Source organism: Nymphaea colorata, chromosome 1, assembly GCF_008831285.2.
Source record: "Nymphaea colorata isolate Beijing-Zhang1983 chromosome 1, ASM883128v2, whole genome shotgun sequence".
Classification (NCBI taxonomy): domain Eukaryota; kingdom Viridiplantae; phylum Streptophyta; class Magnoliopsida; order Nymphaeales; family Nymphaeaceae; genus Nymphaea; species Nymphaea colorata.
The window spans coordinates 22,754,273-22,826,361 of NC_045138.2; the positions used below are offsets into that span (position 1 = coordinate 22,754,273).

The 72,089-nt window shown below is 37.1% G+C and overlaps 4 protein-coding genes and 1 non-coding gene across 6 annotated transcripts; 1 reads left to right on the top strand and 4 right to left on the bottom strand.

Annotated features, from left to right (window-relative positions):
- The first annotated feature begins 1,891 nt into the window (after window positions 1-1,891).
- Window positions 1,892-7,008, top strand: LOC116255619 (DEAD-box ATP-dependent RNA helicase 42-like). Of its 2 annotated transcripts, none has more exons than XM_050077817.1 (2): window positions 1,892-5,646; window positions 6,947-7,008. In XM_050077817.1, the coding sequence occupies exons 1-2, from the start codon at window positions 2,232-2,234 to the stop codon at window positions 6,991-6,993; spliced, it is 3,462 nt and encodes a 1,153-aa protein (XP_049933774.1). In that variant the 5' UTR covers window positions 1,892-2,231; the 3' UTR covers window positions 6,994-7,008. The 2 variants fall into 2 exon arrangements, with proteins under 2 accessions (XP_049933774.1, XP_049933776.1); XM_050077819.1 differs by lacking the exon at window positions 6,947-7,008 and adding an exon at window positions 6,389-6,581 and having other exon boundaries at window positions 1,892-6,294.
- A 795-nt stretch (window positions 7,009-7,803) lies between these two features.
- Window positions 7,804-7,911, bottom strand: LOC116246513 (U6 spliceosomal RNA). The gene has a single exon (XR_004170699.1). It is a non-coding gene; the product is annotated as a U6 spliceosomal RNA (small nuclear RNA).
- Window positions 7,912-9,431: 1,520 nt separating this feature from the next.
- On the bottom strand, window positions 9,432-14,264 carry LOC116246455 (diacylglycerol O-acyltransferase 2). Its single transcript, XM_031618344.2, has 9 exons — window positions 13,888-14,264; window positions 13,725-13,799; window positions 13,393-13,478; window positions 11,921-12,027; window positions 11,685-11,840; window positions 11,088-11,174; window positions 10,904-11,001; window positions 10,082-10,169; window positions 9,432-9,963 (listed from the first exon to the last, which is right to left on the bottom strand). Exons 1-9 carry the CDS (start codon window positions 14,070-14,072, stop codon window positions 9,862-9,864), a joined length of 984 nt encoding a protein of 327 aa, XP_031474204.1. The 5' UTR covers window positions 14,073-14,264; the 3' UTR covers window positions 9,432-9,861.
- An 8,808-nt stretch (window positions 14,265-23,072) lies between these two features.
- On the bottom strand, window positions 23,073-26,040 carry LOC116262842 (cyclin-dependent kinase B2-2-like). Its single transcript, XM_031642364.2, has 8 exons — window positions 25,725-26,040; window positions 25,206-25,347; window positions 24,648-24,709; window positions 24,427-24,538; window positions 24,098-24,191; window positions 23,934-24,003; window positions 23,703-23,841; window positions 23,073-23,621 (listed from the first exon to the last, which is right to left on the bottom strand). Exons 1-8 carry the CDS (start codon window positions 25,967-25,969, stop codon window positions 23,529-23,531), a joined length of 957 nt encoding a protein of 318 aa, XP_031498224.1. The 5' UTR covers window positions 25,970-26,040; the 3' UTR covers window positions 23,073-23,528.
- A 12,876-nt stretch (window positions 26,041-38,916) lies between these two features.
- Window positions 38,917-57,591, bottom strand: LOC116245728 (protein PIN-LIKES 3-like). Its single transcript, XM_031617241.2, has 10 exons — window positions 57,167-57,591; window positions 51,028-51,107; window positions 50,828-50,952; window positions 49,906-50,027; window positions 49,451-49,699; window positions 46,244-46,336; window positions 45,557-45,657; window positions 40,100-40,152; window positions 39,741-39,926; window positions 38,917-39,401 (listed from the first exon to the last, which is right to left on the bottom strand). Exons 1-10 carry the CDS (start codon window positions 57,299-57,301, stop codon window positions 39,277-39,279), a joined length of 1,269 nt encoding a protein of 422 aa, XP_031473101.1. The 5' UTR covers window positions 57,302-57,591; the 3' UTR covers window positions 38,917-39,276.
- Window positions 57,592-72,089: the final 14,498 nt, after the last annotated feature.

A 72,089-nucleotide genomic window follows, 5' to 3' on the forward strand; every position in this document is an offset into this window, starting at 1 on the left:
AGTAAAGAACTCAAAGATTTATTTAAATTAATATTAAGCTAAACATTTAAAAAAAATGGGGATCCTCATCTCTTCTTTAATCATTAAAGAGGCACCCAAAAACCATCTGTAGGCCACCAGCATCTGTTCACCCAACTTCCATCCTCCTCAATGCAAAATTGATTGGAGTTCCTCCCTATCATCCACATGGACAAAAAACACATTACTATCTAGGAATGAAAACCTATGGTTTTTAACATTCTTCCACATCTGCCTAAGATTATGTATAATGAAAAAAAACATGGATGCTACATGATTCAAAGTCACTAATGAAACATGCCAACACCATCCATTTAAATGGTTACTTCATCTCCTCCAACTCTGTGTTGGAAATAGCCAGCCAAGGCTTCTCTCCATCCATCTGATTGCTCAGATCCTGTCCATCTTTCCACAACTCCCAGCCATCTAACACCATCTCCACCCAAGGTTTCAACTGGAAATGGCTTCAACGATGGCGATCTACTGCATCATCCTTTGAGCTAGGGTTTTCTAAAGTTGAAAATCCTAAGCCCCCTTCCTTCAAACCCGGACACTCTCTCTATCTGTCATGGGTCAATCTAAATAAATGGTTGAGAAGTTATGCCCAAAATTCATCTACTTTGAAAGAAAGAAATTTTTGAGAAAGAGTTGTTTTCCCTTGATTGGCCACTTAAACAAACATTTAGGGACATGTAACAAGATGGTCAACTTATAACTTGAATCAAACAGGCCTAATTGAAAAGCTTGTACCAAGTATCTCACAGAACTCAATGATTGAACAACAAAAAGCAGGACTCAACCAAAACACATGGGCGAGGACATGTTTGGACACAACATATCTTTGGATTTTAGAGCATTTGGTTGGTCTTTTTGGATACTTGTTTTTGTCATGTGTATACCCAAATTCCATGTGAATTGCTATAAGGAGTTTGGTCAGTATAACAATTTTTCTCATGAATTCTAACCAATTACTTTCATTACTACAATGACCCAATTGCTGAAATTTAATATTGCTAATATACAAACAGGACCATGAGTTAATAATCGATTAACAGAATGTCTTGTCATATACCCAAAGATCTTTCAATCATTAATGAGACAATAAAGTTTTTTTCCGTATGAAAGTTTAAGTTTTTTAATTAGTATCATGCTATGGGATTAATCTTCTCCAAGCTTTCAACGATGTTGACCTTATAATACTTGGTTGTGTACAACATCCGTAGAATTTATTTTTCTTCTCAAATTTTAACTAAGAACTAAATTCCGGATGTGTTAATAGTAAATTCGGTTCAACTTTTAATCTGCATGAAATTCTGATACTAAATCAATATGAATCTGAGTTCCTGTTAGTTATGTAGTTCAGTCGACGGCAATGGTAGACTTTGGACTTGTTCATCTTCTCTATTCTGAGCATTTCAAACATAAAACATAGTTACATGATTGCTGCATAATTTCATTCTCGTTCTTGAAATACGAAGATCTGGACATTTCGTTCTCCCATCCGTTGCATTTAGGAGCTGTTTGGGAACAATATCAGTCTATCTGCATCATGTCTATTGAGGACAAGAAAACTTTGTCTCCGCTAGCGTGTCGTGTCTACTGGGGACATGCTGCTCTTGTTCTTGTTCTTGAATGTTTATGGAGCAAGTTGTTCCAGACACAGTCGTTGCAACGATGAAACCCCTCTGAGATCATCTTGTGCAGTAACCTCCATCTTGGCATTTCCTTTCCACATGAATCGGGTATGAATTTTAGATGCATATCCAGATTTCATCCCGACCCGCATTCGCGGTTTTCTGGGCCCAGACTGTCTCCGAATCAACACGACGAGTCATATAAATAGTAAGGACTCGTAAGGTTCTTTTCTATCGGTTCAACTCGACCTCTCCCCCATCGAGAGAGAGAGAGAGAGAGGGAAGGTCCGAGCTAGGACTAGGGTTTTGGTTTTGCCAGAGGAAGAGGAAGAAGAAGAAACAGAGAAGGTTGAGGAAGAAAGGGGATAAAGTTAAGGTTTTCCGTGATCAAAGGACTCTCCGGTGGTCAATCTTCTTCCTTACAACGCCGTTTGGCTTCTTTACTTCCATTCTGTTCTTTTTCGCATTTACATTTTTGGTTAAAGAACCGACTGCGTGGAACTAGAAGTTTCTGGCGGCGTTTGTTCTGGATGACCCCCAAAGGACTGGTGTTAGGATTGCTCTGAAGGCTGAGGGGAGATGGAGGACGGTAAGCATCGTTCTCGGAAGGATGACTCGGAGAAGAAGGAAGAAGGGAGGAGTCGAGATCGTGACCGGGATCGCGAACGGGAGAGAGAGAAGAATAGGGATAGGGAGAAGGATCGAGAGAGGAACGGGGAGAGGCATAAGGACAGGGACAGGGCAAGGGATCGTGATCACCGGAGGGGAGAGCGCGAGAAGAGTTCGGAGGACAAATACAGAGAGAAGCACAGGGATTCCTCGAGGAAGGAGTCTGAGAGCGATGGGAGGAGTAGCAGGCGTCGGGATGAGAAGGAGCGGGCAAAGGAGAAGGAAAGAGAAAGAGAAAGGGAAGAGAGGGAGAGAGATGAGAAGGAAAGAGCTAGAGAAAGGGAGAGGGAGAAGGAGAGGGATGAGAAGGAAAGAGCTAGAGAAAAGGAGAAGGAGGAAAGGGAAAGAACCAGGGAGAGGGAAAGAGACAGGGAGAGGGAAAGGGTGAGGGAACGGGATAAGCGCAGAGATTCTGAAGACAGAGACACCGAAGAGATGAGGGATCATGAGCGGAAAAGGCGGAGAAGGGAGGAAGACTCAGGGAGAGAGAGGGACCGGGATAGGGACAGAGAAAGGGAAAGGAGTAGGTCAGATAGGCACAAGGAAGAAAGTGAAGAGGATGGTAAGAGGAGGAAAGGGGTTGAGGAGATTGAGGGTAAGGATAAGAAGAGCCGGGAGGAGCGTCTGGAGGAAGAACAGAGAAAGTTGGATGAGGAGATGGATAAGAGGAGGAGGAGGGTTCAGGAATGGCAAGAATTGAGGAGAAAGCAAGAAGAAAGTGAAAGAGAGAAGCAGGGAGCCGAGAAAGCCGGGAAGAATTGGACATTGGAAGGGGAAGAATCCGATGATGAAGAAGCCGTCCCTGACGCCAATACTGATGCACCACCAAAGGATTCCGACATGAATGAAGTTGTAAAACCTGCCACCGGAAGCGATGATTTCATGATGGATGATTCTGAGAATGGGACCGGGACGAACACAAACCAAACAGAACAAACGAATGACGAAGAGGAAATTGATCCACTAGATGCCTTCATGAACTCTATGGTGCTGCCTGAAGTGGAAAAATTGAATAGTGCAGTTGAGAACTCAGCGGTTGACATCAAGATGGATGAAGGCGAAAACAAGTCTCTGAAGGAGGTGCGTAACAGTATCAAGGAAATAAAGAAGGGCCCTAAGAAAGGTATGGGGAGGATTCTTCCCGGAGAAGCTTCTGATTCAGATTATGAGGAGCCTGAGGATGATGAGGTTCCTCTTGAAGAAGAAGATGATGATGAATTCATGAAAAGAGTTAAGAAGACCAAGGCTGAGAAGCTATCAATTGTCGACCACTCTAAAATACAGTATGCCCCATTTCGGAAGAACTTCTATATTGAAGTGAAAGAGATATTCAAGATGACATCTGAGGAGGTTTCTGCTTATAGGAAACAACTTGAATTGAAAATCCACGGAAAAGATGTTCCCAAGCCTGTCAAAACATGGAATCAGACTGGGTTGTCTACCAAAATCCTTGAAGTCATTAAGAAGCTTAACTTTGAGAGGCCGATGCCGATTCAAGCCCAAGCTTTACCAATAATTATGAGTGGCCGTGACTGCATAGGTATAGCAAAGACTGGTTCCGGAAAAACTTTGGCATTTGTGTTACCGATGCTCCGGCATATCAAGGATCAGCCTCCTGTGGTCGCTGGTGACGGACCCATTGGCCTTATAATGGCACCTACAAGAGAGCTCGTTCAGCAGATTCATGGTGATATCAAGAAGTTTTCTAAGGTAATGGGATTGAACTGTGTTGCTGTATATGGAGGCTCTGGCGTTGCCCAACAGATAAGTGACCTGAAGAGAGGAACGGAAATTGTTGTCTGCACCCCTGGTAGAATGATTGATATATTGTGCACGAGCGGTGGGAAGATAACCAATGTTCGCAGAGTTACATACTTGGTCATGGATGAGGCTGATCGGATGTTTGATATGGGGTTTGAACCTCAGATCACAAGGATTGTTCAGAATACCAGGCCAGATCGACAGACAGTCCTTTTCTCTGCAACCTTTCCCCGGCAAGTGGAAATATTGGCTAGAAAGGTGCTAACAAAACCAGTGGAGATCCAGGTTGGAGGAAGAAGTGTTGTTAACAGGGACATAACCCAAAGGGTGGAGGTGAGACCAGAGGAAGAGAAATTTTTGAGGCTTCTCGAACTGTTAGGAGAGGAATATGAGAAAGGGAAGATTCTCATTTTTGTTCACTCACAGGAAAAATGCGATTCGTTATTCAAGGATTTGCTAAAGCATGGTTACCCATGTCTTTCTCTCCATGGTGCCAAGGATCAGACAGACAGAGAGTCGACCATTTCAGATTTCAAAAGCAACGTTTGCAATCTCTTGATCGCAACCAGCGTTGCTGCCAGGGGACTGGATGTTAAAGAGCTTGAACTAGTGGTGAACTTTGATGTCCCAAACCACTATGAAGACTATGTTCACCGAGTTGGTCGAACGGGACGAGCAGGCCGTCCAGGTAAGGCCTTCACTTTCATCTCCGAGGATGAGGCTAGATATGCACCTGATCTTGTGAAAGCCTTGGAGCTGTCTGAGCAAGTTGTTCCTGCTGATCTTAAGGCACTTGCTGATGGGTTCATGGCAAAGGTGACTCAGGGAACGGAACATGCACATGGAACAGGTTATGGTGGGAGTGGTTTTAAGTTCAACGAGGAGGAAGATGAAGCTCGTAAAGCAGCTAAGAAAGCTCAAGCGCGGGAATATGGCTTTGAAGAAGATAAGTCCGATTCAGATTCGGAAGATGAAGGTGTTCGTAAGGCAGGAGCTGATTTATCACAGGCCGCTACATTTGCTCAAGTGGCAGCTTTGGCTGCAGCTTCAAAAGCTGCAATTACAACTGCTCCATCGCCAGCAACCACAGCTCCATTCCTTCCAAATGGGGGGCTCGGTGTCCTGCCTTCTTTGGCCATTCCTGGTCTACAAAGTCTGCCTGGAGCTGCATCTCTTTCGGTGCTGCCCAATGATGCTGCTGCACGAGCAACTGCATTAGCTGCTGCAATGAACTTGCAACATAATTTGGCAAAAATACAGGCAGATGCCATGCCTGAACATTATGAAGCAGAGTTGGAAATTAATGATTTCCCTCAAAATTGTCGTTGGAAGGTGACCCACAAGGAGACCTTGGGTCCCATCTCCGAATGGACTGGAGCTGCAATCACCACCAGAGGACAGTATTTTCCACCCGGTAAGATACCTAGTCCAGGGGAAAGAAAACTGTACTTGTTTATTGAAGGTCCAACAGAATCATCCGTCAAGAAGGCTAAAGCTGAACTGAAACGAGTGCTCGAGGACTATACTGCGCAGGCATTATCGTTGCCTGGTGCAGGACAGCCAGGCAAGTACTCCGTTCTGTAGTGACTTTTTGGTATAACACATTGTTTCTCGTATTTCGATGACTTTGTCAATACAAGTATTAAGATGGATTTCGCCTTAAATCTTTCCGTCTTAGTTCTCTTTTTCTGCTGTACTTTAATTGTTCTATTCTGGATATTAAGTTTAACCTCATAAAGATGGCTGCTTGAACAAGCTCGATTTTGTTGTACCTTTCAAATTTGAGTTGCTTATCCCTGTTTTAAGTGAACGTTGGTATGGTTTGATGCTTGAAATCACCCACCGATCCACCTGCAATGTCCGGGCCCACGATGGATGCTGTTCAGCATGACATAGCGTAGTCGTTAGGCGCCTCATGTTGAGTGCTATCCATCTTGGAGTAAGGATGGTGGATTTTTCGGGTGTATTATACTTTTCCATTTGTAGTCTAACATCTACCAACTGAAAAAAGTGTGAACTTGATTGTATCAATTGCAAGAGGGCACGTATTTCTTTAACTTTACGAGTACTTTTCTGTGCTTTCTTCTTGCATTTATTTCTTTTTATGCTTTGTGACCAAGGAGAAGAAGCGGACCCTTGCATGGCTTTATGCAAGTATGCTTGCCTGTGTGCTAATGGGAGTCAGGTCGAGGAAAAGATGGCGGTCATGGTGGTACGTTTTGGCTGGTCGCTGGTTGGTTTGCGTGTGTTAACCTTAAACATAGTTTGTAACTTGCTCTTGTTCTTTACCTTGTTTGCATCTGTAGGTCTTTTGGGCTCTGCAATCCATAAGCGTTGCCGACGTTCTTCAAGCGTCATGTCTCTCGTGTTGTAAATTAAGTGGCATTTTTTCTTTCATGTCAATGGACGTTGTAAATGTTGAACATGTGTCCACTGCCGTGGATGCCTTTATCATATGCTCCTCTGCTCCTATACAAGTACTCCGTGATTTTTTTTGTTTGTTCTTCGCTGCTTTGACCTTTGGTCAGCTGCCGTGAAATGTTTTCCTGTGGCACCGAGAGGTTTAGCCTTTAAGCCTGCTCCATTGACACATGATCACCTCCAATTGCTATCACGGTCCCTGACGCTGTGATGTTGAGAGAGTGGGAATGCAAAAGTGGTCTGGAACCGTTAGGTTATCATAATGTCAATGTTGATCTCCCTCTTGAAAAGATGCTGGACAGATCTAGCGTTACGGCACTAAGCTGATTTGAGTTTTTTACATCTGAATAGGCTTCATATTGATAGGCTTGGTTATAGTTTCTCTGGTTCTGATTCTCTGCAATTGCTCGGCTGTTTCTAAGAAATCTCTCTTGTTTGCACAGGCGTCCCATTCAAATGTGGATATTTGCCAATTGCTGTGCAAATGTAGGCTCTGGTTGTCATTCTCAAGTTCTTCCTTTTAGTCTTGTAGACTGCTGGAACACGTCGAGTCCTGTTCTCATATGGATTATGGTCTGAAACTTAGAACTCATAATTGGTGATGCAACGTATAGCTTGATATACTTCCTGTTCTGTTTATCATCTGGCAAGCTGAAAGGTCTTCATTTTCATTGCTCATAGTCTCATAAGGGGACTTCTTTGTGCCAATTAAGAGAGGGTGTTCTGCATATGTGGATCGCCCTCATCTTTTTACTAGAATTCATTGGACATGATATGAAGCCTCCGAAACGGCTCCATATAAGGTCAGCCGTTCATGTTTCCTCCTCGTCCAATGAATTGATGGTTCCCTCTCCCTCCCGAAGGAATCTGCTGGGAATGGCTGAATCGGATGGTCTTCGTCCTAGTTTCTCCTGATTTGTCCTTTGCCTGTGAAATGGTGGTTCCATTCATGGGGAAAATCTGGTGGACGTTGCTGCTATTGGTGGTCTCATCTGGTTCCCATAATTGCTCTGCGCATTCGGTTTTACGATCCGCGGTGCATGTTGTGCCTGTTTTGTGATAATTTGCAGTAAATTTAGTTGATAATACGGACTTTGTGCCGTTATTTCATCTTTTTTGTCTCCTTCCATATGAAGAAGCTACATTTTGAGCTGGTTTTAATCTGGTGAAGCTATGTACTGTACTTTGCCAACTGTTTGTCATAGCACGGCTCCTAAACCATGCAAAGACGTTCAAGGGCTGGCTGGTTTTCTTTCCTTTCCCATTTCATAGCGCGTTGTTTTCTTGACAACAGCTTCCTAGCTTTCCTCTTGGCTTTTCTTGATTTGTGTGTCATCTTTGCACAGGGGTCATGCTAATCTTCTCTATGTATCATTCTAATTTTATCTTTATCCGATGTCTTTAAGGAGATTTCTTCTTGGGTTTTCAATAGAAAAAACTGCAGATATTTTTGAAAGAGCGTTGTCCAGAAGATGGTATTTCAATCATTTGAAAGTTGGTAAACCTTTTCCCTTATGCACTATGCGTCTTCCCACAATTCTTGAATGGGAAACGTGGATGGTCTAGACTGGTTCAAGTCCATCTCGGCACAAGCATTCACCGATCCTTGAGGATGATACAACCAATCTGTACTCTGAAAATACATGATGATATGGAGGAGTAAAGAATCAACTTGATTCTATTTGTTCATTTATGCTTTGATGTTACTAACAATCTGCATCTATGATTCATTTAAGATGACAAACAAAAAAAGCCATTTTTCATTGATAAATGGATTATTAGTCAATTTGGCAATAACGATAGGTTGCTTTGCTATGTACCTATCCATCTCTTCTATGTAGATTTGTATATCAATATATCCGTTGCAGGCGTTGATTATGATCTATTACAAGGTATTCTGAGCTGCTTCCCTGATTTTGAATGGACAGTGAGGATCTCTGCTGGACCTGTTAATTGGAAGCCGGAAAGATTTATTGTGGGCACTGTGTGGGCAATTGCCCACATGGAGCCAACAAAAATACTTATTTTTATATTGACACTTTAGGGCAATTTAAAGGATTTACAAGTTGATGCCTCTTAAAAATTTAAAATTCAGGAACCTTAGGCTCCCCACTTGGTTGGAAAGCAATTTCGGAAACAAGCATAGGGAGGTAATGAAAGTACAACTGAGTTAATGGGGAAACGTGATTTTTTCTTTGTGCGATTAATCTACTGTTGAAACTATAGGCATTGTACGACGTCAAGTCTTGCCAACGAATGGGCAGCCTCAAATGCTGCTGAGGCGTGATATGTTTCTTTGTTAGCCTGTGTTATGTTCATTCTTTCATTCTTTGCGAACAGTGAGGGAGAGAACCACCCATCAGAGTTGCATCGAGAAACCTTTCTACAAACTCGCCCCCATGACCGGCCTTTCTCGAATACTGGGGAGGACAGCTTAATCAGTGAATAAGCTTCAGAATAAGGCCTCCTCTGAAAAAAACTGAAGCTTTCAATTGGATCACCTAGAAGTTCACCTTGGGTGGGTGCCGCGTTTGTATTGTAAAAGCTTACCCTCTTTTGTCTTGCTTTTGAGGTCTAAGGTTGCTTCTGGCTAAAGACATCAGTCAACAAACCATGCCGATAGTTGTTTAATAGGTGGATGCACAGCGAGTCGAGCTGGAGCTTGGAAATGGTATCGGCTCGGTCATGACGATGCCACGCTTCTTCTTTGAACCTGTGCTTGTGTCGCGACTATGAAGTCTTCATGATTCAAAGGTCGTCGGTATTCATGATTCTGAACTACCATAGCAAACTTTCCCCACACTAAAAGAATGAAGGAGCAAACAAAAAAGAAGGAAGCTCTAGCCACACCATCCGCGGAAAGATACGTGAAATATTATAAACTAAACGTTAAACATAATGACTGACTAATTCAGGAAAATGATAATATACTAAAAAAGTGCTGATCTTCTAGAATAATATAAAACTCAAAACTACTCGAGCTGCTTGTAGCTTTGCGGACGAGTTTGAGAGTACACCGTCTGCCAGATAGCAGAAACAACTAATGGGCATGGAAAGTAGACGTAGGATCGCTCAGTGAGACGAGCAACTGATGCCAGAAAATGCAGAATCTTAACAACCCTCTGGGAGAACGGTGTTGTCTCATTGCCAGGACCTTACCTTGCAACGGAGCAAACCGACGAAGCCCACAGCATGCCCTCTCCTTAACCCAGGAAAGAGTAAAGTTACAGCTACAAGATACTTTTATTCCAGAAGCAAAGTGTAATTCACAATCTGGAAAATAATTGCATTCAAACAGACATCTATAGATACAGGAACTATACACTGGGAAGGGTGACTAGAGGCTTCCATTGCCAATTCAGACAATTTTCAGTTGAAGATCAGGCTGCCCAGCTTTCCCCTTATGCTTGTCGAAGAGCTCCTGAAGTGCTGCTATAAACTTCCCGTGAACCTCATCAACCTGTTCGGTAAACATTAGGTTGATAGGAAAGGACAATGTGAAGAGAAACGAGAAACACGTCATCCATAGCTCAAAACAAAACAACAGCCTTAAATCCATTAATGGGTAGAAAAAACACCTCTTCTTTTGTAGGTTGGACAGTTTTTTTCACTTCAATTGGTTTTCCCACAACAACATACATGGGATTCCGCTTCGGAATTGGTGATCTGCAAGAGGATTCAGGAAGGCAAAAATTTACAAGATTCATATATATGATATTATGAACAAGTTCAGAGATTCCAAAAGCTAGGAGACGAGGTCCATAAATTTCTACCCTGTTGAAACCTTATCGTCAGCAACTTCTCCATAATAAAGGTACCTCTGAATATGTAAAGATGTTACGACAAAAGCTTAAACTAGTTGACGTAATGTGCATTTTCCAAATAGCTTCTTATATAGCAGGGGCTCCTAGATTATAGAAACATTCTTTACTTGAAACACAGTTATCCGTTGATTGATGCATGTACAAAGACTTGCAGAATACCAGAAAATATCAACCTATGTCATTTCAAGAATTATCACAATGAAATACTGTCTGAAGCTGCAAGGGACAAAAGTTCACTGTATCAGAAAGACAGAAACAACAGAAAAATCACACATAGAAACAACAGAATATTGAGATGGGTTGATAAAACAAAATCGGGCCAATGAGTCCAATATGCCAATAAGCATACACCCTGCTGACTTTCAGCTGGCTAAACTAGTTTTCACCTTAAAAGCCAGACACCATCACCAATCTCACTTTGTCAAACGACACAGACTCAGGTCATGCTTCCTAAGTTTGTGGAATGGGATTCCTATGCAGAAAGAACAGTAGGATCTCATCATTTGTTAAATGATACGTTTCCTTATTCTTCAGTTCAGGCAATTTATATTTCAAGCAAGTGAACCAAGGACATACCCATTTACACCCCAAAAAACTAGGGGAGTGAACTTCAGTACTCGAGCAAAACGAGTGTATAAATCTCCCTTTGGCTTCCACCATCCATAAGCATTAGTCTTCTCCCATGCACACAACTCCAGAAATGGGTAAGAAATAACTGGTGGAGAAACTGGGAAACCATTGAAATATTTGTGTTTCTTACCTGTCCAAAGCAAAATACAGGAGCAATTGGGCAGCCCATCTCAATTGCAATACGTATAAAACCTTGCCGTCTCCTAAGGAACGCAACCTGCAAAAATCCGTCACTGATTTCAGCTACATTTCAATATCAGATTCCTGATCAATTCAGACGGTTCAAACAAGTTTTTTATCAGCTAAAATAACAAATACTTCAGTGCTAATAGTATCTTCGGATAAAGTTCTGCTTCCAAAGAAGAACCAGTCAGGTGCTTGCCTCCACATTCCACAAACATAAGAATATTTGCTTTCTTTCAGCATCAACAGTTCTCTTGGATCATTTAACCAAGCCAGATACACCAAAACTTAAAGGCACCTAAACAAGAAGTATAGGATAAACTGACACAAATAATGTTTGGCCTCAAATGAAAGACTAGGGTGCTTTAACCTTTTGTTCTATCTTTCATTATTTAAGATATAGTATCAGGATGATGTATTGGTTGAAAGCTATATTACTTCATTATAGTGACTGAGATCTATCTAATGTATTCTGTCACCACTGCCACTCATTTTAAGCTCTTGGAAATTGGAATACAAAGAGAACTCTAGGTACTTCACAAACCTCAGAATCTGGTTCCATATATGTGAGTTCCTGTACACCTCCTGGTATCAGAATGCAGCTATAACCAGCTGCTAAGTATGAAATGAAGTTTTTCCTTGAAGCAGGAATTAGCCCCAGCCATGTCCATATGTGTCTTAGAATTGGAGTATAAAACACCTGCCATATCCAAAAGAGCATGGTTAGCCAGTACTAGAAATGCAATTTCACAAGCATTATTTAATCAGCAAGGGACTTACTGCACTGCTGGCTAACACTTTGATCTTGGGCAGGGGCATGAAGCCTGTGTAATTGCAAAGAGAAACAACGCCTATAGGTAGGACCGAATGAGGCTCATAACCGAAAACTGCACATAATACCCACATAACAAAAACAAAAGAAAATTCATCAGACAGAACAGAGCTACAGTGCAAGTTGGAATACTGCACTAAAAAGTTTCCACAAAATTCAGTAACTCTCCTATTAGGTTTTCCAACAAAAAAGTTGGAAACATAGCCGCCACAGAGAATTCTGCACTATAAAGTTACAATGCTAAAATTTTCTCCAAATGAGAAGCTACTGGACCACACAGATAAATGAACAAGCAACAGAAATTTGGGAGTTATAGAGAGAAACATGAAACCACTTTTCAGCTTGTGATATTTAGATGAATATTGTCACATATAAAGTTCAAGCCTCACATAGTGTTCAAGAATGCCGGACACCTGCATATACATCAGAGCTGCTACGGTTGATTTTTTAGTGGCAGGGAAGATGATCTAACATTTAGCCTTCTGCACAGCTTGCAAAGCCTTCTAAACTCTGTGATTTTGTTTTTCAAGCCATAACAGCTAAAAGCAGAGACTAGGTGTTTCTGAAAAGTTTCTCAAATTAACACATTAAGTGACAATTATATCTTATTCGAACATGATCAGTGATTTTGGTAAAATCATTTAGCACCATGATCACTCAATAGATACCTTAGTTTATAAAAAGTCGTGAGCCCTGTGGCATAAAAGTCAAATTCACAAGAAGATAGAACCGTTTTACTTTCCAGCATTGAAAAAGATTGACTCTGTTAACCATGTGGATATGCAGCTAAGTAAGCAGACAAATACATTACAGCCTGATAAATATGAGGCATGCCATGTATGATATGATCAAGACAAAACAGGATCCATATCCCCGTAGACAAGGTTAAAAAATGCATATCAACCAGTCCTAGCAATGAAACTAACATGCTGGTTGAAGCTCCCAGAGGTCCTTTGCTAATTCATTAATTCACAAGGTCCTAAGTCTGGTAAGTACTTGGAAGCATGAATTTCATAGAAAGCATTTTTTTTCCTTTTTCTGATGACTAGAAAATCTTTAAGAAGAAAAAACCTAGGTGAGCATCAACAACAAAACCTTACAAGGGCAACAACATGGAAAAGTTCAGGCAGCAGAATAATAAGGTTAGAACTTAGATCTAGGGACTTCAAGTTCACACTTCCCAAATAATAAGTTTGGGAGCTTATGCTATTGAAGCAGAAAGTGAGGCCTTCTTATCTTTCTATCTTCACTCAAAACATGGATTATTTACTACTGACCAGCTGAATAAATTCCCCAAGGCTGGCAGGTTCCGAACAGAGCCTAAATTTCGTTACAAGCAAGAAAACTGAAGGATAGGCAAAAACATTATTTAAAACAGTAAAAGGCGGCGAAGGAGGAGGAGGTAAATGAAGACAAATACCATAAGCTTGATTAGGATCAAACGCCCTAATATCCTCAACATGAAGGGTCACGGGGAAATACCCAGTTGCATACTTGCATATGTATCTGCATCCAGATCACAGCCACCACATCACGATTATAACATTATAACATAAGAACAAATGATGCAAGGAAAGGGGAAAAAAATAACACAAATCGATCAGAAACTTAACTAGAGCAACTCATGCCGACTAACAGGTAGTCAATAGAGTGGAGCATAAAGCAGAAAAAAGAAGCAAGAAAAGGAAACAGACACAATGTTGGCAGTAAAGATAAGAGAAAAGAGCAGGCAGACTTAAGATGTCCCACCACCTTGACAATCTCTGGCCCATGCTGCTATTGTAGTCGACAGGGATCACCATCAACACAAAAAGGATCCCCAACAACCTGAAAGATCAGATACACATAATTCAGAGAGAGAGAGAGAGAGAGAGAGAGAGAGAGAGAGAAGGGGAGGAGGAGGTCAGAATCTGACACTACTGAGAGGTATCTGGGGAGCAGGAACAACGCAGCCAGGCACAGGACGAAGTTTAGGTGGATGGCGCCCAACCAGACGGCGAGGGCGACGGTGGACTTGAATGGGGAATAATCCGTTCGCCTGAATATTGCCGGCTTCGGTCCGTCGACCATGGGTTCAGGCCGGTCATTACTTCCCCCCATGAAAAGAGAGAGAGAGAGAGAGCGCGAGAGCGAGAGAGAGCGCGAGAGCGAGAGAGAGAGAGACGGGTCTTGCTAGCTCTCCACCAGTGGCCTCAGTTTCTGGAGCTTCCCTTCTACATTGCGTGTCATCTTCGCCCGTCGCCGTGATTATGAGTCCTTCTAAGCGGCCCACAGGTTGGCACCAGAAAAAAATGAAGTAAGAAACTTAAAATTTGTCTTTGAAGACTTACTTTTGCGCGTATATTATATATATATATATATATATATATATAATACTCTTTTCTTAAAAATAAAATAAATTTAGTTTTTTTTTTTAAAAGTAAGTAGTTCCAACGTGCTTAAAAGAGGCCACGGGTCAAGCCCATCCTTTGAGTTTTCACAAAACATATTTTTATTGTCTTTTAGGATAAAAAAAAGCATGGCACTTAAACGATCCAAACCACCTTACTTTACCGTGCAATACACGACCACCCATCGAGGTAAATAACATTAGTTTGCCGATTTTCTTTCTTAATGTTACCACTAGGCTCCTCTTCTTTCTCGCTCTTATCTAAGGTTGTTCTTGAGCCAATTCGTGAGTGTCTTAAAAAGAAGCTCAAACTTGGCTCGAGCTCAAGTCGAGTTCGATTTCATTAGGTCGAGTTCGATTTCATTAGCTCAATTTCAACTTGGCTTGAGTTCTTAAAACTCGAACTTGTTCGATCCAAAAATTGGCTTGAACCGAACCAAACATTTCATTTAAAAATTATCTTTTAATAAAAAAGCAGCATATATATTTGAACACGTGAATACCCATTTGAACAACCTACTTCTTTTGATAATTTTTAGAGTCAATTTTATTAAGTGAATTTGCGTCGACCTCGCTGAACAGTCCTACTCTTATCGACTTTTAATATATCATTGTAAAAAGTAAAAAATAAAATTTTAAAGACTCGTTTGTAAGAAGATTTGATGCTAAGGTTTTACGTTTCTCAGTTAACAGAATTGTTCCCCTTTCTTTAGTTATTGTACATTATTTCTTTAAATAAAAAAAAAAAAAACCGATCTTGTTAAGCCGGTATTAGCCGATGCGTGCGTATCTTCCCATGTCTTAAGCACTAACAAACCGACGACACTATTACACGTTAAATGTTATAGTATCTTAATCTTATTTTACACGCTCAATATTAAAAAAAAGAGGGTTTGCTTATTTATGCAGCGACATTCTGCTCATTCATCAAAGGAAAGAGAAGCCTTTATGGCCTATGGGCAGCCAAATTTTTGTACGCATTCGTGCAGTTTTTCAGAAATTGCATTTTTCAATGTTGAAACAATTTAACTAGTTGCGTTTATTTCTCTCTTTATTGAATTTTTAACAAATGTTTGATTTAATTGCTAATTGTTGAAAACAACTCCTTTATGACTTGCATTATTAAGTGTTTAACAATGAACATGTTTGAGACAAGCAACAAAATGGTTGTTTGAGTTGTTTGTGGATTTCATTTTCTCATTTCTTAAGCGTTTCATTTTTTTCCTAAATCATAGTAAGAAGTAATTGATTGCGTTTGATTAGGCAGTTGGCAATGCTATGTATTTTCTTTAGTGAAAAAGATATCAAATGGTTGGTTTTAAGGCTTCTGATCCAGGAATTAACCATTTAAGGCATGAAATTAATTAAGTCAAAGCAACTTGTAAATTGTTCTTAGAAACATTGGCTTCTCACATGTAAAAACAATAAAATCAATTAGTGTCACAAATTAACTATATTACGCATTAGTATATGTGTGGCTACACTGACATTCAACGATTTTGTCAGTAATAGTTTCACAGACAACATGTAGACTAATGTTCGATAAAAAGATGTCAGTAAAACTTTCACTGATGTTTCTTTGACCTTCACTAACGTTTTTCTTGTATCAATAAATGTGTTGTTTTTTGTGGTGTATTAGCATTTAGCTGTTTGTCTACTTGTCGTAAACAATTATGGCACTAGTTTGGTCCAATGCAAACTTCTTTAAGTTTTATTTATTTATCAATCTCATTCTTCTCTTATTAAAAAAATGATTACTTGAAATCTTCTGAACTTGGATGCACATATCCAAATAAATTGTAGTGCACAAGTGAGGTGACTAAATCTTTCAATCGATGATGGTTTCTGACTACATTGAAAGGAATTTTTCAACAAAAAGAAAGTAGCCTTCTTATTTTTGTAACCATTTCCATTCTTCCACAAACATTAGGAGATGCCTCTATTGTGCTTTCATCTCCTATCTTTATTTTCTTGTGCATCTCATTGTTCTCATAAGGGATAAAGCGTTTGTTGGTTTTGAGTTTTCCAACTGCTTTCTTTGAACAAGTTCATGTTTGTGTGTAACTTTTCTCTTTAATTTTTTTGCGAAATTCCGGACGTGCTTGAGATATTCTAGGGATCTGAAAAGAGCCGTTCCTTTGATCGTGCTTGAGCTTTCCCAAGAATATTTCCATGACCATCAAAAAGAGGTAGGGCGAGAGCGGGTTGCCTTGCCTCGAACCTCTGCCTTCACCAAAAAGCCTCCCCATCTTTCCGTTTAGCACAACCACATAGGAGGCATAGAAGATACATGTCATGATTCTTAGGCGCCAAACATCCAAAAATTTGAGGCACTCCATTGCCCTGTTAAAGAACTTGAAATTCACTCTGTCATGGGCTTTGGGGAGGTCAAGTTTAAGAGTAAAGAAGCTCCATTATGGTGCTCAAGGCTGTTAGCGAGCTCATGAGCCATAAGGACTTCTTGATGAATAAGGTCTAGAGGGGAGGAAGGCCCCTTGTTCCTGACTGAGAATGCGGCTGAGGATAGGTCTCTCATAATCTTGGTAACGAATTTGTAGATGCATTTGCAAAGTACAATAGGCCTGAAGTCTTTAATATTGATTGCACCAGTAAATTTTGCGATGAGCACAATGTACTGCCTTCTTCATCTTCTTAAGAATTTTGCCCGACACAAAAGAGTTTTTTATGGCCATCGTCACGCCATCCCCTACAATATTCCAAAATGTTTAAAAAAAAAACCGGCGGGAAAAACATTCGGCCCCGGGGGCTCTACTGCTGTGAGACTCAAAAACAGCCTGCCTAATCTCATTCTGGACTAGTCGGTCAAGGAAAATCGCGTCTCGCGTCATCCGAGGAGACAGACGGACCATCTAAACCACTGTCCAACATATTGCCATTAGAGTCATCTGCACAGTAAAACTCTTCAAAGAAATCAGAGCAAGCATGAAGAATATTAGCTAAATCAGTACTAACATCATTACCCATTGTTAGGGAGGAGATCAAAGTTCTCTTGAACCCAGAATTTGCTCTTGCTTAAAAAAATTGGAGTTCCGATCTCTATCCTTTAGCCAGTCAGCCTGGCGTTTCTGCCGCCACAAAAGGTAGTCTTCCTCCAAGGCCGGATGAAGCTCCTTACGGAGCACGAACTCCTGTGCCTTGTCCCTGAGACCAGACTCGCAGCCTTTGCCCCGTATCCGGTCGAGTTACATTATCAAGTTCGCGGTTCATTGGCCTGTGTGACCAAAGACCATTGAATTCCACCTTGCGAGCGATTTTCAGGTCATTTACAGCTTGTAGATCAACGGATCATTTATAGCTACCTTCATCCAAGCAGCGTGCCATGAAAGTGCCATCTGACGAGGCAGGAACAGTCATGACTGTATCTGTAGACGGCAAGGTGCCCCTCCATATCCCCATCAGGTGGTCATGCTACCCTTCTGTCATTGTCAACAAAACTCCCAGACGCAACATCCACTTGACTGTCAACGGATGACCCCTCGGTTTACGTCTAGTTGCAGGTAGTGACCAAGTTACTAACTTTCTGGAGAGGCTTCCTTGCCCTCTTCAGTGGTGGAGCCCTTCGGGTCCGCAGAAGTGCTCGTCTTTGGCCTCCCTCTGCACAGGTGGCCTCGGCTGATTGACGGAGGTCTAGGATCACCGCTTCTTGCATCAGCATAGGGGCGCCCTGGTAAGGTAAAAATTCCAGTGAAACTTTTCCCCCATGGGGGTGTCTGAAAATCAATCTTGGACACAACCGCCACACTACAGTTCATCTTCATCTTCAGCTGCGTCTGGGTTCTTGTTCGCCCGGTGGCTTGTCTGGTTTGGACCTGTCAGGCCGCATGTGCCTGCTCCACCACGAGACTTTCCTTGGAGATGGGAGGGTTGGGGTCGCGTCGGTGATTTGTCGGAGCTGTCACAGTAGGATGGGCTTTTGTATTCACAACCGGAGGAGTAGCCTGCGCCTAAAACCTGTTTCATGAGGTTTGGTTGTCACTCCGAGCAGGGGTCCGATCTTAACTCTGTCTTCTATCTTTGGGAAGGTGTCTAAGCACTTTCACCTCCGTCCAGCCTGACGTTGGGGAAAGGGGGCTAGCTTCCTTTTTCCTGATTAGCAGCAACTTGACAGTTTTCAGTGAAATGTGAAGTGGCTTTACATTTAGCACAGAGCTTGAGACGCTCCTCGTAGACCACCTCCTGCAAGTGGGGTTGATCCCCACCCGCATGAACCTGCACTATTGATTTTGGCAGGAAACCAAGAGGAACAGAGATCCTGATCCTAGCAAATTCTACCCGCATCAGGGTTTTAGCTAGGGAGTTTGGGCAGACAGCTCCAAGTCTTCTTCAGGGATGAAGATCTTTGGGCAGACATCATCGCACATGACCTCCAACGGCTCGCCATATTCATCCTCTTCCATCGACTCCTGGAGCAAACGTTCTGCCCACGATTTGAGGAGCGACAGTAGTCACATACTAATGATAGAATCCACCTTTTTTTATCCTGTATCCTTTCAGTGAAGAGATGGAAATAGTGCATCTTATTATCATGCATGTGTCATTGGTGCCACTTTCTCTCACGGTGAAGTTGAGGTTGGGGGGTCTGAATGGGGGTTGAAGAAGAAACTTTATTGGGGACGAAGAAGAAAGGGCCAGCAGAAAACTTGAACAGATGAGGGCCATCCAACCAACTTGTAACATGAGAGAGAGAGAGAGAGAGAGAGAGAGTGACGGGAGAGACCGAACAATGTGAAAAAGACCTTAGACCTAAGAAGCGGTGCTAAGGAGCCGATCTTGAGGAAAAACAGGGAGCTAAAGAGCTGCTGCTAAGGACGAACCTGCTGGTGCAAAAGCTACAGGAAGAGGCATCACATCAAGAAGGAGATGGGAAGAGAATGCCGTGTTAGGAGGAGGCCGCACAAGAGGGGGCACCACAGCAAAGAGAGTGCAACGCCAGTTGGATCGCTCTGAGTCCGACGTTTATTCGTGAAATTTTTTTCTCCAGATTCCGCTCATTTTGTGTGGAAAAGTTTTCAGTTTGATGGTGCATGGGGAAACCATGCAATCCCAAAAACTTTTTTGGGTCGCTTAGTGCTTTTCCTGTGCGTCAAATGCTCCCTTATTGAATATATCTATTCCTATTAGGACTTATAAATTGTTCTCCTTCTATACCCTTTCTGTTTCAGACTTTCTGAGTATGATACTGATTCTTGGATATATGAGTTACATTCTACAGTGAGTTCCACCAAAAGCTAGTTTCTTTTACTAGTGTTACAGTGTATAATAGGTGCATGGTTCATGTGCATTAAACTTGGAAAATCAAATTGGTAATATGTGCAGTCATTTTTATGAGTTATCCAGTGGGTAAAGAAGCACCTGAAATATTTGCTTTAGTAAATTAGTAATTTACTCAGTTACTTGGCTCTATCTCTTAGCTGCATGTTTTCCATAGAGCATATGCATCAAACTGTTTAAAATTCGCATGTTATTGTAACGCCTTGTCTTTTCCTTGTGGATTTTCTATCACCACTGCCACCGTCTTTTTCAGCTAGTAACTTTCAACATTTTCTTCTCCTTTGCTGAGTAACAGCTTTTGCCTTTGCTGAAGCTTCTAATTTCTGTTCCCATGTTCACACTTGCTTTTCAAATGAAAACTCTTTGTTAGACTCAATTTGGGTTGGGTAAGATCATCCTATGGTTTAAATAAATAATATAAGTTTTTGGAATAAATAATGTGGATTTTGAAGCCCATCATGAAGGTAATGGAGACTCATTTAAATTAAAAGAGTTTAGAGAAAAAAGGTTTCTTTGATGAGCATGGTTTGGGTAGACCATAAAGAACTTATTACCCGTGATTGTCTTGTTTGCACTAAAACACTAGGACAAAAACGTACCTTGCAGTATTTGGCAAATGCAAGTGTGGATAGTTTTGTAACCTGTATTACAAGGCTATGAGTAATTACCAAAAGCTGAAGATGCTCTTGGCTGCTCCCTCATTGTTAGGCTGTTATGCATTTGACTTATCTCTTGACTTGCTAACTGTACTATACCATTCTAATTTAGTTTATGCATCTCTCATTGCCACAACTTTGCTGACAATGATCAAGCCATTGCTTTAACTGAAATAACCATAAGAGAGCATTTAGTTTGTGTTCAGGACTTGTCTTAATGAAATTGTCATCTTTTCAGCCTTTTAGGTATGATGCTGATATAGAGAGTTGAGCGCTAGCTTTAGTTGGCATCAGGGAGTGGCCTTTCATATCAGGGACGTGTGTATCTGTGTGCCATCTGAAATGGCTTGGGTCACCATGAAAGCGTATGTAGATATTGGTTTTGGTCCATTTAATGTCACCAATATCTATGAGTTTCACAGTGGGCAATTGTTTATGGTTCATCACTATAGCTCGGCGATGCTGACCGATCCAATGGTCGATCACTTAATTTTTGATTGAATCAATGAACTTTATTTTGTGTATTCTCTTATAGGTTACTTAGCTGTCCAGCAATCAAAATGAAGAACTGATTTCCATTGTATCATGGCCGACATTGTGTTCCCTCATGGGCTCTCCTATCCATGGTCCTCCTTTATTCAGTTTCCTTTTGTTGTTTTCCCTGTTGGTTTAGAGTAGAAGCAATCTAACAGCTTTGTACAGCTCACAGTTGTTCAGCTGTCGTATGTACTGTATGAATGCAAATCACCATTTGTGAAATTAGTGGATAAGTTGAATGTTGTGATCCAGCAACTTGGTGCTGTTACATTTTTGGTTGTACCAAAAATTCATTTATTTGGATGATCTCCTTGTCTCACCTTTTGCTTCGATGTTCTGTAATAAGCATAGACTTTTTTGTTCTTGAGAAAATATATAGTAGGAAGGGAAACAATTCAAGCTTCTCCTGGTTTGGATCAATGTACTGTCTTCTCAAATGCTGACTTAGAACTCATGGAAATGAACTTGACAAATAGAATATGCACTGCAACGGCTTTGCATTGTAGAACTCGTATAAACTCATGAAGGAATAGTTTGCTATAAGAGGGATGAGGCGACAAATTGCAGTAACTGTATTATTCATAATCAGTGATTGTTTTTTTCAGCTATAGTCTAAGTGTTCTCAATATTCAGCTGAAGTGGATTTCTAGAGGCTTCATGAAAACCATTTTGTTGTCATCCAAACAAAAACCAGGTTTAAAAAGTAAAAACCTTGTTTGGATTTTGTTATCAAGACTGGTAAAGGCAGTGTGGCGAGATTGCCAATTTGTCTGAACCACCAATCAATCCTTGAGGAGAAGGTCGTAATGAATGATAATACATACAAAGGAGGATGGTGGTTTGTTTTGTAATGTAATAGATGCTTTGCATTCTCTAGTTTAAACAGATAGTCTTGTGACATAAAAGGCTGTTCTCTGTGCTCCTTTAGAGATATTAAGTATAATCTCGATGGATAGTTCTTCCTTTTTGCTGACATGCTACGATTATGCAGCAACCCTTCTCCCTTCTTCCTTATCAGCGAATGGTTAGCCTTTGCAAAATAACTCTTATGAGAAGAAAAAGAAAGGTGATAAAAGGCCTTCCTAGCTCAACCTTAAGCATTTTAATATTCTTCATTAAACATGCCTTTATTTCAAATCAAGAGATAAGTAACTGGATACATCCAATTGCACAGATGGGGACGCACCCAGAGCGAGTTATTTATGACAACCATTTTTTCTTTTGACTGAATCAAAAAGGCCAGGATGGACGATATTTTATACAGTGTTTTATTAATTCTTTTAATAGCTTTATGAAAGAGTGCAGTAAAAATATTTCTAATTAGAATGCCCATGTATCTTTATTGATTTACATAATGGACTTAATCCGTGTTAAATTGTGAAACCACTCTCCCCATTGAAATCAAATCTTGTGGGCCTGCATGAGTTCCAAAACTTAGAATCCGTAACATCACAAGTTGGAGTTATTAACTATATTCGTAATGGATCCAGTGTAGAACAAGAAAGGTCATAAAAAATTAATAAACTAATAAATATATTACCTAAATTTTTCTGTGAAAGAAGTCACAAATTAGAGCGCATAAAAACTTGATCCTGTGCATGTTTACTAGTGAGCTAATATTCCTCTTAATGTGATGTATCTGAGTGTACCAGCTCAAATTTCTTTGACAACAAGATGATGCAAAGTTAAAAATGTCATTGAAAGTTATTGCATCTAAAGTGCACGAGCTCAAAAGAATTTTGATTTTCATTTTCCCTCGTTAGAATTGCATCTATAGTTTCAAATCTTTCAATTCAAAATGTGGCAAACCCAAAAGTAACTTCCCTTCATAAGCAAGGATTTGGATAACATGCGTGTTGGCTTGTGTTTAGATATTTCACAGTTTTGATTTGGAAGGAAACCGAGAGAGATGACTATCACAATATTAGTGTATGATTGGAAAACCCAGAACCATCAAGGGTATGGTTTTTTCCTTTTCTTTTTCTTTTTTTCTTTTCGGAATTTGAAACCGTAACTTGAGTTTCCTCCATCCTAATTGGCTGAAAACTGCAGTTATGAGGACATTTATGTGAAACTACTTCACATAAAGTGAACAGCGACTTGTTAATAAACCTCTATTATAAGGAAAAGCATGGCAGATGGTTGGAAAATTCGTCTAAAGTGCCTTTTCATTTTCTTGTTCTCTTCGTTGACAACATGAATATCAGATGTGAATTTTCTACAAAATTATACAAACACTGTATTTTTGCATTAGGCTGAAATCGGACAATTACAGGAGGCAAGCCAATACTTGCCTTGGTGGCACTCTTTGTTGATTTAATCTTTTTCTACACCTGCCTTGGTGGCACTCTTTGTTGATCCTAACAATTGTGCTGCGTTTGGCACTTGAAGGAAGATGGTATAATGCACAACTGTGCTATAAACTCCACAGGCTGAATATAATGCACAACTGGCTCCATGCCTAAAGGGTCTGTAAGGAGCAAGTAGAAACATGGCCATAATAGTTGCCTGTGCACCAAGAGTTTGCACAATTTTGAACACAGCAAAGAAACTGAACTATCATTCTAACAGCAGAATATGATTCTGTATCATCCACTCTTAGTTAAGGACAAACTGTCACTAAACGGATGCTCGAGAAAAGCAAAATTAAAGACTTCATTTTTGGCAAAGATAAACCCTATCTCACAGGTTCGACTTGTCCAAATCATCAAAGTATCTGTGCTCCATCGCCTTCTTGGCAGAGATTCTTTTCGACGGTTCATATTGCAACATCATCTGCAACATCACACTTCCAGGTCAAGTTGCCGACATGAACTCAGCACAAATAGAGTACGAATATGAAATTAATCGACATACCCAGAGAAGATCGAGGCCCGCTGGGTCAAGATCAGGAACGGCCGTTGATAAGCACTTTGGCTTCCATTGCGGAAATTCATGCCAATTTTTCAGCGCAGTCACTCCAGGCCACACCTCTTCATTTGGAGTACCCAAAAGCCTAAAGTAGAAGAAAGTGCATGTGATACAGCTGATAAAGAGAGCAGAATACAGAAGCTTGGATAGAGATTTTTTTTGTTAAGTTGCTAGAACCTGAATATATGCAATAGCTGCTGAAGTTCTGAATCCCCTGGAAAGAGAGCTTGGTTTGTAACAAGCTCAGCTGCAACATGAAATCACTTTTCAATAGAATCGTAATCTCTGCAGGAACATGGCATAATAATGGTTTTTTGAAGATTGTGGATATTGAACAATACCGAAGATGCAGCCGACAGACCATATATCTACCGGAGTGGAGTAGTGAGTTGCACCTAGAAGAACTTCAGGAGCTCTGTACCAGAGTGTCAGGATCTGCAAATTGGTGTTGAGATGATGAAATTTTCACGTTACTACATTATCATTGATTTAAATTAAACGAATACAGATGAAGTCATGCAAGCAAGCACCAAGTCTGCAAAGCATGTCTAACATGTTGCAGTAACAGTGAGATATGTTAAAAGAAGATTGCTCGCACAAAATACAAAAAGGAGTCACAGATCACCGGGTATAGAATGAGTAACAGGAAGTTGTTAGCATGAGTAGATACCTCATGAGTGTACTTCTTTATTGGGATTGTAAATGCTCTGCTGAGACCAAGGTCTGCTATTTTCAGAAGTCCAGATTTCTTGTCCATGAGGAGATTGTGAGGCTTGAGATCTCTGTGGCAACGTAATACACGGAAAAGATCAAGATAGTGATCCTTTACTAAAACATTGAATAAGAGATAAAAAAGAAAAAAATGAAGCAATAAAAAGTTTCAAACACTACCTATGCAATACTCCATGGCCATGGCAAAAGGCAACACCTTTACAGAGCTGGAACATTAAACTCTACAATAACAACGAATCAACTTTAGCCACTAAATAGAACCTGATCATGTTATAGATCCTAATTCTGGGCCTGCTAAAAAATAAGTCAGCCATCGTCGACAACAGTGTGCTTTTTGGTTACAAATTCTAAAGAATTTCTACGAGTTGCGCAATTTTCGTCCTTGTCATACTAATACTTGGGCTTTCAACTTCCATATAATTTACCAGAATATCATAACGCATACACGAGATGGATGGAGCATGCATTTCACAGTAATGGACTTCACCAAAATGATGCAGCTGAAAAAGTAAAAAGGTGGAATTGGAAACATGGTTGTCAAACGCAGGGTTCTGGGAACTAAGGGGAGCGAGGCAACTCTCGAGAAAATTGTCGTTTTGAAAGATTAGGTCTATAACAACGAAATGTAATTATAGAAACAAAATAAAGCACAGAAGCTAAAATAAACAACGTTGTATCGATATTTTGAATGGGATTAGAGATTTTTCAGAGACCTACCTTCACAGTCTTGGCTGGCATTTTTTCACCGGCTTGTCGGAAACTCCGAATAAATTTCTTGAGATCTGTATCCATATATTCAAACACCAAATAAAGAACAGTCTTCCCTTCTTTGTTCTGTCCCTGTTTGAGATCTAACAGCCTATAGAGCGGAAAAGAGGAGATTAGAACGAGCACCGTATATATCAACACAAAATGAATGCACAAGTAAAGAAATATGATCAAGGACATATTTCAAGATTTTTCCGATCTCAATGACGTCCATTTTCTTGCCCAAATCAACACATAAACAACACAAGTGAGCCATGAAATTGGCGTTTCTCGTGAAAAAGTGAAGAGGCTAGTCTTTGAAACTCAACTAATCCAACACCAATCAACGATTTCTTTCAGAAAAAAGACAAAATCCCTTGAAGAAAAGGTGATAAACCGAATTCAGGAAGAAGAAGCGAGGAAAAAATATGCAAGGTTAGGGAAAGAAAAAAATCTGAACGACAGAAAGGCAATATGGAACAGCCATACCTCACGACGTGGGGATCGATCGAAAGCATTTTCAAGAGGGAGATCTCCCGGAGAGCGGTCGGCGGAACGCCCTCTTCATCGTCGCGAAGCCGCGTCTTCTTGAGAGCAACGATCTGGCCGGTTCGACGGTCTCTGGCTCGGTAGACCTTGCCGTAACTGCCCTCGCCAACCTTCTCCAGCTTCTCGTAGACCTCCATTACGCTGGGTGCACCTTCGCTCATGCCCATGGCATTGGAAGCCGACATCCTATGGCCCTTGTTCGATGCAGAAAGCAAGAGGAAGAAGATGCACGAATGCGCGGAGGACGGGGGTTCAGGGGCTTCTCTATTTATCCCGCCTTTGGAGTGGGCGGCTGTTTCCCCTCCAACGTTCGGATATTTTGAATTTCAAACTCCCTCTAAGCCAAACTTCGAGGACTTTGATTGTCACCCTTGTTTTGACAAAATATGTAATATCATCTTGATGGCCTAGACGATGGTCTGATAGTCATCTGGCTTAATAGTTTGTCATATGATTTGGTTATCTGGCTTAATAGTATGTTATATGATTTATTATCTAGCTTTATAGTTTGTTATATGATTTATGTCACTGTCATCTAACTCTTTGACGATGGACTGACTGTAATTTGGGTTTCTTGATGGTGGATATGGGCATCCATGTCTCGAGTGACAATGTCCAACGATCAACCACGATGCTGACAATGGAGATGACCACTTTTCATTCGAAGAGTGATTTGAAAGAAAATTTCCATAAATTTCCTTTGAGAAGTTTGATTGCCATGAACTCACCCATCATTGTCAAAGACTGCAAGAAAAAATTACTTGTCATCGCCAAGTATCAAAACCTGCAAATGATTGTTTGTTCCAAATGATAAAGTGTTGATTGTGGTGCACTTACCCCATGTTGTCCACCATCCATAAGTTGGATATGTATTAGCCTCTTGGCAGGTGGGTACCTTTTTGTGATAATGTTCCAAATTATAATGACCCTCATTAAGCATTGCACACATATTATAAGAAATTTGACATTCATTGATATCAAACATATTGGAAATAATCTTCAGTGACATGAGTGCAACATCATGACGTCCATCAACATTACAAGTTCCAGCTTTCCATGTAGAAGAATGACTTTGTCTCTTATTTGTCTTTTACCGACTCTTTTCACCATCTTCCAAAAAAAAATGAGATTTTCCAATAGTCTGTTTCATAATAACTCTTATAAGTTGTTATACAAGAAATAGATTAATTAATTAAAAAAGAAAAGGCGCAAGGGTCTCCAACTTTAACAAAAACGTTGAGCAAAATAAAAATAGAACACAATGACTTAATTTTTCGTTTAGCAAATTGTGAGTTTGACATCACATTTCTAGGTTATCAAATTACGTCAACCTAAATCAGATGGTTGGAGAAACACAAATTATTAACATGTTAGTTATTTGGAGAATTGTAGGACTGGTCATTGAGAGATGCACTTTAGTCTCACATTCTATCAAGTGGTAGATCAATATTAGGAAAAATGCGACCACTACTCTATACATGGCGATTAAGAGAGTTCAAATCAAGTCTCGATTTGAGAATTCGATTGAACAATAGGAGCATTAAAGAGCCTTGTCTAGCAATTTAAAATATGTTGTGGTTTTGAAATGCAGTTATGGAACTAGTCACTGATAAAACATGTTCTTGAAGCATATTTTGGTAAATCTAGCACACTTTTTACTAAATCATAAGCATGATTCAATCCATCAAGTATACGAAGCTGTGATTCATGAGAAACAAACCATAAAAGTTCCATGTTATAGAATGATCTATAGGCTATTATAGCATAGCTGATGGACAAACTTTTTGTAGTGACTTTGATAACATCGGTAGAGGGTTTTATTGAAATATAGCAACAATATATGATTTTAGCTGGATAGGTTTATCCATATGAGTGTTTTTCATGGGTAATCTTCCACTACTATAGGTTTTGTTCTTTTTTGACAAAAAAATAATACTTCTTATGAAGCTAGCAATTGGATACAACTAAAGCTCCAAATACCCAATAGCAAATCATCATCTATGTAATCACGTTGGTGGTAAAGCACTGCAGGGTCATATGGCAACAAACAAGATATAAAGCTATTACATGAGGATATTGTGAAGAAACACGTGCACCTTGGGGTTAGCTTCAGTCATCTTTAATTTAAAAAGAAACAAGAATATTAGTGGTATTAAAAGAGGCATAAAAAGACATATGAGCTTGATTTAAAGAATTAAAATAACTTCTTCCTACTACAAAATTTTAGGTCCTTCTGTTCAAACTCCATAGAATGCAAAAAAAAGGCAAAAAAAGAAACATTAAAATCTAAAACAAGCGAAGAGATTATTATTATATAGAAAATAATTGACCACATATTCCTAAGTAAAATTTTACATACTAAAGCAGCTTATGTTAGACACCAAATATGAACCTTCAGCTACAAGGATTGGCTCTTTGTTGTTTCATCAGCTTGAGGAGCCACCTAAAAGTGGCCAAGTGTTTCTTGGTAATAGCAGTTGTCTAGTCATCTTCGATTCAGCTTGACCATTACCCATGAGATCAAGAATATCCAAAACCCACAATGAATGTGCTATGCAAATTTCCTCATTGTCATAAGCATCACATGATATAAAAACAAGCCCAAAGCAAAATCCCTCACTTTCTGAGCAGTAAATTTACTTTGCCAAAAAGGGAATGTGATTAACTTTACAATGAAGAGCATGTACATCTTCGCCATGTGCCAATGGGATCTTGATCTACTAGACTATCTTTCTTCCTCATACAATTTGAAGATATTCATTTGGTCAGTGTGATATTTAATACATTCTTGGCTCCCATTAATGTTACTAATGCCATCATGTGGCATTAGCTAAAATACGTCAAACCAACTTATCTCCATTCAACATCTAAAGGCAAAGAAGACTATTACCAAGAACTTAAAAGGCAAATTTAGCCAACTCAAGAATCTCATGAAATGGTTTTGATATACAAACCATATCCTTCCTTTTACTAGGATATCAAACTATTTGCTAGGATGGTAAATGTAAAACCATAATTAGATGGATGACTTTATGAAGGAGCTGCTCGTAGACATAAATAATGGGTTATATGGAAATAAGGGTAAAGTTATCACTTTTTGCCACACCGCCAAGTATTGCACTGCAAAGCAATATGACAAACTCATCAATGTGAAATGACAAACTTAGTATTGGTTTTAGGCATACCTCTTGGTTCATGAAGGGCCTTATCATACGATGGAGTGCTATTCAGGTGAATTGGAGGGTAGGACAGGGGAATATCAAATTTTGGTCGGACAAATGGACCTTTATTTGCGTTAAAAACCACTTGACTGTATTCACGACATGCAGCTTTCAATGCCAACAATCCATATATCTATTCAGACCTTGATGTATACAGTTGGTTGCGATTTCCCGAGTTTGACTAATAGGCTGGATCTTCTGCTTGTACAAGAGAGGTCGGCAAACTAGCTCAGATTTGGGAGTTTAGCAAGGACAAGAGCCAAGAAGACAAATGGAGGATTTGGTTGTAGAACAAGGATTGTGTGCCTCGTGCAAACTGGTTTTGTTATATTGCTAGCCATGGCAAACTCCAAACTCAAGATAGACTTCAAGTGAGGGGGTTTATTATGGTCAGCAAATAAGCCTGGGCATGGGGCCCAGGTACCCCAGTGTATTTTAAATTTAAAAAATATTTTTTATTTTAACAGGGCTGGGCCGGGGCTCAGGTTTCAGGCATCGGGCTGGCCAGATGCCCAGGCCTACCAGGAGATGTCAATTGTGCCTTAAACATGCTGAGAATGCAGTTTTATGCTCTCCAATTGCCATGATGTGGATAAGGTGTGAAGGGCAATCTGTGGTAAGTTTGGTCAAAAGAGGATTCCTCGTTGGAACTTTAGCTCAAATGGTGGTATTTCACTAGCTTCAAGAGACATTAGCTGATGAGATGCTGGTAGATTTGCTTCCAGACCAGAATCTAGAAGCTCTAGATCGAAAAAAGTGATCGGCTTCAGAGTGGAGTCGGTTCATATTGAGCACGTTGCCAAAAAGATCTGGGCAATCTATGTTAAGTGTTTCTTGCTAAGGTTTAAAGAATACTCACGGGACCGCAAGGAGCCGGAGGCATGGTTAGTTTCTGGTTTTGCTGTGGATGAGTGGCCAAGGGCTCCACATAAGGACGTACGTATTCAGGCAGCCTTGGGCAAAAAGGGGCAGGCTGAGTGGTGCTTTGCATTGATTGATGCAATGCAACAATTCTAAAGCTGGTTTTTACATGTTAGACGAAGTCTTATGTCCTCATATTGACAAAATTAACATGAACTTCTTCTTGCATCTAACAACAAATTTTGGCTTGGTTGAATGCATAGAATTTTGGAAGGACGAGCACTTTGTCATTCCAGATTGTGTAATCTGTGAGCAATCTGTAATAGAATTTCCTTTCTCCAAATCAACCACGATCTTAACATTGTTGTGATGCTCTCTTCTTTGTAATGGCCTGATAGTTGAAGCTGATGTGCTTCTTTCCTCTACATAGCAAGTTTTGTATCTTATAATTTTATCAACAAAGTAGTCAAAGGCCTATCCTCCAGTAGAGTTTATTAAAAAATAATAGATGTACTATCAATATTAGATCTTCATTAATTGTGAATCTCATTCTAATGCCACAAACGTATAGAAAAATGGAATTAAGTTGATAACCAAATCGAGTTGAAGATCAATGACAAATAGGATAAGGAGAAGCCAAAGAAGAATATATGTGGATCAAAAACACCACAAATATAGTTAATAATCAAGCAATAATTAATAACCCTCTAATTTTTTTCTAACCATATCACTTGAGAAATTGTTAATAAACTTCATATTAAATAACATTTAGGGTGCATTTGATAAACATAAAAAAACTATGTAGGTGATTTTTTTTTTCTTTTTTGTATGGATTACCCATGCAACATTAAACATAGAAAAAATTATGGGCAAACTTTTCATTAAAAAGGGTTAGACCTGAGGGATCTGACATTATTTTGTGAACTTTTTATGCCTATTAGGGCTTTGTCGAGATGCATCTCTCTTCATGTGTCTTCCTGTTGCAGGGAAGCAGCAGCTACTACCTCTTCCTTAGTGTGTCTTCCTCTGTACCACTGCCTCTTGGTGAAAGGTAAATATGTTTCTCTCTCTTCTCTCTCTCTCTCTCTTGCATTTTTTTCACCCCTGTTTCTCTCATTCCACAAGTATTCTACAGCATTATTCTTGTGCCAAAGTCGAGCAAGGAGGACACTAGCAACATGTTTTTCTCAAGAAGATGCTCCTCAACAGCAGCAAAGTAAATCTCTCTCTCTCTCTCTCTCTTGTTTTTTCAGCACCCTTGCTTTCTATTCATGCATCTCTTTCCAACTGTTTTCCCTACAAGGTCACAAACACAACTCTTTAGCATCATGTTTTTCCTCAACAAAAGCTTCCTCAATAGCATCCAGGGTAAATACCTCATTTCCTCTCCTTTCACCATTTCCAACAATGTTTTTCAGCAAAAGCAAGGCTGTTACATTCTTGAGATGGTCATCTCTTTCTTTGCTCATGAATTTATACAATATAGGGCTATTGATAAATCAATAATGCTCTCCATTCAGAAAGAGTTCAGTCCGTCATTCAATATGGTTTTATCTATTTTGGAGATACAAAATCATGCTTTATAGGGCCAGTTACCATTCTTTCTCATTTTTATCTTGATCGCTTGTTGGTGTCAATATGTTTTTAGATTTCTAGAGTATATGTGAGGCTGATATAAGTTGATATGGTTGGCTAAATTTCTTATTTTTCTCTTCATTGTTTTTTGTGCCAATCTTTATAGACCACTATTAACATGATATGTGAGCATGTTACTAGACCATCAACCTCACACTATTTCAGATGCATTCACATGTTTACTAGTTTTCATATTTTATGCTTCCCTTTTGCATGTATGTGTTGGAGTTTTTTTTTTTTTTTTAGGAGGGGGGTGTTGGGGTGGGGGGGGGGGGGGGGGGAGGGGGCTACTTATAACCACGATTGGTTAAGCTTGGATGGATTAAGCTGAGCCCATAATTTTTGTTTTCTCATCTATACTTGAACAAGGATGCCTACTAACAGACAAAAAAATATTGGTTGTAACAAAATGCTAAATAATAACATAAGTAAGCGTGGATTAGAGTGCTAGGTGAGATTATTTAGTCTTAATTGAGATCAGCTTGCTATAAGACGGAGCTTGACTTGTCAACATAAAACTTGAGCTCAGGTGGCTTGAGCTGGAACTTGGGTTCCACAGCTTTAGTTCATTATAATTATTCCATGTAGTCTATATTTTAGTTATATCTTGTCCAATTGGATATTTGAAAGCTAAAATTAGATGTACCATTTATACTACAAATGTTCTTCTGTTTCTCTATTTCTAAGTCCTTTCATTATTAATGCCTAGTGAACTGGGTACTTGAGCAAGCAATGCAATGTATCTTGCTTGCATTTCATGACCCAATTCTATTCTCTTCTGCAAGTAAACTTGCTCTTAGTGGTGTTTGTTGCATTTCTTCGTCTCATTCTTTTTTATTTGAGCCTGAGCCCAATAGCTTTTATGTTTTTTATACCATTGTTTAACTTATTTTTGAGGTTTTCTATTCTAATTATGACTTAGTTTGTTAAGATGAACTAGTTTGTAAAATTCTTGTGAACCTTAGTTTGTAATTGTGAAGAAAGATTATACAAATTGGTATAACGTGGAAGACAATAGTCTCTCAAGGGAGAATCTTACATCGATTGAATCACAAATGGACTACTGAGTCCAACTTCTATTGAAGCAATCACACATTCCAACTATGAAATCAGGAGGAGATTTGAAGCTAAAAGCATTCACACCCATTGAAAAGGACACATGCTTTGGAAATGATTTACAAGGGACAAAATTAAAAGCAAATTGAAGTATGCAAAACTTAATTTGACAATAATAAAGGAAATATTGAACACAAGTAAGTTTGGTGGGACCCCCATGAACAAATGCATATGACCCCTGAAGTATGAGGTGAATACATTTAGGTCTATTTTAGAAATACAAAATTGTAGGTTAATTTGTCCAAAATCAATTGTTGATTTCTTTCGGCATGTGATCATATGACATCTTCTATAAATACTCAATAGGAAAAGTGCATTAACCCACAAACATTAAGGTTCTATGAGGAGTTTGTTGAGACATTTGGTGATTCAAATGCTATTGAAAATGATTTAGACATGTGCTTAAGACATTCTTAAATGAGGACAATGAACCTATCCCAACAGCTCCTGCATCCACAGTTCATACCATTTGTAATGCAGTATGACAATCGATAGTCATTTACTCAAATGCTCAAAGAGAATAATCCTTTGTAATCCCTAATGTCTTAAAATCCACCATATTAGGATCCCACAACAAGACCACAAGTAGGTCAAAAAGGACCGAATCAAATTAAGATGAAGGTTATTATCATTTATTGCATTATATTGCAGATGACGTGAGGGATATGACACATGCATGTACAATGGTTTAATTTACTGTAGTGAAACACTTCAAGAGTTGTAGGAGATTGGATAAATAGATGAGGACACACATATTAAAGCTATTAACATGTTCGTAGATGACAACAACCCCATAGTCTTTTGTCAACCTTCCACCTCCTCAGCAAATGTCATGTTTGACAAATAAACATGCTGATTTTTAGGTAAGTCATAATTATACATTGAGTGGTTTTTGTTCATTTTTATTGTCTTCATACATTCAATGGTTGTTTGTTGTTTATGCTGGTGTAATTGAATGCCAATTTCATCTTGTACATTTGTCTATTGTAATTAATTACTACATAGCATTGCATGCCCATATATTGTAAAATGGTTGTTCTTCATATGCTTGTTATTGTAGGTCGTGTAGTTTAGTAAAAATGGTTATGTAAACATGTTCAATGATGATGAGTAATGAGAGTGTTACTTGTTTTGGAAAGTGAAAAGCATGTCCATCGGTGTTGGAGCAACTATTTTTATTTACTTTTGTATTGGACCTATATTCGTTTAACAAGTAGACTATATGGGTGCTGGTCTATAGTCCATGATGTGGCAAGCTCTTATGTATGGTGACATGACAAACTCTTCGTATATCCTTGTCAACTATGGTTTGCTTATGAATGTTTTTTATATGATTTGATGCATGTTATATGTTAAGTTGTAACACACCATACAATACTCAGATGGTGTGTTCTTTTAATTTGATATGGGTTTCAGCAAGTGATAGATTGTTTTAAAACATTATATATTGGCTTGAAGAGGCCATTAAACATTTATTAAGATGTTTTGTGTGGATCTATCCATACTTTTTAATTGATTTCCATGATGATGGATTCTATATGCATAGATATTGTATATTTGTTAGAGTTATGTTTGATATGTAGGGGTGAGAAACATTATACCTGGATGCATCTCTGTATTTCTTGAATTGTGCTCTTGCATGCGATGTCCCAAATTTTCTATTGTGGAACAAGACACTAGTTACCATTTCATATTCTACTTGGCTGTTTAAGTACATTTGTCATTTCATTGCCTCCAAAGAGAATCAGCTCTCTTGCCATTCAAAGTTAGAATCTTGTTGTGTTTATTCTTCCAAATGAGATTGGCTCTTGTTAATTGGTTTGCCATGGGCTTGATGTTAGTTTATAAGAATTTGTTTTAATACATTAGCTAGTGTTATAAAGGTTGGCCATTAACATATTGTTTTGCTGGTGGTTTCAATGCGACATGCATAAACTCCATTTTAATTGTTTCAATACAAGCTCGTTTCAACTACATATTTTAACTACAAAAATGGTAAAATAGGAGAGAGGAGTTGATAAACTTGCAGTTGTTGCTGACGTTGCTAATGACCCATGAGCATTGGTTTGTAAGAATCTTCGACTTTGATTTCCTCTTCGTAGTGAAAGTATATTACCTATTACATGAGCTTCACTACCTTGTTATTTTGTTATGAGTTCTTCAAGTAATTTTGGGTATCTAACAAAGGACAATATCAAATGTAGATATTTTGACACACAAGTAATTGTGTTTTTAGTGTTTTATTGGGCATTGTATTTTGCAAGCATTACATTACATTGGCTGATACAAACTCTTCAAATATGCATTGGTCATATGGCTACCAATAGTCATATTTTTTTTTTGGAAAGAGTTTTCAGGTCCAACACATGACAGAAATTTCTTCTTGAAATTTTCTTTTATTCTATCAAACATGGTCTGGATTTTGAAAAAATCTAATTTTCTTTGTTGTAAACTTTCCAAGATTCTTTTGCAAGAATCTTTTTCTAGAAAAAAGTTTTAGGGCCAATACATGTTACCCTATTTTACAAGATGTTCAAAAGTTACAAACATATGATGTATTATCGATGGTTTCAAGAAAAGTCAACCTAGAAAAGACATAGTAAAATTAATTTCCTCCAAGTATCATAGCAAGAATTCTAAGTGCAATTTGTTCTATCCTTGGTATTTATCTTATTTAATATTTAATGGAAAATTCAAAGTACTAACCATTGTACTGGTTACAATAGCATAGCATTGTGGAAATTTCGATGCTTTAGTTTTATTGCATTTGTAGTTCGTACTTTTCAATGGGATGACTGCTACAAATTATTCTAGTCTATTTCTCTCTCTCTGCATGTATGTTAATGGCATACTCATGGGGAGACATGTGAAATAGTAGATAGACAATTATTGTTGCAACTTGTGTTACCAATATCATCATAATCAGCAACATATTTTGTGTCACTAATTAGTGAGACACATACATTTTGCCAAAAAAGTGTTGATTAATGGGAACTTTTGTGATGCCATTTGTGGTACAAGAAATATTCAGTGTCAATAAAAGTCTTAGTGAATTTATTATCATCTTTAATGTTTATGATCTAGTTTGGATATATGGTCATGGTTGAAACAATTGTATTATATGAGGAATTTAGTGTAATTGATTCTTCAAGCCATGTTATTGAACAAATATTTATTTAAACTTACTTTTGATTGTTTTTTATGCAATCAATGTGTAAAACATGGTTATTGACTAAAAGTAGTTATGTGATGCCAATATAAGTAGTTATTGAGATCTTTTGGACTAGACACATGCCAGGGGGACCTTTTGTTGGCAAGAAGCATAATTTTTCTTCTGCATTGCCTTTTTTGGGCACTGAAAAGAAGTTATTTTCATGATTTTGATTTTATACACATATAATTAATTACACAACATATGTGAATTTGTTGTTCATTTTACATGGAGAGTGCAACATGAATTTGGCCTTTGAATACTATATTAAGTCGAAACAATGAGTACTTTATCCTCAAGCATAGGAAAAGGAACTTTTAAGTATTATTATTAAATTAATGCAAGGGTGAGTAGTAGATAACAACCTAACTCTTGTATATTTGATACTCTTCATACTTAAGAAGAATACTCTCACTAGATAGATGATAGAGAAAGAGGATTAATTGCTTGTATTAATCTACACTCTTGTGTACCTTAATTTTTGGACAAACTTTGGCTATGCCATTAAGCCATGAATAATAGCAAATAATTAAGATTTGAAGTACAATTTCATGTTTCAAGTAATGCATGTAATTTGTTTTTTGAAAATATCCTACAATATTATTTTTTCCTATATCAAGGCAAGTGGAAGACTCACCCAAAATATTATAGGTGCATGTAGTGCTTGACACAAAATGGATGTATAGGAAGCTAATTGGCAGGGCCAGGCCCACTTGGCTAGCCAAGCAAAACAAAAGGTGGGGATATTTACATTGTTTAACAAGTTTAATGCAGCACATCGTGAGTTGGCTTGAGCACATTCTGGAGTTTCGTCTAATCATTTGTCAAAATTATAGTAATTTGAATTCCATTATCAATGCAAAAAATTCAAGTGTCCATTGGCACAAGAAAAAACATCACGAGAGATAGTTTCCAAGTCCATGAGCTTGCCTCTTCCATTCCTTTTCTAGCTAATGATGATGAGAGGCAATCATCCAAATCATGAATTGGACATCTATTTTTTTGACATGCATGTTCATTATTTTGCCATTCCTTAATCCAAGTTGATTATTGTGTTTGCAATCCCTTAATCCAATTTGTTGTGTCAAATGGATGCAAAACACATGTGAAGCATTATTTCTTCTGATGTATCCTAATGTTCTTTTGGATTTTTCTTTGGATCTACAAAATGTAATTGAATAATAGACTGAAGTATATGTTTCTTATCCTTTAGGATTGTAATCGTGTTTAGGATCTTTTCGTTTATGAAGTTGTTACTTAGTTTAAATAGCTACTAATTTAAGTGGACAACTTCTTTAGGTAATTATCTTTATTCTTTTTCATTTGTTTACTTTCTTGTTAAGATATCTCATGTTTAAATATGTGAAAACATTCATTCTTTTTACCTGGTCAGCAGACGTTCTAACTCCTCAATGTTTCACTACTTAATTTGCTTAATGATTTTTTTAATTATTCCATTCAGTTAAAGTTCTTGTTTTGCCCTAAGGTTCTTATTCTTCTTCAATTTGATTTGATTGCATTCACTTAACTCCTTTCACTTTGGTGGCACTAAACATATTTACCAATGGTTTGCATTGAGAAAAAAATGGAAAAGATGCCATGGATAACAAGCTCGAGGGTAAGTTTTCTCCAACTCAAGGAGAAAGTTGCAACACATATACGAGACATTATTAACTTTCACTGCATTCTTTCTCCATCTAAATGTTCTTACTTTAGATTTGAATTTGGATCTATAAAATCAAATTGAGTAGTGGTTCAAGGCATTAAATTCATATCCTTTAGGAGTGTTATCAACAAGCCTTCTATTACATTATTTTGCCTAATGGTTTCCTATATTAATTATTTCCTTCAATTCAAGATTTTTCTTCTATAAGAGTCCATCTTTCTTAATCATGTCATATTTGTTAGGTGTGGTTGCTTGCTTGATTTCATCTATATTCAGTTAAATAATGATGAAAAATTAATATCACCAATTCTTCATTTGAACACCAACTTATAGATCTTAACACTTTGGTAGAAATCTCATAAAGTCCTTTTATGTGCAACTAATTAACTCTAGTAGATATATGATTCGCCAGTTGCATCTTTGATATTGTTCATCTAAAATTTCCAAACCCATGGCTATACCTAGTTCAAATGATGGTTAGAAATGATTCTGTTCACAACTTAGCTTGTCATAAACCAATCTCTCCAATTCAAAACTTCATTGACAACTATGCACACATTTAGGTTCCAACAACTTAATCAAATAATTTCTACCTTTTTCTTCCATCTTAGCCACTATCTTTTGCTTCATTTTGCCAGCTATATCTCAATATTTTTTGGATTTTGGAAACTTAAACAATTTGTACTTTGACTAAGGATGGATGATATAATGTTTACTTTCAAAATTGTGCTCGAGTTGCTGCGTAGGCAAACTCAACATATTATTGAACATACATGAAGTTCATGACCAGCGGCACAATGACATAATTTTTTCATTTTCTTTTGTGTAGCAAAGATCTTTAGGGGCTGTTGAGAATTGTTTCATGATATTGTAGGCTTCAAAATGCCAATGCCAAGTGGAGTTGACAGGCTTCACTCAAAAGCCAAAATGGGAAAAGTTTTGGACAACTTAATCAATTACAGTGAGCACAAAAGCCACCTAGAAACCAACAAAGTTTTTCCAAATAGATTATTGGGTTTGCTGTACCGTGGAAACCATCTTTCCATTAGATACCAAACATGGCATAGTTTGAAACAATGGACCAATGACCTAAGTTCGCTTGAAGACAAGTTAAATTGGATCAAGCCAGGTTTCCTCTTGATATAGCAAAAGAAATAACTTATTTAAATCACAAATCATAATTAAATATCATGGGATGGTTCCAATCGATAATGGAAAAGTTTGGACAATAATACCTTTTGTTAAGAAAAAAACATAGCAAACAATTTTGTTTTTTCGTATAATCTCTATTAGCTCGTGTGTGCCTAAACCAATTGGTAGGTATTATATTGGCACAACATGCCTTTAAACATCGTTTGTATCATTTTATACAATAATTCAGTCATGATACTCATGTTGGAACATTGGGCATGAGTCAGCCTGGAACAAGAAAAGGAAAAGTCTTTTACTTTAATGCCATGATTCATGAAAGAGGTTTAATTGACAAATCTATCCAAAGGGCTACCTCAAAAACATGACATGGCTCTCAATATTCATACATTGATTAAGTTGCTACTCAATGTGAACTACAAAATCATTACACATTGGTTCCAAACGAGTATAGCTCAAAGTAGTTTTACAAAGATGTTCACATAATTGTTGTCTATGGCAAAATATGTCCACTTGTTCGGCAGACACCTACAAATAGTCTTCAAAGGATCTTCAACTGTGAACCATTGTTTATGAGGGCCACCATGCAAATAATGGCTGATCTGCTCTGAGCAAGAAGAAAATTATGAAAGCTTATGCCACCAACCACAGGAAAATTGTGGACCATAATGTAATTGATATAGAAGCCAAGAGATATGTCCACAAAAGAATCACAGAAGATTCATTTTCTCCACATCCAAATAATTGTGTAATTGTGCCTGCAATATGCTTAGATAAGTCACATGTATACAATCTTTCATTAAAGCAGCACAAGTAATAGTTCTATATGAACAAAATGATCTAGTTTCTTCACTATCTTTATGCAATATTATCTGTTATATTAGTTTCTAAAATTAGATATGTCACTACTGATCCATGTACCAAATGTGATGAAAGATTAATTCATCAACTTTGAAAGCAAACTCTATTTTCTTTCTAACCAACATAATTTACATTATACAAGAAATGAAGGATAGTACTCATTATTAACTTAACCACATGCATAGACATAACTTATTCATCTGCGAGGAAACTAGAAAGTAATAAAATGAATATACCTATATTCACTGCTGGTGGAACTGCATATTGGATATAAAGAATAAACTGATATAGAGGATCTGAATGCACCAAGCCAAGCTTAATCGCCCCCTTAACAATGAATATACCCAATATTGGCATGAAAAGGTAACGAACTAGTATAACTCCAAGAATGAGTGTCTTTGGCATGTGAGATGGATTTACTCCTGCAAACATCTCAATGAGACATGCAATTGAAAGGCCTAATTTATGCTGAAAGGACAATTTTTTTTTTTCCTTTAGACAATTGGTTCCAATTGCCTTAAATCGACAAAGGGCACCCATTTCAATTCAATATATCTTTGAGAAATTTAGTTAAAAAAAATTCTGCAAGTATTACCTTTTGTAAGATTGCCTCCCATAATTAGGGTGACGGCAGGGATTGCTCCTTCACTACATAAAATTGTATAATATAATAAGCCTTAAGGTCAAAAGTATAACACTAGAATCCAAGAAAATTTCAACCTTTTTATGTCTTAGTGACGCATTGGATGTCAATAACAAATGTGGATAAAGAGCCAATGGTTTTGATCTCGCAATGAATATGTAAGAAATCCATGGATAGCCGAACAAGAAACTAAATGAAAGAAAAATTTGCATCCTTTTCCGCTACCCGTATAGTCAAAATGATTTTTTTTTTTTTTTTTGTCATGAAGTATGCTGCCAACCTCACCCACAATGTAGAGACATGACATAGTCTGCTGAAATCATAGAAAGGTGTAAATAGTAAAAGGACATTGGGGTTGCATTCACATGATTTAATAGGGATGGGGATGGCTTAGAAGTTTAGAATGTATATACAGATCCCATTTGCTAGATGGTGGATTGTTAAGAAAGTAATGATTTTAGAAGGAAATTCAAGAGTTTTCATTAGCTCTTAGAAAAGATGAACAACAAAATGACAAGGTGGTTATGTAAGTTGAAAATATAAGGTTAATCCTCGAGAGTATATCAATCACCATCACTAGCAAAAGTGAGAATTGCTATATAAAATTAAAGATAGAGGATTGATCAAATATATTTCAAATTTACGGAAACCAGTTGCTTTGGGACCTTCCCCACCTATGACACCCCATGTTTGTAGAGATACTTGCAAACAGGTCCTAAGAATCGCGTGAAGTTGTATGTGCCACTATGACATATTGTACTTATATCACATTTTTAGATTTTAAGCTAAAGCACCTACTAGGCGGGTTGGAATTCAAAATATCAAATAAGTTGTCTTTGTTTTGGGTTTGGCCGCTATAATAGTCAACACAAACTCTCTTTGAATTTCAAGTTCTTTGAAAGCACATGCAAGGACAATGATGACGTAAAAAATATCAAAATGCAGAAAAGGTTAAGTGCTAACCAAGAACACTCGACTTTGCTTGCATGCATTACCTTCACAATGCATTGCATGGTAAGCAATCAAAGTCTGAAATCTAGGCCTCGGTTTCAAAAGAGCATTTTTGTTAAAAACAAAGAGTTCAAGTAATTTGTGTTTGGGTTGGACTGTTTTTGCAACTTGCCTTTTCTTAAAATTATCATCATCATTGTTAACGATAATTCTTTAATAACAAAAAAATTAAAATAATTTAAGTTGAGATAATCATGGCCACAAAAAAGATTTAGAAAAATGTTACAACTTCTTCGTCTAGTATGGTCACTCTTATAATTGGTATTATTATATTATTTGTATCAATATAATGATGGTATTATAATCCGTAGGAGTTTTTCATATCATTGTTGTCATTCTCCTCATGATCTTCATAATAATAGATTGTTATCATGATTATATTTATTATTTTAGTCATTTCACCTATGTGATAATTTATTATCATGATAGTTGGCATCATCATCATAACTATCATCTACATTGATCACCAGCCATGAATGTGTCCGTTATTTTCATGCCCTATGTGTCACCCACTTCAATTGATCACAAGAAAATGTCCTTAAGAGAAGCCGTTGACAACAAACATCATGACATCCCCATGGTTAGCAAACATATCTTTTCTGCACATCCTCATCAAACCTTTTCTAGCACCATGCACAATGTTCATGTGTGCTTCATGCCTAAACACATGTTATCGTATGCATATGGAAAAGAAAGTGAGTGGAGCGCGCACACACACACACCTCACATGTGAGCATGCATCATACCCATGGTTATGGATGTGTCATCCATTTATTATTCACTCATTATATACACACAAGCATAAGCAATCATGCATCACATGCAGTAGTAACATACAAGACGTTATTGTAACATGGTACATGACCAATGTACGTTTCATAAAATTAAAAAGCATATATAATTTAGTTGATGTGTCAAATGCATTGAAATACTGGAAAAGATCATCAATCTAGGTTATTGGATGGAAAGGCATGACACAACCTCTATCCTCATTGGACAATGGGTGGCATTCACTTAGCCATGGTGGAGGCCAGGCCCACAAATGGGTTGACTCTCCCTCTTCTAATGAGTGAATGAAAAGGGGAAAGAGAAGGAGCAAAAGGAAATAAATGAAAAAAAGATATAAAAATTTAAATTTACATAAGATATGGGGGACCTCAAGAAAACAACAAGAGAAGAAAAGTGAAAAAAGATAGAAGAAGTTGTATCTTTATTTATTTCATTTTATTGCAAAAATAAAATAAATATGATGCACACACATCATGACACACATGAACCTGGAAAATAGCATGCACATTCATGCATAAAGTGGATGCATATTTGAAAAAAAAAATTCCATACATGTAAAACATTTATACATTTAAGTCCAAGATATATAACTAACACATGTAAAATCATGCTCACAAACACATGTATGTAAGGATATGGTCAAATGTATACATAAGAATTCAGGGATATACCTCATAGCCATTATTGATAAAACTGATCTGATGTTTAAACAAAACTAGTAGTGCCAACTTAGTTTAAAGAAAATAATGAACTTTTGAGCATAACACCTTGTGGTATTTCGTTGTCTCAGGATGACACTCATGACACTGATGGGTGAGCAACATAGTTTTGCATCCCGTAGTCAAAGGTTAGTCTAGGGCAACCCATAGACGAAGTCTAGCTCAATCTCTTGTTTGAGGTGACACTAGGTTTACTTTCACCTGAGAGGAGCCTTTGGTTGATTTTGAATAATTGGTATTGCAAGAGCCAACCTTGTGCTTATGAAGAGGCTTCCCAATAGCCTCGAAAAAAGTAGAAAGTCTGACATCTAACACATTCTTTCTTGGGCAATAGATTTCCAAGAAGCTAATTACTTAATTCATTTCTTTCATCCAGTTAAAGCAAGCTTGCTTACTCTAATTTTTTAACAAGTTTTAATTCAAACTCATTCATATAAAGGTTAGCATGACTTTAGATGTGCCTACTTATTTGTCCTAATCTGCAATCTCCTAATAATAAAGAAGTGCAATCTAGACTCAAGTTTGTACATAATCCTGATTAGGAGATAATCTCTTGAATTATATTTCTTTTAGTGCATGACAGGTTGGTCACCACCTCCAGCAGTAACAACATTAGATCGACCATAAATTGAATGGCTTAAATGACATTTGGGTTGCTAAATGATGAACACAATGTCATTTAACTTTGTAATGACGGGAATGACCATCGTTTGGCTTGCTAGATGATGGAGATGGTCATCATTGAAGTCCTTGATCGTAGGGTTGACTATCATTCTAGGACCTTGGTGGCTGAGATGGTGATCATTACCCAATCCTCTTCAGGTGAATAGGAGGAGTATCTTATTGCACACCTGAGTAAGAGCTGATCCCCTTTCTCTTTGCCCCTAGGATTTAGGACTCTATTGGTGCTTGACGTGGAGCTTGCAAAATTAGCTAGTATACTAGTTGCCCACTTGGCACAGGGGATGACACCCATCCTACTAGAATAATAACCAGCTACTTACCATCATTTGAAAGATTTGAAGACATTTTGGCAATTGGACAACAATGACGTAGGGTTGACTATCATTCTAGGACCTTGGTGGCTGAGATGGTGATCATTACCCAATCCTCTTCAGGTGAATAGGAGGAGTATCTTATTGCACACCTGAGTAAGAGCTGATCCCCTTTCTCATTGCCCCTAGGATTTAGGACTCTATTGGTGCTTGACGTGGAGCTTGCAAAATTAGCTAGTATACTAGTTGCCCACTTGGCACAGGGGATGACACCCATCCTACTAGAATAATAACCAGCTACTTACCATCATTTGAAAGATTTGAAGACATTTTGGCAATTGGACAACAATGATGTTTGATTGTTATAGGCTCATGCTATCATCATTAGAGTTCATTTTTGAAAAAATATTTTAATCATCTCAAGGCTTCAATGGCATGCAACATAGTGTGTCTTTGTTTGGTCCAAAAGACGAAATCTTGATGGTGGTGCCCTTGTCATTTGTTTCCCATCATCATTGGATTGGGTAGTCATTAGCTTATTGGAATCTAGTTAATTTTTTTAATATTATCATCTGTAACACTGTAAGACAATGTCAAAAATCCTCCATTTAGGAAAACTATAAGTATGGACACTCTTTCTATGTTACAGACATCATAAACATTAGTCATGACAAAGATTATGGAGGAGATCCCCAAGCAAAAAAAAGAGTCCATCAACCCTAGGAGTTCTGCCTATCTATGTCAAAAATAACTTGAACCCATATTTTGGGCCTTCTAATTTTCATCTTCTACCAAGAAAGTGGATTTTCATATAGTTAGTTTCATAATAGTTGTCAAAGTAATTTTTATGCCCATATGTGAGAAACATATTTATAATTTAAAATAAGGTTTCTTGACTAAATAAAAAAAAAGGGTGTAATTTTCTGTTACCTTATCAAACACCAAATAAAATGCAAAACTACAATGGTTTAGCTTTCCTTATTTCAAACCTTGTGAAGATGAAACTCAAATGTAAATGTTACAAATGGCATCAATATAAACTAAATGGTTGGAAAATATGTTAACTACTAATATGTTAATTATTTTGAGAAATTTAGAATTCTGGTGATGAAGAGATGCACTTAGTCTCACATTCGATCAAGTAGAAGATAACCTTCTATCAAGTAGAAGATAATCTATTTCAAAGAAAAAAAATGTTACTTTATGTAAGGTCTCTTAACGAATTCAAATCAACATTTATACGGAAAATCCATTTTTGATAATGGAAGCATGTTAAAGAACTACAGTTGGGAATTAGAAAATGAAAGCGATTTTGGAATGTACTAGTTTAAAATTACAAGATGGGCAATCATGAACAAATGAAAATACATTTTTGAAACATATACTATCCAAACTAGCATGCTTACTATACCAAATTATGATTCAAATGTATAACAGGACACTTATGAATCCTAATTGGGCATTACAATTGTGCATTGGCAGGAAATGCTTTAATTGAAAGATAGGGCCAACATAGAAGTTAATTAGCCATTAACAAGTGTTATCATGTTCATGAAACATATGTTAGCCAATACCAAATAACAAGCATGATTCAACCCATTAGGCATGAAAATTTTCAATATTGAATTTGAAAATATTAAGTATGCCAAGATACATCAAATGAAATTCAAGATGGCAATATTTAAAAAATCAATGACTCAATTTAAATAGTTGTTAGTTTATTAATTAAGCAAAATTAATTGAACTAATACAAATTAATATGAAGACAATAGACTAAGCAATAAATTTTTATATTTCTCTCAATGCAATTATTGAAACAAAAATAACAAACCACTACTAAAAGAATTTCAATTGAAAAACTTTCATTACAAAAACATGATGGTTATTCAGAGTACCTCAACAGTTCAGCAGAATCTTGGATAACATGAAGTGGAGCACCTTCCCCAATCATTGAAGTTCTGAATTGAGGAACAATCCCTATAATGAAACCCACAACCTATACAAAGGAAATGAACTAAACATAACTAGGCATGAAAGTACAAGGAAAAATCAACATGGATCAGGTAAATGTATATGCATTCACAAATTTCTAGTTTAGGACCAATGATATCTTCTTTAGCGGAAGCGTTTTGCCAGCAACATGGTAAGATCAAAAAAATGTAACCCAACGTCTACAAATAAAGTGAACTTATCATGTTGAATTCCTCATGCACATGTATGTGATGTCTAATAACGAAAGTGAAAAAAAAACTACTTAATATGTTGGCTTTTCAAGAAATTGATTTTGGAAAAGTTCAGGCCAATGTTGCTAACATTCTAGAGAATGTGAACAGATACCTTGGGTTATAGGACAAGCAATACGAAAAAAACAGAACAATATGCCAAATATTAACTACAAAGGTAATGGTAGTTCTGATGAAGGGACAGAACAACTTGTAACTCCACATGTATTTCAAAATTACAATCAATATTCACCTAAGACCATAGGCTGCCTTTTGCATTTTTTTTACTAACAGTTAGGTTTTATTAAATCATAAAGAAGCACAAATTCTAAATGGAAAGAAAAAGGAAAATAAGATTACCACTCCAATAGTTGAAGGTGTCAACAATCTCTTTAATTGCATTTTGCAAGATAACATCTTTAAGGAATGGCTAAGCCTCACAATAATTGAGTCCTGCAATTATGCATAAAATGACAATGTTCTCATTTTATAAATTAAGAATTTTCTAGCGAAGGTGAAAAATTATAAAAAATATCACAACACACCAAAGTTCATCTTCCAAGAATACAATAAGTTTAGATAAATATTGAGAACATGTTAATGTCTTACTAAGAAATGTTGACACCAAACACTCCACATAGGAGTGCATTGGTTGCTCCTCCTCTACTCAAGCATCTAATAACCTTGAAATATCATGTTATAGATATAACCAACCCTTTATTCTATACATATGCTATAGAGATATACTTGGGGTTTTATTCTAAACATGGTTGCAACAAATTCAACTATTCATTTAGCCTATAAATTGTATTTTTAATTGAATTTACTACATTTCCTAAAAATTTTGCCTTGTTATGTCTAGTTATTATGTGTAACTAACCTAAAAGTCAATATTTTGTTTAAGATGTATTTCAAATTCTTAAAGTTTATGCATACTACTATAGATTTTTTCCAACAAGTGAAAAATAACATAAGTAAAATCCATTGGCTTCATGAATTCTGAAGAGAGGTTATGTGAGTTATTAATGTATTTTCCATTATAGAGACAAATGGTTTATCATATAGTTGGAACGGGGGTATTGCAATGGAAGTGATTGCCAAGCATGAACACATGGTTTTATCCCTAGTCCGTCTTTACGCAAGCCAAAGCTATAGATTGTAAGGAAGTAGATAGAAGGATCTTACCAGTGCTCCTAACTCCTAAAAGGGATGAGGCAAAGGGTTTCTTTCGGAATTTAATTAAAAAAAGATCATTATATTTTTTTATTCACTAATGACATGTTTGCAATTAAAATTCTTTAATGAAAAACTTGACATTTTCTCTTCAATTATGTTTGACAAGGTATTGGTATTTCACCTTCCTAAAATGACTTCTAAATATAAAAATCACCTAATTTGATACACATCTCCTTATTGAAAGCCAATGATGGCTATATTTTCTTTATACAATATTATAAAGAAACATTTACAACTATATTCTTGAGCACCCCATGTTTTTAACAATAAAAGTGTCTTAAGCAACCTGCTATTTATAAGACAACGGATTGACGGTTTGACCTTTAATTTAACTACATAATTATTATAGAAACCATTGCAAGTTGCTGGCTTTGCATTTTCGCTTTAGTGTGATTATCAAGTCTTGAGTTGACAAAATACTAAATCTGACCGCAATATTCGAACATAAAATTGATGAACAAATGCTTTGCTAAGTGATGTAGCACTCCTTCTTCGAAGCACGCCAATTAAACACATACCCTCTATGTAGACCAACTGGCCTAGTGGGCCCCTAGATGAGGGTGACAAGGTTCAATCATGGCTGTTTCCCTAGGACTGAGATCAACTAGGCACAAGGGTACATATGCATAGTCCACATGTACACCAATTCATCTGTGCCCATGCTTGTCCAAGAGGCACCAATTATCAGTCAAGCCCACTTGTTTACCACCTCAACAATTCTCTACTTTGATAGTGCTGGTTAGGTCTACCTTCCATCTTACTAAACACTGGTGGGTCTGCATATATTAGTAGCAAAATTGGGCCCACAACGAACTATGTTGCTCCACCAATCATTTGTAATTTCACCATCACATGCACAAGGAAAACCACTAGGTGTGGCATTCCTGAGCATTGACAAACTAAGAGGAGGGACATCATGAAGTTACGCTGAGTATAACATGTAGTTTTGGAGGAAGGTAACACCCATCTTTCACCTTGAGTTTACCAACAAGAGAAGGAAGGCCAACCAATGCAGTGAAGTTGTGCCTTTGGAAGAGGCACCCTTTTGAATTAGAAGTAAAGATTTCCCCTATTTTTAAATTAGAAATAATTTTGTAAAATTTCATTAAATATCTTTAGCATCTCAACTTTTTGACAAGTTAGGCAACTTCTTTTTTATTCAAGTTTATTTTCCCAAATAGGCTATTTAAGCTTTATATCCCTAGAGAACTATATTAGATTTTCTAATGGAGAATTAAGCTAGAGTTTCCTTTCCTGGAGTGCTACATCCAAGCTTCTTCTTCCTCAAGGTTAGTCTTAAATCCCACAAATGTCTATGCTAGTCTGGCCTACCTAATTCCATAGTCACCAAGGGGGTCACCTCCTTGGTCAGCATTAAGGCCCTTGTGTTTGGCAGCTCAACAGGAAGACAATAGAGCTCTCCTACCCACAAGTCATTGCTGATCTTGTTAAGCACTACTTAATACATTGGTATAGTACATTGGGCCAATCATTGGCAGCTGATGTTTGAGGGACATTCTTGTCTGTGACGAGCCTTCTCCAACCTCAGCCATTATCTTCATCAACCTTTGTTGTACCACTTAGCATAAGGCAACCTTAGTTGAATAGACTATTCTTCTTGCAATCTAGCCCTAACTTGACCTTGTGCAATAGAAGACCCATCTCCTTAGGCCAAGTCTGCAACATATGTCACCATCGCCTAGAATGAATCAGTGGTAGGGCTCAAGAGCAGTTTGATAATTCATCAAGGCCTTAACTTTGCAACCTGAGCTCAGACTGCCTTGACACTCAAGCTGGAAAGTCGATAACTAACTTTGCCATGCAAAAATGAGAAGGTTGTCTAAGCTAAGCAGTCACATGGCCTGGCCAAAGGTACACATATCTAAGGCAAGGTAGGCCAAGTTGGAATCTTGTGAGGGCTCATTTTGGTTCTAGATTTAGCAGGCTACCAAGCCCCATGACAAACCCACATCACCTAGTTGTTTAGGGAGTTGGATTTATGACCTTCAAATTGAACAAGGTTAAGAGGTAATTAATAGCAACTTCAGACATTAACCATCTTAGTTTGCCTATTATTAGAACATGCTGTAACATTTAAATAATTGTGATGTAGGACTTTACAAAAATGTTAATTTAGGTTAACATTTTTCTCAAATGATCTTTTTTTTCAAGCGAGCCCAAATCAAAAACTTGAAAGTGAAGCAACCGAGATTGCTACAATAAATAAAAACTTCCATTAATGTAGTGATTGGTAGTTAGTAATTATTATCAAAGAAGGTATTGAAGATCTATTGTATGTGATGACTATTGCATTAAAAACAAAGAAATTACCTTTTTATCAGTACAATCCTCAAATCGTAATAATGCCTCAGAAAGCTTTTCAGGAAGTTGCTCAGAAGTCCTATGGCTATCAAGTGCAAGCAATGACTCTGTGTTGTTTGATGGGACCATATTTTGATTTTCACCATATAATGATCTCATATGAGATTTTGGTCCATCACTTGGCTCTCCAATCGTGCAATTTGAAAATGATATTCTCATGATATTGTAGGCAATTGACCACAAGAAGATTGCCCCTAACTGGATTTAAAGAATAAGAAAAATTAGTTTTAAGGTTCACTATATTGAAAAAAGTTAAAATTTTAAACATTCATAGAAAGTTGGACAATGTAGAATATAAAATGTCCAGAACATACTTACACCTCATAGAAGTACGACATATTTTGTAATCTCACGTAATCCAGTAGCAAAATTGATTAAAGAAATAATTTCTTTTAAGAACATACCGCCATTGATAATGATGCATATGATAAACCATATCTTTCACAAACACTTGGATCACCAAAAGGACTTCCTTTTTCTTGACATATTGCCGGCACAATAATGAGAAGTAAGTTCCCTAGATTCCCTACTCCATCAAACAACAAGACATCAAAAGCAACAACAATTATAGTTCAATTCAAGAAAAAAAATTAAATGAGCCATGCTTTTTTGCATGGTCTATATAAAGTATAATGTATTTATTATAGCTCTTATGTGCAATAGAAATTTGATTTAACTGAGTTGCAATTAAGCCTTATATTGGGCATCAAAGTTACATATGTAGGAGATTATGAAAAAAGTTAGTAAAGGTTAATTTCCAATTCTGGAGAAGCATCTAACTTATCATATGATGAGAATACTAAAATCAAAACATTTAATCATATTAAATCTATAACATCTTGCTAGTCATAATGTTATACAAAGGCTTCGTTTTTTCATTAGGGATGACAAACTTCTAGAAGGCTTTGCAATGTTAATTGCTTAATTAGGTGTGGGGAGTGGAAGGAATATATAAAAAAGTATAAAATTTTGAAGGTATATTTGCTCTCAATTTTACCACACAATCGAGAAATAATTTTAAGCTATAGTTCAAAACTAGGTTTTATGTGTCTAAGTTGTATCAACATGTGGACCTTAATCACAATATAAGAAGTTTCATCTCTATTATCACTTTATGTTGGACAGACCTTTTGGTGAACACAAAGATATATGTACTTTGTTAGCCATAGTAAATCTTAAAACCAAAATCTCAAGCAAGCAAAGCACATTTAAAAAAAAAATGTATTTAAAATCAGTCAAACATTCACATGTTTAGCTTGCTTGAATTGTTAATTTCTACTCAAATACATCTTTTATGTAGATTTTGTACAGAAGTCTCATACTTACCAGCTGAACAACATCCCAAGACTATGCCTTTTAGTTTGACAGGAGGGTTGACAATTTTTACAAGAATCCATCCAAAACAAATTCCAATAAGAAATGTGCAAAGGATGTTCACTGGCATGAACCACCTAAAATAAGGATGAAGTTTCATGTGAATGATAGTCATTATGAAAGTCTAAAGTAAGAAAGTGAAAGAAACTCACAACAACATCATGCTTTCAAGGGTAACTGTTTTAGATAAGTTGGTAGACACCAGTGCTGGATTAAATACATAGAACACAATCTGCAAAAGAAACCATCAATGAACTTGTCTAAGAAAATGTGGTCAGTCATAAAAATAATAAATATGATCTTATCATACAGATGACGTACTCAAAACACATATTATATTAGCAGAGAAAACACATACAAGACAAGGTCAGAGAATAATCAAGATATTTGCTTAACAAGGCACAAATAGATTGAATGGATTGTGAACTATATCCCTAATTTTACTATGATAATTACAATGTTATTAATGTCACTACCAAATATCGAATAAGTTAAACTATAACTATTTGGAAAATATGTACAACATGTGTTGGTGCCTAGATGTGTAGCTTTCCTTGTGTTAAACCATGTTTTAAATAGCTCAGTAAAAGCAAACTCAATTATAAAATGATTAGTTGTACAATATGTATTTTGGTGCCTAGAATATTAATCATGATTTTAAAAATGATTTGACAAAATAGGGTTACACATTATATAACATAAAGAATGCTTGTTTTGATAATAAAAATTGGAACATACTTTCTTAGAAACATGAATAAGGTTATTAGCATACTTTGAAAAGTAAAGGTGTTGCCATGTAATGCTAGACAATTTTTTTGACCGAAATTTTTCTTACTGAGAATGTGAAGTTTGCAAATATAATACTCATGATAGTTACATAATTGCCCTTCTTTTTAGATTAAACTATCATTCATGTATACTTGTGATGACAAAATCTTGATGTAGGCATAAAATTCAAGGAAAATTTGTATCGAATAAGAAATTGAAAATATGTTTTCAATTAATTATGAAACAATTTAGATTATGTTTTATTTTAACAGTATGAAATATTCATCATTAAAATACTCAAGTTCTATTAAGGGAACTTAATTGAGTTGCACGTCATTCATAGTTCTAGAGCTCACATGAAATGCCACTTCGAAATAGAGACAAAAAATATCAAAAAGTCAAATATATTATCTGCTATATATGTATTCAAGTTACATTATGTGCATGCTTTGAATTGTTTCCTTGACTTGAAGAGTGCATAAGCTCAATTTAAATTCTTTTGACTTGAAGAATGCTTGCCCTAAAGTCAAATATATTATCTGCTGAATTCAACCTTCGTAGTTTCTAGGGCCATAATATGCAAGGTGCTTTGTCACATGATCCTAAAATTTGGATATGAGCATAATGTAATTTAAAGGGGTGTTTGGTAATAGGAACACTATACTAGTATTTTGTGAATTTGTCCCAAAGATTGGGGTAGGTTCACGTAATACTTGATTATAGTATTCTACAAATCTGCTCCAATTTTCGGGACAGATTTATGAAGTAGTAACATAGTCTTCCCTATTATCAAGCACCCTCTAAGAGTGCATATGAAGCCATTCATGCTCTAACACCATTAAATGTAATTGATGCCTTTATGTCCACTTGGATTAAAATTATGTGACTTGATCTCATTAAGTTTGAATGTTTACGAAGAAGTTGGAGAATATTTTGGATCCATACCTTTGAGGCATCATGATAAGATATCTTATCATCCATATGGTAATATCCACAAGTAAATTTGTGATCCTAAATAGGTTTTATCCAAAAAATGATTGTGAGTTATTTTCAGACATAGTCATCAATTAACACTCCAAACTGAATGATAGAAGCATGAGTTCTCCAATGAAATAAAACTAAACTGAACATGATCTCTGAGGTTAGAGAACCATGTTTTGCAAACCTCGTCCAAAACCTTAGATTGCATACTATTCTCAATTTTGATGAAAACATGGCATTTGATTTCCTTTAAAATCATGATTTTCTTCAATATTTGAGCTAAAATTTGACTATGGATCAAGCTTAACATATATAGTTACTTTCAAAAGATTTCAGAATTTCCTTTCTTAGATTATGTTTTCATCAAGATATTTAATTAACTACAGATAAACAATGAGCCACTCACCTTTTATGAGTTCAAAATTATTTTGACTTGAAAATTTGGCAATAACAACTAGAAAAATAAATATTTTAAAGCCCAAACTCTAAGCCACGAATTGAATAATATATGTGGGGACTTTCAAAACGTAAATTAGGTGTCGAAGCATTGTAGTCCTAATACAATCATGCTTAGGAATTTGGTGTTATTGATGTCTCAAACTATGTTATTTAATGAATATTTGCTAGAACTTGATTGCAAGTGTTATCTATGATGCAAGTAATGCAAAACATGGTTATTTTTTGGAAGCAATTATACGACGCTGATATAGGTGGTTGTTGCGACCTTATAAACTAGACACTACCCAAGAGGACCTTTTGTTTCAAGAAGTGAAAATTTCTTTTATGTTGACTATTTTTGACACCAAAAGATGTTATCGTCATGATTTATCCTTTCAAGCATAGACAGGAAACATGATATGTAGGCCCTTTGGATACTATTTAAGTGGATGGATACTTTTATCCTCACATACAAGAAAGGGAATTTCTAGGCATTATTATTACATTGCAAGGATTTCATACATATTGAATTAAGTCTTGTATTCAATACACTCCTTGCCTAGCTAAGGATATTCTAACTAGATGGATGATGGAGAAAGGGGACTGACACATTCTACTACCACCTTGTACCTTAATTTTAAACAAAATTTGACTATGTGCCCTTAAATCATTTCTATATGATAATGGAAAATAAAGGTTGAAATACATTTTCACGCTTGTATAAATGTATCATTTTCTTCAATATGTTGCAAGTTTTTCATCTAGGTGACAACAGTACTTTTATTGCCTTGATATTATCAATGGAAGCAATTTTTTTTAAAAAAAAAATCCTACATATATTATTCTAATTCCTCCTATATCAAGGTGAGTGCCTTGAGGGGTGTTGCATAACTGGTCGGACTGGTAGAGAGGTGAAAGTCTGATCATCAGTTTGATTCATGTGGGAGTTATTTGAACTGCAAAAGGTGGATGCCTAACACCCTAGTTCATGGGTGTACCACTCCCCACCCAGGTCCCAAAGCTGCCCTAGACTCTGAGGAAAAAAGAGAAGAGGAGAGGGGCTTTGGCCCCTTTAGGATATCTCCCCTATATCAAGGTGAGTTGAGTTCTCACACCCAAAAGGTCATATATGCATGTAACGGTTGATAGAAAGTAGATGCAGAGGAAGCTACATGCATGACATGGTAAGACTTACTAATTGGCTAGCCTAGAAAACCAAAAGTAAAATGGAGACGTCTTGGTTGTTCAACATGTTGAATACAACACATTGTGAGTCGGCTTGAACACATTGTAGGGAATTTTCTGCCCATCTATCTAAATCCTAATTCTCTGATGCCCACAGTAAAATTGATTTTCCTACATAACCAGCCAACATAGGATTGAACGAGAGGTCATGCTCTGACTTTAAGTGCTTGCTATTCCTTTAAATAATATCTTATTCATATGAATACTTAATAATACAATGTCAGTGAATGGATCTATTTGTTTTTAAAATATAACGGTGCTTTCAATGGGCAAGACAATGCAAGCTCAAGCCCCAAATGTCCCAGCTAGGCGCAAACCTAATTAAGCTTAGGCTTCAATATATGTAGACAAGCATAAAATTCAACAAAATGTGCATGTTTGTTCATGTTTCGGCTGTAGAAAGACACCCTTAATGAAGTTTAAGGACAATGGATATCTATTGCACTTGGGACTTGGCTGTAGAAAGACACCCTTAATATTGATGAGGAAGAGAGGGGGGAGTAAATGGTACATTAATCCACCATGCTCGACTCAAGTGTAGCTTGGTCAACCCCACATGCTTAATGTTAGGAACCCTACGATCAGGGGCAGAGCCAGAAATTTTTTTTTCTGGGACATTAAATATATAGTTAACACCCAAGTTCACCCAGATCTGTGGGGCAATGACCCTGGTCTCATATAATTGGACCCACGTCCACCCAAATCCAACACTAAATTAACGTCTCAGAGTAGGTTCCATGGAGCACACAGGTCTCTCTGCTCCTACCAGCGATAAACTTGAGTTATACTTAATTAAACCTCTAATTTGATGCTTGAAAAATCATTAAGCATTTGAAAATAAAAGGATGAGATTGCACATAATTGATTTTTAAATTAGTTGTTATTATTCTTTCAAGTAAAAGATAATTAATGAGTGTGGGTATTTCCAAAGTTTAGGAGGGCACCTGCAATATATTGCTACCTAATAGCATTAATTTTAATGTCATGATGTGATTCACAGATGATTCTGATTTTGACTTAATTAAGCAAATATTTTGGCAATACAAAATAATCAAAGATGACAAGCAGCGTGTTGATTCGGACCCTGCATAAAATTGACGCTTATTGAGAAAGTTTTGTTGGAATTTATTTAGAAATATTGGGTTTTTTTATCATGTTGCTGGTTTAGGTACGTCATTAATATCTCCTAAGTAGAGTGGGCATCGGGCCAGGCCCCATTTTGGCAGGCCAGGCTCAGGCCCAACTAACTTGGACTCCACCCGGTTCTAGCGTGGTATGGTTCAATTTTAATAAAAAAAAAGTTAATACATGTATTATATACAGAAAAATATGTAAATATATATATATAAATATATTTAAAATTAATAATAATTTTTTATTGAGTCTGGGCCTGAGCCCAGCTTGAATCCATTTCCATAACCCGGGCCAAGCCCGACCCAAAGACAAGGGCCCTAAAGTCCGACTAGTGCCTACTCTTACTCAAAAGAAATGTCTGGTCCTTCTACGATAAACATGGTTAAGTGGTCTAATCAACATGTACAGCATCATAATAATAAATTACAAGTAATAATACTAAAAACTGCAACATCCAAATATAGCGAAAAGAACAAAACAGTCCTCAATTCGCCTTATTCTCTTGAGATTGAGTTGAACGAAACAAAGACATACTTATGAAGAAAAAGTGGTTGGGGTATTTTACAAATTGTTATAAAAATGTGCATTTTAAACTTTTTTCATTAATCTATTTTTTCCTTACAAAAGGCTCCCTCTTACTTAGTTATGGGTATTTTGATTATTATATATTTGTATGCATAATTTTGTGTGTGTGTAGAGTTGTGCACATAACCAGTCCCCAATTCTATTGCTAACGCTCTAAACATCCAGACTTAATGATTTGGAAAGCCAAAGCAACGCGAGTGTACTTATGAAAAGTGATGAGCTCACAAAAGAGAAAGAGAAGCCCTCTTGTTAAGAGGGCTTTGCACAAAGCACTCGCAAAGCAAAGTGTAAGGCTTTGCTCGTGACATGACAGCCCTCTTCTCTTTTGCGAGTGCTTTCATGCTATGCGAGTGCATGCTTTGTTCCTCGCTTTTCTCAATTCATACTAGAAAATCCACTTCCACTATGGAGAGAATTGTGGTTGATAAAAAGATTGGGATCTCGTACCTAATAATGGAGCCAGAAAAACTTTTTAGATACACTCGTTAACTGATTCTCATATCGAAAGAGGTATTCGTATATCTATATAACACAAAGCAAATATTTGAAAATGTTAACATAAAAATAATGGAACATTGAAGAGCTAGTGTCCGCAACTGCCCTTATGTAGCTCTGCCACTGACACTACCGGCCTTAAAGCTGAGAATGAATCATAGACCTTCTCCAGAACCAAGTTCAGAAGAAGGAGAAATCTTTCCCTAGAATTTGAAAAAGGAAGCTGCCGCTTTTTCCCTTTCCCTTTCTTCTCGACCAACAAAAGGGACAGGTTAACAAAAAAAAATCCAAAAACAACTTCAAGGTTAATGAAGTTCACTTCCCCCAAGTGAGAAAAAAACCCTGTTTCGCTGGTACCAAATTCAAGACCAAGAACTTAAAATTGGTTGATATTTCAATGCTTCTCTTATGCTGCACTCTCCCTCTTTCCAAACAAACCCTTTTCAAATTCATGAAAGACTTAGCAAGAGCGTTTACCATTGAAGAACACTTGAGCATGATGGCAACGCTCGTAGAGAAAATTTCCAGTTCTTTAGATGCATTCACATTCAGCAAGCAAAAGCAGACAGCACAATCAGCATCAACCGTGTAACCAGAAAAATTAGAACGAGAGGTAAATCGGCTTGTTGGTATTCGAAAACTCACTTTGTTGAGATGTTTCCGGGCCTCAGCACCAAGAATATCAATCTTCTTCGTTGCCAGGAATGCGCCAAGACCAGTGATCATCAGAACTTTTACCACGGGCACGGATGAGATCAACAGGAGGTTCAAGATCTCCATTCTTGACTCAATCTCTCGAAAATTATTCAACTCGTAGCGCAGAAATGTATATATTGGCGATCGCAGGAACCAAGTTCATGAAACAGTACAGAACTTGAGTTAAAGGAAGCATGTGACAATTAAGTTGGCATTAATCAGAGTCTGCCATTGTTTCTGTCCATCTCGTGGGCCGAGAAAGAGAGATATTGGGGTCTATTCACCAACAGATACGTGTATTATTGAAACACTGCTTTGTGCCAGAGGACAGCTGCACGCCCTCTCTCCCTCTTCGCCGAACACACATACATCGGTTTTCCTCTGAACGTGGAAAGTGAGCAAGTGCTCACCAACAGTTCAAAGTTGTTTTCCATTGTTAGGATGTACCTGCAAGTCAACAGCTACCAATGGCGGCTGTTTCTTACAGTCTCACAGAAATTTTGACCTCAGTCATGACACTATACAACTTTATTCGAGAGCAGGGGCGGAGGCACGGGGCCGGCAGGGACCTTTGGCCTCTCTTCACATTTTAAAAAATTCAAAAATTTATATATAGTTTAAAAATTTTAGTGTAACCGTTATACAAAAAATTTAAAAATTTTATGTGGGTCCTTGTTAAAATTTTGAAACTTCCTAGCTCTGCCCCTCGTTAGGAAGATATAATATTTTGTTTATTCCCCTGGTTAAGAAGATATAATAAGTTTGTTTAATACACTTCATTTAGCTACCAACTAGGTACCGTTAGAAAAAGAGTTGATGATAGAAGAAGAAAAGGCACTTAGCGGCCTGTCTTTTAGTTTCTTTTCTTTCTTCTTCCTCCTCTCCTCACCAGTAACATCTAGAAGTTTCGTAGTTCCTTGCTGCCAAATAACATGTCGCCTGTCTTGGCTCCCCTTTTACTGCCAAAGTGGAGGTCTCACGTTGCCGGATGGTGCATGGGATCGACATATATAAGAACAGTTAGAAAACTTTCTACATGGTCTTCTAAAACAGTCGATATAAAAAATTATGGAACACTGTGTTGTCCAGCAATTAATTTGTTTATATTTTGGCAAATTATGTAATTGAAATTAGCTAATTCTTAGAAGTTTCTAGAAGAATAAAGGTCGTCGGATGAGAAGCCCAAAGAATCAATTCAGTTACAGATATTTTCAGATGATTAATGGTATGGCGTTGGTCTTATAGCAAATTGAAATCGTCATGTATATATGTTAGAAATAATGAAGATAATAGCGTGTGCATTCGTTCACATTCGGGCTCTCGTGAGTTGCTGTGATTGTTTCATCTGTTCCGCTTTTGCTCTGCCATACTCTTGTTTTTTTCTGTTCTGCACCATACTCTATTTCACACTGTTGATCCGATTCTATCTGACACTGGTTGATTAAGTACCAATTCAATGGGATATATTAGTTGGAATATTGTCAGCGAAATCAAAGTGAGTAGTGGTTAATGGGCCCATCTTTTCCCTTTATCTTTGAAGGGACTAGGTTTCAATATCCCATTAGTTTTGTTTTGGGGTCCTCGTAAGTATGCATATCAATTGAAAAATTTGTTCTTATTGTTGAAAAGATAAACTGCCCATTGGTGAATCCAATATCCGTGCTCTGTGTAGGTGGATTGCAAATTTGTGTAATGTATATGCACATTTGTGTTTGCATGTGTGTAAGTGTAGAGAGAGAGAGATGGAACCAACAAAAATCTAAGTGTTCACTAGTGCCAAGCTGAAAAGCGCTAGTAAATGCATGGCCTGCACTGATGCAAAGAAAAGTATCTGTGTATGTTTTCACATGACTTCTGAAGTGCCTTTCATGCCAGCGCTGGTCCTTCACTAATTTGTGCACTTTTTGCCACTAACTTATCATGAACACATTTACGGCACGATTTTTATGCCACAAGTTTCGTCAGTGATACTTTTACTGGCACTTTCAATCTTTAGTGACGCTTTTTTCATGCCAATGAACATTTGATTTCTTGTAGTATTGACTAAAATTTATGTTCCTCTAGACAAGGTTTGGACATGCATGGGCAGGGGTTCTTCTATAAGGCCTGCGGCATTTTGTAAATCTATATATTTTTTTAGTGGAGCCTCTTAAGGGATGTTTGTTAACGTTTGTTAAATGTGGATCTCAAATCAGTGGGGAACCCCCCTCCAAAAAAAAAAAAAATGGGACATCAAATCTGCGGTAATAACAATCAAATAGCGTTGATCAACTGAAAAGTGAAAACCACTATTTACTTCGACATTAGGCTTCATGCAGCATGGGTTTGAGATGCTAACATGTCCAAGAGGAAACAAGCATGCCTGTATTTTCCATGATGTTGGTCTTCGTGAATGTCACTACCCTCTTCCCCATATTTGCAAGATAGAGCAATGTAATAATCTTCCACAAAGTACTTAACTTTTTTTTTTACTTAACTTTTTTTTTTATACATGTCAAGCCTATTGACCCTATCTTCTCCTGCTAAGAACGAGTTCCTCTCTCTCTCTCTCTCTCTTGTTGACGACATTAAGTGAAGAAACAAATAAGAGAAAAAAGGAGGCACAAGGATTTTTACTTGATTTGGAGAAAGCCTTTGTTTCAAGTCTACGGCCGTACAGAGTTTTTTTACCATCACATTAAGATCAACAGCACAAAAACATTAACCACCCCGCTCTTAAATATGGGGATTAGGGTAAATGCAAAAGTATATAAAAACCCTCACATCAGTGATCCATGAAAATTAAGGAAGCCAATAAAGTTTAGATCAAGCTTCACACTCCAATATTAACACCTCCCACCGGTAGAAATAGCTCTATGCTGGATGAGATTCTTTTGGTCAACTTAGCACTTTCACCATTGCCCATGGCCAATTACACCTCTTGGGATGTTGAAAGCATGAATGACCCAGAGGAACACTTGCAACAGAACATCTATTTATATAGTTATATATTGATACGGCCTCAGTTAATTTCTCATTTATGCTCCATAAATTTTTTCTAGCTCCGCCACTGCACTGCTCTAGTTGGAGCAGGAGATGGACATCAGAAGATTTTCTGCTGGAGATTATGAGAAGATTAAAGGAAAGTCATAGAAAGATTATCTTGGTGGGTGGCACAACTAATTGGAGGTGAAAGATTAAAAAGGTGGATACATATATCATTGGAATGAAGATGGTTTGGGTTGGGGTCTGTTTCAATCCTGGAATTCAAGATTTCAATTTAGGAATCCCCAAGGGGGGTTGGCAAAACGGTACCGAGCAGGCGCTGTCAAGAAACCAGTTTCGTTTTTGAATCCTCGAGGTGCCAACTCTTTCTGCTGCAAACGGGTGGTCCACTATGTGTAAGTTGAAGTACGGTGGGAGTGGCACCTCGAGGCATCAAAATAGGTCATGTACCTTGGGAGATGAGGGGTTGGCTTGGGGCTTTGGCTTTCTTTGGGCAGTGGGCCATGCCCCGCTCATTCGAGAAGATTTCAGTTCAAGAACTATAATCCTAGCCAGGGGGGTTTGAGATTATTGTGTAACATCCCAGACCAGGAGCTCCTTTGTTTGTAGGACCATTTGCTTAATTGACATGGCTTAGGTCAAGGTGGTCCTTATTTGTGTTCTTTCTTGTTTGTTGATGTACATATTCTTTCATTATTTGGAATGAAAGGGATGGGAGACATCATGCCGCCCAAGAGTGTTGCATCTTATGTCACATAGGTACGGGTATGGGTACGGGAAAGTAGGTATAGATACGGTATTTTCGCCAATTTTGGTACGATGGTATGGTGATAATTATATATTTTTAATTCTAAAAAACAAAATTGATATCATCACATCATTAAAACAATGTTTCTTCATAGTTCTTACATATAATATCATAAAAAAAAAAACATAAACAAACCAAGACAATGTTTTTTTGTGGTTTGGATAGGTTACGACCCAAACTAATCCAAATTTACCCAGTCCCGATACAGGTACATGGCACGCCGGTACAAGTGTGTGGCCCCCCCCCCCCACATACCATTGTGACTTAGGTTGCATCGGAATCAATGTGATTTGTGCACAAAAGCTCGACCACCCGATCTAAGATTGAATGGGCATGATCAGCTGAAATCGGCTGGTCATATAAGGTCAATTTCAAATGTTCTGGATGTCCGATAGCTGCCAGATGGTTAAAATTTAAAAATATGTTGTTAAAAGCATAAAAATATGTTGTTAAAAGCATCATGTAACCTCTACATTACTAAAAGTACCATAAACCATTGTACTATAAAGCATTACTAATGTTCTTGTGGCAACTGTTTCTAAGCTATAAATGTTTAATTTTTAGCCATCTCGGCAGATTCAACTCTCTTATGGTGTCTATGTGTGTGTCATATTAATCCCACTTTGAGACTTATTTTAGGATCTCCTCTTGGTTCTGCTCACTCTCCGACATGCTCATTGTCTCAGCCCGCATTAGCTTTTTCTTCATTTTTCATTTTCATGATCAATATACGGAACACCCTACAATTTGTAACTTAGGAATTGATCGTAGAGGGCTAGAAGACATAATATTATTGCATTTTAAATGAACGACACCAGAGAATACTAAAGTGAAAGCCATGACACAAGTATCAGCCTCGGGATTTTCAATCTTAATTTAAAGAGATACAACATTCATCAAAATAGGTACTAGAATAATATTTGCAAGTAAAGAAGGTATAAAACCAATAAATTGTGGGGTATTCATCGATCATCTCATTTTTACTAAAGTTTTTTCTAATCACACATTAGTTATTGGGTCGTACAGTTCTCAACTACATGCGAGGACATTTTAAAAAGTGCTTCAAAACTTGATGACTGACGTTTTACCAAAAAAACAAATGTTGACTCAAAGTCTCATTTTTACATCTAATGAACAAGGGAATAAAAGTTATTCAACGCATCTGTACGTTTACATTGAGTCATCACAAACATGCACATGATCTTTTTCACCTCATTCATTTCAAACTTTTTTTTTTTTCATGCATCCATTAGAACTAAATCAATGACCTACATTATTCTTGATGGGTCTATCACTTGACACCAGCCACAAGCACACGTTTGTACATATGTGTGTGTGTCTCACTGGTGGAGCCAGAAATTTTTGGTTATGGGGCGCTGTTATATAAATTCTCATTTTTGAATGGGAACAACATATATAAATAAGTAAATAATTGTAAGAAATTTATGTAAAAATATGTAAAAATAAATAAAAAATTTGTTGCCGAGGTGGGCAACTGCCCACACCAGCCTATATGTAGCTATGCTAGTGGTGTGTGTGTGTTTGTGTGTAAGAGAGAGAGAGAGAGAATCGAAAAGTGTTAGCTGCTGAATGGTGTTGAACAGATTATTTTAAAAAGGTGCATGAGCAATGGTTTTTTGGGAACAGTCATTTAGAAGGCATTTGATATACATAGAATTATGAAATTTTAGAATCAAAATGCTCATTTTTTAAGAAATCGGAATTATTAAACAAACAGGCCATTTTGTTTCCAAAATTAAGAAATTGAAACCTGAAATTTTGACTCCATTCCAGTTTGAGGAGAAAATATGATTATGGAATTTTCATTCTCCAATCAAAATTTCAAACCATTACATGCCCCATAAGGTTAATTTTAAGGTCGACATTTTTTTTGGGTTTTCAGTGGAGGATATTTAAAAATATCCTTCCCACACTATACAATAGCCGACAAATTTCAGTATCCCCTTCTATTTTGTGTGTGTGTGTGTGTGTGTGTGTGTGTGTGTGAGAGAGAGAGAGAGAGAGAGAGAGAATAAAAATTTTTGTCATTAATGTTTAGTACAAATAGAATTAATATTCTAGTAGCTTTCCCCTCCAGTTGCAAACACATACATGCCTGAGATATTGTCAATCCACCAATATTTGGAACAATGGCGTTTAAGGGGAGGGAGCTTAGGAGTACCCATTCTTGTGCTCTGTCTCGTTGATGGAACTTGCTTCTTCTACTTCTACCAATGAATTTGCTGACACAACGGAATTAGATGTGCCTCAATTAGGACGTGCCAAGGCAGCCACAAAGATCAACTTGCAGACTACATACTCCACCTCTTCATTGCACAATTCCAAGTAACATTACTTCAACAAGATTGACAAAAAAATGTGCAACCGATCTTCCCTTTATCCTTTTATTTTGGTTCTATTCTTTTAAAACCAACTCAAGGCATGTTCTTCCAAATGAACTATATATGCAGTTATACTAATCGTTAGTTGGTTTCTTTTGAGAAGTAGCAGTAGAGTCATGTCCAGGTGGGTCCCATCATCAATTATGGGGCTCATTGCCTATATAATATTTTTTTTTACTGGGGGAAAATATATTTAATTTTCAATTTGATTATATTAGGAGGTGTTTGATCGATTAGTTTAGTTTTCATAACTACATTTTCCAATAATTAACCCCTTTGCTAATGTAGCAAAAGTTTCGCCCTAGTGGTTCATCAAACAGAGAATTTTAGGCCAGACTTAAGGTCCACATTTGAAATCCTCACTTTTACTTTCAGCTTTGGGAAAGCTGTGATCTAAGATAGGTGGAGATTCCAGAGACACCAAATCCTGAAGATATACACCAGAATAGATCAGAGGCAGTCAAATATGTTGCACATATGTAGTTTCTTGCAGCCACGTAAAGATGGTTCCTATCCTAATAAAACTGTATACATCATTAAATTTTCCTTAATTAACCTGAACCTAAATCAATCATGCTTCTATTAAATAATGGATGCTCAGCGTCTCAATCGAATTCTATGTTTGAATTTCCATACAATTTATAATGTGATACACATTAGGGGATGCAATGAGGGAATGGTAGCGTGCAAATATGTTTTTACGACTATATATATATATATATATATATATATAATAGGAGAATTAAAATCAACCAGATATAGTTATTTTTTGTTTTGTATTACTAAAACCCATCATCAAGTGTGCATTCTGTCACTAAAAACTATGGCCAAGAAATCGACCGTCACAAATACATCTTTTCAGATTATTTTTAGCGATATAAAATAAAAAAATAATTTTTTCAGCTACAGAAGTAGCCAGCAGCTATATATATATATATATATATATACACACACACACATGCATGCACGCACACAGCTCTATATGCTTGTACACACAAGCTCACACACACAAAGGATGTGAATGTGTTGTAATGCTGACTCCATTTGGTAGGTTCAGCCGAAAATCCTTATGAAGATCATATTCAGTGAGGAACCAGCCGGTGGCTTGACCATTACTTTCCTTAACATGGTACCGGAGCAGCTTCTTGGCCCCAATTAGTTCCCCTCCATCGTATATTTGCTCAGGTGGACTTCGAGCATTTAATACCCAATAACCCATCCTGTTACTTCTTTCCTCAGTCTTCTTTGTAAAGAAGCAAAAATCTGCTTCCTTAGTATTATTGATCTCTGTAGAAAAATCAAAAAAGGAAATGTTATGACAAAGGCCTAAAAGGCATTGTTCCAAATCTACATCACGTGAATATATATGTGGACAAGTTTTTTTCTTTTTTAATTACTTGTAAAAGATTAGAATTAGTAGCTACAAAATCGATCACATCACAAGAAGCTTTGGCAGGTCTAGAGCTGAACCAACACAAGAAACCTTCAAGCCAACTATTTTGGCTAAAAAAGAAAGCAGATAAAACTATGCCACATTGTAGTCAAAACCATGAAAATTAGAGAGAGATAGAGTTCATATTCACTAGGTCCCACGGATTAAAATTGTAGATTTCAGCTTCTTTAATCAACTGGTCCTTATTGATGTCCCTATGTTTTGGAACCAAGTGAGAGAGAATCAAATTCTTGCCTTTTAGACTCATGGCTTAAAAACCAATATTGCTTGCTCTCTTGCCTCTAGAATGAGTGTTTCAGCCGTCATGATGAGCGCCTATTCATAAATAGAAATTTAAGAAGGTGAAACAATCTTCTTGTTTTGGTTGCTTTCATTGCATATGGTCTTTCCTTCCATAATTGAAGCAAATCTAATTCAATTTTATTGCACGACATTTTAACCCCCACTTAGAGAGCATGGCTTTTTTTTTCCTTTTTTTGAATTTCCACCAAAGGAATCTTTTTTATCCATATATGCTTCTTAAAGGTCTTATATAATTAGTTACAGACTAAGATCATGTAAGATCAATTACATGTTGGGAGAACAACACTTTCTATATAAAAGATGTTGGGAGAACATCACTTTCTATATGAAAGATATATATATGTGTGTGTGTGTGTGTGTGTGTGTGAGCGGTCTCTGAAGGGATGCCCTAATTAAGCAGCTTATTGAACCTGAAATTCTAATTACATGGGAGAGTTTGGAAAAAACAGGCTACAAAATTAGCATTAGAGTAATCATGATACATTTTTTTTTTCTTTTGTAAGTGAATTGGGGTCATCCAAACCCTTGTGGAGTTTGATTGGAATCAAACTGGATATATTGTAGTTTACCATATTTGACTTGCCATATTCCAATTGGATGTATCCTTTGCCATATTCAATTTAGGAGAGTACTGGATTTTTAAGCAGGTGAAGGATATAATCTGAGACCATATTGGAGAGGCTTTTTAATTCACAATATGAATATAATCTGAATCCGACTTCTAGAATTACGACCTAATCCAAACCACAGTATAATATGTTAAGAACTGGCATCCAAAATCTATGGATATTATATACAGAAAACTTTATCTAGCTATCTTAATGCTTATCATGGAACCAGATATTTATTGTTATCAGATGCCATTCCTTAAGTCTGATTCAATCTAATTTTTCAACTCATATTTGACTTATTTAAAGCAATTTGATTGCATTGTCTAATTTGAATTGATCCATTTACTTCTCTAACCAAGACGTCATACATAATCATTTTCCCCAACAATTTCCATCTAAAGTAATACTAAGAAATGTGCACTTCCATTGGACTCTTGATTACGTTCAACTTAAGATGAAATGCAGTGTTTTGATGACGATCAATATATGTGGTGAATTGATCACCAACACCATGCCATAATTTTCCAACCCTCAGTGTATGATAACAACGCATGTCCAGAATGTGAGATAAACAAATGAACATGAAATAATGCGATAAGAAAATGACACTTTACATACATATAAATGAAATAGTATAAGCAGACATTTGTTATCTCACATTATTCACAGGCATTAGTTATCTCACATCATTCACTAACCATACTTACCATTATTAAGAAGCTCTTAACTCATCTCACACAATGGAAACACGGTCCTTATCTTACACAATTAACAAACATTATAGACACACCAATAAAGACATTTGTTATTAATAAAATGCATTTATTATCGATCATCTTGTTCGTGTCGTTTTGGTTTTGATAGATTTTGATTCAAATCATCAATTTTGAGAGTGAAAACAGTAACATGCCTAATCAACGTGTTTATTGCTGCCAACAATTTGTTTTCCCCATCAAGGATAGGATGTTAGGCTGCAGTCCCTTCATTCTCCTTACCTCGTTTTGCTGTAGATCTCCCTCTCAGCAAGCTCTTCCCTTGGAGTTGGTGGAAGTGATGATGATGATGATGAGACATGATGTGCATCTATGGATGACAACAAACACATGCAAATTTCTCCATGTGGAGATGGTGATGGGAGTGGGAAAATCTCCTGTTGTTGTGGACGGTGGTGGAGATGGTGATGGGAGTGGGAAAATCTCCTGTTGTTGTGGACGGTGGCAACTCGATTAAAAAGCTTTCGGGTATGCAAGTATGAACTACATCCTAATACTGCTCGCGGTGTCCTGGTGCAAACCTCTCACCATCGTAAGCAACGGCCCCTGATGAAACCAATTATAGAGGTCCTTATGAAACAATGATTGTCAGTCAATTCCAACCCCAAAAACAGTTTTGTTCCTTGCTCTCGTGTAGAGCTGAGGTGGCTGCGGAATTGACTAGCCCAAACTGGTGCTGCATGAGGACTCACCTATCGTGCTACAATTCTACCTTGTTTATGAAGAACAACCAGATATCTTTGGATAACCGCTCAAGCACTTTTACGATATTCCAATATTGCTCTTTTATAAGGTCATATGGTCTAAATTGCGCCTGCACATAAATAAAATGGTGCACTGTACACAAGTATTCTATTATCCTTATTGAGCAAAATATGAAACACTATTTGCGAAACATACCCCACTCATTGAAGATTCAATATGATTGACCTTGATGCATCTGCATCATTATAATCTATAGAACTGATACATTTTCATTGTACATGCAATGGGTGTGCCTCTATATATAAACGGTCTACGACTGGTTTAATAGATGATATGTGCTTCCACATTCATAACTGCAGAGCAAATAAAGATATTACAAGGTGAAGAGTAGTAATTTTTGCAATAAAATTACATGATGAATGCACTATCTATACTTGTATCAACAACCAACATCCTCCCACGGATGCAACCTCTCTCCTAATTCGTTCCAGCTGGCTACACAAGTATGCAAACACAGTTGTCCTCGTATGTAGCTGCATCTAGTTTAAATCTTCCAAAAATTAGACGTGCCGACTAAAAAACTAGGCAATGCATGTGTTTCAGCTCCACACGTTTAACAAAAGGGCGGGCACGAACTCGTGTTTGAGTCGAGTTTTCTCGAGTTGCTCGGCTCATTGTGCAGGCCTATTGACTGGACTAGATCACGACAACTCTAGTTGTTCATGACCATTTGGAACTTGTTTTGTTTAAAGTGGGATTTTTTCATAAACTCAGCTGTTACCATTACCCAATCACTCCATGGTTGCCATTTTGAACAAAAAACTGTATTTTGTGGTTTAATGATGTAAGTAACAAAGGGTAATGTCGAAAATGTTTTTGGCATATCAGAATCACACTTCCACTCCTTATTTGATCATTTTTCAATCAGTGAAACTCTTATTAAAAGAAAAAACATAATAAGAAATTGAAATTATAAGAAAAAGGGAAAAAATATTGTGGCTATTGATGCACTAGGGATACAGTACAATTGTGGCTATTGATACATGTATCTCTTGTAACATTATTGGTGGTCAAATAATTGCCCGTGTCATTAATGTCTCTCCACATGGTAGCCTCTCAATCGATATAAATCATAACAGATATATGTAAGGTCGATATAGCCTTGTTTTTTATTGTCAATGTACTGGGTTTAAAATATTTCAAGTTATTTTCGAAATTCAAAAAAAAAGGAAGGAGAAAAAAAAGAGCGACATAGGCGTATACGGCCTACTGGTAAGCAAACGATCGAATTCAGAGCTAGCCGCCGTACCTTTTCTCACAACGTTCATAATTGCAGTAATCTTGCTGCAATTGGGCGGTCAAACTGTTGATGCAAGTTACTACTGTAATCTTGAGAATGCATCTTCTGGTTACAGTATTCTAAAGATCATTCAAAAAAAATGAGGCATGTACGACTCAATCATAAAACATGCACAGTTGGAACACCACCACATATGAAGCTTAGCTATCTAATAATTTGAAGCAGTTATTTCATGTCTTTCACTAGGAAAGACTAATTCGTCGACCTAATTGCAGTTTCCATTCTTTGTCAGTTTTGGTCATGCACAAATTTCTGTCAAGATAGTATTAGAAAGTCCCATGACAGACAAAGATATTCCATTGAACAAATGAAGTATTTTCGGGTGGGAGAGCAACGACCCACCGCCCAAAAAGGCCCTTCCATTCTCCTTTCCTCTAGGATCTGCACTCGTATATATAGTATGTCAAATCCTCCATTTTATTTGCAAGCAGACCCCAACCTCTTCCTTTCATTGCCCTCAAGGTCTAGAGCTATACTTGTACTAGTGCCTGGTCTGATAACTTAGTATCAAGTTGCCACACCATTCATACAAAGGCATGAAAATAGCAACTAACCAGGCTATACCCGTTAGATGCTATTTAGCAGGCACAAGGTGTGAGTTTTCATGGATTTACCTCAAAATTGAGATACATTCATGAGACACTTAAATAAGTGTCTATGAGTTTATCTTAATTTTAACACAAATTCATGTATCACTCGCACCGTGTTCCGATAGCAAAGCGACCATGTCACTGGAGTGGACCATTGCCCACCCCAGGCCATCAAAGCTTCTATTGAAACTGTGCTGGACCAGGGTCCAGTCATGTACAGTGCCCTTGTTAAACCAAGGTCTGTGCCCACATATGCCCAATCTAGTAAGCCAAAGGCTAAGGAATAAGTGCCCTTTAGCTAAAATGTTTAGGGTTCCTCCGTTGCCTTGTTCCTAATGTCAAACGGGTCCTTAGAGTATCTATACTCTTTAAGTCTTTGATATTTCACAGCAACCATATAATGCTAAATGCTTGGTCCACAAATCGTGGATTATGGTTTGAGGGATATATATATATATATATATCATCCACTAACACTTGTTCGCTAAACCGAGGCATTAACTGGGTCTCCTTAATTTCAGTTTAAAAACACGAGATGGGGGTCGGAATCTTCATGAAGACTTCTAATGGCATCCTAAAACATTTGGTTCTAATTGCGGCAAACGAGTCCCATGGAACCAAAACCAAGAATGTTGCAGGGACAGTGGCGTGGCCAAAACCGACGAAGACATGAATGTTGGCCTATAACAGTAGGTTTATATATGTAGCCATCGTGTTGGATTTCCTTTGGAATTTGGGTTGTGTTTTGGTGGTGAACGAGAGTGTCGAGGCCAAGCGGGCAGCCTGCCGTTGGGAGTGTTCTGTTGAAGTCTGATGGGACAGGCGGCGCTCATTTTCTTGCAGATTTTGCTTCTTGAGTGCGGAGTTTCACGATCTGAGTAAAAAATCATTTTTCTTGCTTTTTTAAATTTAACTGCTGTCGTAGAAGTACTTTTTTTTCTTCCTGTTCTTCTTTTCTGATTCTTTTTTCGTGAACGGGGGGGGGAGAGAGAGAGAGTGGGAGTGATTCGAATTTCAAAATGGAATAAATTACAAAAACCAGCTCAATGTTTCGAAGATTTACAAATCAGTGCCAAATTAGACGTTTACTCGCTCAATATGTGGGGGTAATTGATTCTCAAATAGCCACTCCTACTGCTTGTAATTCATGTAGTTTGAGCAACAGATAGATGCAAAAACCACAAACATATACCGCTTTTGTTGTTTGGAGGACCATCTTCTCTTCTGCCTCTCTCTCTACACTCTATACTGTGTGTATGGGTTCATTTGCTAGATGTAGAGTTGAATTCTACGTGCAGACGACATGAACAATATTGGTACGAGCTGAGCTTGTGGTCTTGCAGTTATTGTACAATGTCCAGAGAAGGTGTAATTCATAAGTTCTTGTTTTGATTGCCTGTTGTTTCATGTTAGGTGCATTTGGTTAATTCGTGGTTTTTCTTCAATGACAAAGAGCAAAGACCTCCTTCATTATTCTTGTCTTTTAAACGCTGAAATTTTACATTTAAGGTAAATCATGTTTCCCTCAACAAAGTTGTTTTACTTTGTAAACTAATTGGGTGCTATTGCTTTGGACTGCAACCCCGGTGAAAGGTGTTCTGCTTTTTACTCACGTCCTAAAGCAGTCTTGAGACTCCAATATGACAGGAAAGATGGGTTTAGCCTCCTTCTTCGATTTTCTCATATTTTTCAAAAATAGTTACTACTTTTTCTTGTGTATTGAGAGCGAAGAACTACATGCAAATGAATGAAAAAACAAGTACTACCCAGTAGTATTTGTACATGATAATTATTGGCTTTTAGCCATGTCCCATCCAAGGGCGAAGGGAGTGGGGGCCGGCCTAGGCCGTGGCCCCACCCCCAACTAAAAAATACCTTAAAAAAATTAAAAAATTTTAATTGCGTAGTGTATTTTTTATATTCGGGTTTAGTTTGACTCCCATTAAAGGTTTATAGGTTTAAGTAAGAAATATGATGTGAACTGGCACCATGTTTCAAGAGGGCCTCTTAGTGGAGCTTTGAATCTCTTCCTTTAGCGGCGACCCCCACAAGAAGACTTTTATTGATCAAACAACTAATTAATGGAGAAAAAGAGAAAGGCTAATTAAGTCTGGAAGAGAGAGAAAGCGTGTAACGCTTTTGGATGAACGCATAATGCAAAAAGTGGGGAAGAATTACCCAAAACATCAGAACTTTCTAAAGAAGAGTATGGTAAATTCCCGAACAGCATAGTATTTTTCCCTTGTTTGCCCTATGAGTTCAAATGTAAATATTTGAAGGTTAGGTTGTCATTTGTAAATCATTTATATGTTGAGAACTTTTTTTTTTTTGGAATTATATGTACAAACGCGATGCAGCTTTTAAAATATGTAAGCCCATGTTGGGAAAGTTATAACCAAAAACTCTATTATTGTAATCAATCCAAAATATGATTGGAAGATCTGACAGGCTGTTTGGAATAGTAACAAATTGTTTATGTACAGATTTATGAATCCAAGTAAGATAGTATTTCATGAATTTATCCCAAATTTTAAGCAAAATCACTAGACAATAACAATTTGTGAGCACCAAGCAACTCCTGAAGGAACACTTACTCCATCATATAAAAAATTACTTTTCATAAGCAATTGTTTTTTTTTTATCCATCCACCCTTACAGATATTATCTACATGCTTCTTTTATCCAAAAAAAAAAACGGAAAAATTAAATCAAGCAATGTGAGGTTAATTAAATTTGTCTGGTACCAAACGTAAGTCTCCAAAATTCAGTTTTTTCATGTCCAGACAACAAGATCTGAAACACCATATGTATCAACAAGTCAAGTTGGATTTTAGTTATAGTTTCCACAACATGGGTGTAGAGACAACGGAAACACCAAATGA

Bases quoted from the DNA above. Each gene is read 5' to 3' on its own strand.
- LOC116255619 (XM_050077817.1), top strand. From the start codon at position 2,232: ATGGAGGACGGTAAGCATCGTTCTCGGAAGGATGACTCGGAGAAGAAG. The intron at 5,647-6,946 runs GCAAGTACTCCG...TTGTTTGCACAG, and splicing joins GCCTGGTGCAGGACAGCCAG to GCGTCCCATTCAAATGTGGA.
- LOC116246455 (XM_031618344.2), bottom strand. From the start codon at position 14,072: ATGGGGGGAAGTAATGACCGGCCTGAACCCATGGTCGACGGACCGAAG. The intron at 12,028-13,392 runs GTATTTGTCTTC...TATTATGTGCAG, and splicing joins TGATCCTAATCAAGCTTATG to TTTTCGGTTATGAGCCTCAT. The intron at 11,175-11,684 runs GTTTGTGAAGTA...GGATTTTTGCAG, and splicing joins ATATGGAACCAGATTCTGAG to GTTGCGTTCCTTAGGAGACG.
- LOC116262842 (XM_031642364.2), bottom strand. From the start codon at position 25,969: ATGTCGGCTTCCAATGCCATGGGCATGAGCGAAGGTGCACCCAGCGTA. The intron at 24,710-25,205 runs GTAGGTCTCTGA...TTGTTATTGTAG, and splicing joins TGCCAGCCAAGACTGTGAAG to AGTTTAATGTTCCAGCTCTG. The intron at 24,539-24,647 runs GTAGTGTTTGAA...ACGTTGCCACAG, and splicing joins GGCCATGGAGTATTGCATAG to AGATCTCAAGCCTCACAATC.
- LOC116245728 (XM_031617241.2), bottom strand. From the start codon at position 57,301: ATGGAGATCTTGAACCTCCTGTTGATCTCATCCGTGCCCGTGGTAAAA. The intron at 50,953-51,027 runs GTGAGTTTCTTT...TCCTTATTTTAG, and splicing joins CTTGAAAGCATGATGTTGTT to GTGGTTCATGCCAGTGAACA. The intron at 49,700-49,905 runs GTATGTTCTTAA...CTTTAAATCCAG, and splicing joins ATGCATCATTATCAATGGCG to TTAGGGGCAATCTTCTTGTG.